This window comes from Paramisgurnus dabryanus, chromosome 3 (assembly GCF_030506205.2).
Source record: "Paramisgurnus dabryanus chromosome 3, PD_genome_1.1, whole genome shotgun sequence".
NCBI classification, from domain to species: domain Eukaryota; kingdom Metazoa; phylum Chordata; class Actinopteri; order Cypriniformes; family Cobitidae; genus Paramisgurnus; species Paramisgurnus dabryanus.
Genome location: NC_133339.1, coordinates 6,831,350 through 6,903,438, shown reverse-complemented (window position 1 = coordinate 6,903,438; position 72,089 = coordinate 6,831,350). Strand labels below are relative to the sequence as shown.

General features: G+C 36.2%; 1 protein-coding gene and 3 long non-coding RNA genes across 4 annotated transcripts; all 4 read right to left on the bottom strand.

The window, feature by feature from the left end:
* Positions 1-1,163: 1,163 nt before the first annotated feature.
* LOC135734266 (uncharacterized) lies at positions 1,164-1,833 on the bottom strand. Its single transcript, XR_010527228.2, has 3 exons — positions 1,687-1,833; positions 1,532-1,597; positions 1,164-1,457 (listed from the first exon to the last, which is right to left on the bottom strand). It is a non-coding gene; the product is annotated as an uncharacterized lncRNA (long non-coding RNA).
* Positions 1,834-26,681: 24,848 nt separating this feature from the next.
* On the bottom strand, positions 26,682-29,157 carry LOC135734267 (uncharacterized). The gene is made up of 3 exons (XR_010527229.2): positions 29,011-29,157; positions 28,087-28,284; positions 26,682-27,730 (listed from the first exon to the last, which is right to left on the bottom strand). It is a non-coding gene; the product is annotated as an uncharacterized lncRNA (long non-coding RNA).
* Positions 29,158-34,756: 5,599 nt separating this feature from the next.
* Positions 34,757-37,280, bottom strand: LOC135768777 (uncharacterized). The gene is made up of 3 exons (XR_012336311.1): positions 37,123-37,280; positions 36,215-36,412; positions 34,757-35,867 (listed from the first exon to the last, which is right to left on the bottom strand). It is a non-coding gene; the product is annotated as an uncharacterized lncRNA (long non-coding RNA).
* Positions 37,281-42,639: 5,359 nt separating this feature from the next.
* LOC135768779 (uncharacterized) lies at positions 42,640-67,750 on the bottom strand. The gene is made up of 7 exons (XM_073814092.1): positions 67,592-67,750; positions 66,389-66,586; positions 65,201-66,010; positions 55,772-57,056; positions 52,078-52,094; positions 49,138-49,791; positions 42,640-44,819 (listed from the first exon to the last, which is right to left on the bottom strand). Exons 2-7 carry the CDS (start codon positions 66,474-66,476, stop codon positions 43,612-43,614), a joined length of 4,062 nt encoding a protein of 1,353 aa, XP_073670193.1. The 5' UTR covers positions 66,477-66,586; positions 67,592-67,750; the 3' UTR covers positions 42,640-43,611.
* Positions 67,751-72,089: the final 4,339 nt, after the last annotated feature.

The following is a 72,089-nucleotide window of genomic DNA, read 5'->3' as shown; positions in this document are numbered from 1 at the left end:
CTGAATATTTCATTAAATAATTTGTTACAACCAAATGCTTTATTTTTGTCAATGTGCTATTACATTTTTTACCACTACAGTTTTAAAAAGACCCTAGTTTACAACCCGCCACCTGCTGTGAACAGCCATCATCTCCCACACACTGTTATAAGACCAGCATCAGAAACGGAAAAATATCTGCTCAGAAAATATAGCTTATAGTTAAATAGATAATAGTACATTTAAGTTTAACCAGTTACAACTAAAATATTTTATTCTTGCGTGACTTTAAAGAAGTCTATTGACAAAACAAACGTATATATCAAGTTGTATTTATAAGATAGACGCAGTCATTTGTCCTAAAATCTAAAATAATAATTTATTTTTGTCAGAGCATACACTATAAGACTCTTTGTATAATATACACATATTAACACATGTTTTAAGAAGCCTTTAATTAAAAATAAAACCCCAAAATGGGGTGAATACGTCTTAAAAACATTTAAAAGTTTATTAACGTCATATATAAGTTTCTCTGTCACCATCTGTGCACGTATACACATGTCTTAGTCAGAGACTTGGTTAAAGACTCCCCTAAATCTAAAATAAAATCCTATTTTGTCATAGTGTACAGAATTACATTTATTAAGGTTATTTTAAAACGGCATATATGAACACTCACCCCCGGCGCTTTGTCAGGCAGCGTCGGATCTTTAATACGTGTGAATCTATAGAGCAGGTCATGAAAAAGATTCACGGAACTCATGAATCGTTTAAAATTTTATTTAGTTTAGACTTTCGTCTAAAGATTATAGTATTGCCGGCTCCGAAGGTTATGGCTCAGATCATTGCTTAAACTATACACGTATACGGAATATTTCATTAAATAACTTGTGATGTTACAAACAAATGTTTTAATCGTAGCATTGTTCATGATTTGTCTAAATCTAAAATAAACATTTTACTTTTTTGACACCGTAATGGGGGATTGTTTTACCAACATTGAGTTTTAGAAATCTTTAATCGCTTTACAACACGCCCCCTGTGAAAGAATGCAGGTCTTGTGCGAAAGGAGGGAGGAAGGGTGATATCTGACATCAAATGCCTAAACACAAGCTGTCACACGAGCCGTCATTAAACATAACAGCATACGCTTGACATAAAACACACACAGTCAATTGATCTAAAATCTAATATAAAAATTTATTTATGTCAGAGCAGACAATATAAGACTCATTGTATAATATACACATTTTCACACATGTTTTAAGAAGCCTTTAATTAAAAATAAACCCTAAAATGCGGTGAAAACGTCTTAAACAAGCTCTGTGGACAAATCAAACTAGGTATCCAGTATCCGAAATGTTTTAAATCCAATTTGCCACAAAATGTTTAAAATGTCCCCAGACAATCCAAAAAGTCTCTGATTTTAATCTTTTTTAAAGATACGTCCAAAGCGTTGTGGTCTGTATCCTAACCTGTAAACAGATAAAAACAAGTTATTAGGACAAATATCTAAATAAAACAATTTTCTTATGCAAGATAAACGTACCGTGGAGATCCGCTATATATTTTGCAATAGTACACACAACGTTCGCTTTGCCTCTGATATCCAAACCTTTAAAACAGATAACACATGTTATTAGAAAATATTAAACCAAACCAGTTTGTTTAAATCTATTGTAACAGGATTAAATAAAAACACACCGGACAACACGAGCCAGTCGGCGTCTCTTTTGTTCCAAGATTTCCGTGTTACGCTGCGGGAGGTTCTAGTCTCGGTCTGACTTTTTTGTTCAGGCCACTCTTCTCCGCGATTTACCAGGAATAGTTAATACCAGTTTAGACAATTTCGCAGCAATACCAGAGATCGAATTTTTAGTTTTTAAATAAATCATACAAAATACTGGAACGAACCCAGCGAAACACATACATACCAATAGACTTGAGTATAACAGCTCTGCTCCATCCAAACTGATTCCGGGAGATCTCTTGTCGCTCCCCAATAAAGGTTCGGTCATAAACTTTCAAAGATTACATCACACGACCCCCACACAAACACACACTGACATAATATCAGCATCAGAAAACTTTGTGTCTGAACAGAAAATAGACTAGTTCGAAAGAAAATATCGGCTTTAAGTTTAACCAGTTACAACTAAAATATTTTATTCTTGCGTGACTTTAAAGAAGTCTCTTTACAAAACAAACGTATTATCAAGTTGTATTTATAAGACACACGCTGTCAATTCCCCTAAACCTAAAAAATACTTTATTTTTGTCAGAGCAGACAATATAAGACTCTTTGTATAATATACACATATTCACACATGTTTTAAGAAGCCTTTAATTAAAAATAAAACCCCAAAATGGGGTGAATACGTCTTAAAAACATTTAAAAGATTATTAACGTCATATATAAGTTTCTCTGTCACCATCTGTGCACGTATACACATGTCTTAATCAGAGACTTGGTTAAAGATTCCACTAAATCTAAAATAAAATCCTATTTTGCCATAGTGGACTGAATTACATTTATTAACATTATTTTAAAATGGCAGATATGAACACTCACCCGGCGCTTTGTCAGGCACCGCCGGATCTTTAATACGCGTGAAACTATAGTGCAGGTTATGAAAAGATTCACGGAATTCCTGAACCGTTTAAAATTTATTTAGTTTAGACTATCGTCTAAAGAATGTAGTATTGACGGCTCCGAAGGTAATGGCTCAGGTCATTGCTTAAACTATACCCATATACAGAATATTTAATTAAATAACTTGTGATGTTACAATCAAAAGTTTTAATCAGAGACATGGTTAAAGATTCCCCTAAATCTAAAATAAATTCCTATTTTGCCATAGTGGACAGAATTACATTTATTAACTTTATTTTAAATGACAGATATGAACAATCACCCGACGCTTTGTCAGACACCGCCGGATCTTTAATACGCGTGAAACTGTAGACCAGGTCATGAAAAGATTCCCGGACTTCGTGAACCGTTTAAAATTTTATTTAGTTCAGACTTTGTGTCTGATCAGAAACTATAGCTCGATAGAAAACATCGGCTTTAAGCGTAGCCTGGTACATCTAATATATATATATATATATGATTAGTGATTGCCTTTAAATAAACTTATGCTGTTGCAAAACTTTAGATTCAACAACACACCCGCGGTGTGAAAGTCAGTATTGAGAAGCGCACGGGGCGAGCAAAGTTGGGAGGATGGTTGAGATCTGACATCAAATGTCAATAAACAGTAAATGTCCAAACACGAGCCGTCATTAAACATGACACCATACGCTTGACATAAAACACACTCAGGAAAAACAATCACTCTAAATGACCGGCAATAAAACCATTAAATACTTTCTGTCTAAAGTTGACAACTTGTACAGCTTTTGATTGATGGTCCCGCCCCCCTGTCAAAGGGTCATAAAAACGACCTGTCAGACAGCAACTGTCACCGGGTGGGGGAGGGGGTCATAAAAGTTTGACGAGTGCCGGTCCTATATAACTACTAACGGTTTCTCTCCGGTGTGAATCCTCACATGTACTTTAAGGTTACCTTTTGTTCCAAAACTCTTTTCACAGTGTTGACATCTGAATGTCTTCTCCTCGCCGTGAGTCCTCTTGTGATCAGCAGGGCGTCCATCTTTTCTGAAACTCTTTTTGTAAAGAGATCCTTTCTGTGAAACATTACGTTTTCTTTTTACATTCTGATGTTTTTCATCCATCTCACTCAGTTCACTTAGATGGTCTGTGTTTATTCCAATCATATCTAAAATGAAGACAGTAAATAGTTAAACTGATAAACCATAGTGCAAAACACTTTTTAGATTGTATGACAAAAGCAGCGTGTCTATGGCAAGCCGTTTTAACTTTTATTCGTTGTGTTCTTGATATCAACAATTCAGTTTTCACTAGTTAAAATTTTCATTATTGACATCAGAAATTACATTTCTACTAGTAACAATGGCAATTCTTGGTATCAACAATTACATTTCCACTAGTAACAATGGTAATTCTTCATATCAACAATTTAATTCTTCATATCAACAATTCAATTCTTGATATCAACAATTAAATTCTTGATATATGTAATTGTATTTTCACAAGTGAAATATCACCATAGGCTGCCATTCAAATTCAATTCTTGATATTAAGAATTACATTTCCACTAGTAACAATGTTAATTGTTGATATCAATAATTAAATTCTTGATATCAAGAATTAAATTATTGATATCAACAATCGAGTTCTTGATATCAAGAATTCAATTGTTACTAGTTAAAATGTTAATTCTTGATATCAATAATTCGATTGTCACTAGTAACAATGTTAATTTCTGTTATCTGAAATTGTATTTCTGATATCAATATTAGTGATGTTACCAGTGACACCGAAGCTCCGAAGCGTGTGTCAAAAAAACGAACCGATTTTCATTGAAGCTTTGTATCGAAGCTTGATTCATTCTGGCAAAATCACATGACCAATGACGTCCGAAGCTTCGTTTCACACACACCCACGTGACTGCTTCGTTATCTGATTCAAAGGTTGAGAATTGTGCGATGCGTGGCGCGCTCTCATGGGTTGTATTGGAGTATTGCATTACACGGAATCGATTACTGTATAGTGAGTTTATGATATATATAGAATATATTAGTAGTAAAAAGCCTTTTCTGCACCACTTAATACCATGATATCTTTTTTTATTGGTTCACACTTTATACTTTTGAGACAAGGTCTATCCTTAATTTGTTATTTTTGTTTGAAGTACCATTCGCATGAAATGGAACATGCTTTGGTCATGTATTTAACCTGTTAGCCAGCACTTCTATTTTTGAGCATTTTCTGAAAAACGACAACTCCAAACTAAAACGTCTGCAGCTCTTAAACCCTATGGTCTATATTCATAATTCTGGTCTTGTTTGAAACTAGACACTTGACATATTGTTGCCTAATAGTCATAACAACTCAGAGTAGTAAAGAAACAGAGTAAAACAAGGTAAAATATACATTAAATGACTTCCGTTTTTCTTTAAATAACATTCACTTAGCAAAAAAGGTATGAAATGGTCATCTGAGACACCTGGGAACACCATATAGGTAAACTGAATGTCTGACCATGCTGTGATTCAAATTTGAGAATGATACTCCAAAAAATGTTGTTTCTGTGAGCTTTTATTTCAAAAAAGTCCAGGCGTTCTTTCAGAAAAAGTGCACTTGGAAACTCCAAATATACACATGATAACAAAATGACATGATTATCAAAAGAAAATGAGTCAGGACTACATATTACATGATGTATATCAATTCAGAACTTTTCTGCCCACCAAAGCACATAGAAAAAACTATTTCAGAAAAAAACATTTGCACATTATAACAAAATACTTGCTATTTTGAATGTGGTCGCTCATGAATGCACTCAAGGTCAAGGTCAAGGTAAACTTTATTATCCACAGGTAGGAAATTCATATGGTCACCTTACACGCTCCAAACAATAAAAACATAAAAATATAAATACAGTAGACATTAAAAACATTTAAACATTGAGAACAAAACACACAAAAACACAATCCAAACAGAAAAATAAATAAGCATTGAAAACTAGCTTAGTGCTAACATACACAGTATGCTCATATTTTAAAATGCCTAAGAATTTTTAATTCTATTGTTGTACAGTCTAATTGCTGTAGGCACGAAAGACTTACTGTACCTTGTGGTCCTAATTTTCTTTTGCAGAAGTCTGCCACTTGACCTATAGCTTTTTAAAAAACTCTGATGAAGAGGGTGGGTTGGATCCTTTAAAATTTGTTCTGTCTTTTTTAAACTAAGGTCATTGTATAGTTGAGCCACAGATGTTTGATCAACTCCAATGATCTTACTAGCTGTTTTGATTATTCGTTGCAGTTTATTCTGGTCCTTAATGTACATATTACCAAATGCACAGATAAGGCCAAATGATAAAACACTCTGCAAGAGAGCTTTATAAAACATCTGTAGAATACAGCTGTCTATTCTAAAATGATTAAGTTTTCTTAGGAAAAACATCCTCTTCTGCAACATTTTAGACTTATTTTGTGCACATTCATTAAAAGTCAGTTTATTGTCTATCTCAACCCCCAAATATGTATATGTTGTGACCCGCTCTACTGCTACCCCATTTATATTTGATAGTGGAACTATAGTTCCCTTTTTAGTAAAATCTATAATCATCTCCTTTGTTTTCTTTGGGTTAACCACAAGGAAATTATCTGTACACCAATCAATAAAACCCTGCACCTCTCTCTCAAAACCTTCTAGGGATGCAGCATTAGGTTTTACAAAACCCACTAATGCTGTATCATCAGCGTATTTCAAAAAGGTGTGATTTGAGGAGGTTGCTTGGCAACTATTAGTATATAAGGTGTACAGAATGGGGGACAAAACGCACCCTTGTGGTGCTCCTGTATTAATAGCTTTAACGATGAGACACATGAATTGAATTTAACCTGTTGACTGCGGTTCGTCAGGAAGTCAAAAATCCACAGAACTAATCTTGGGTTAACCTCCAGGTGTACCAATTTTTTTACCATCAGGTGGGGTTGGATTGTATTAAAGGCACTGCTGAAGTCTATGAACACGATTTTAACAAGACTCTCTGCCTGTTCAAGGTGCTCATATATGTTGTTTGTCAAAGTCAGCAGTGCATCTTCAACCCCTCTCTCTGCACGATATGCAAATTGGTTTGGATCTAGGGATGGAGTAACCTCCCCCAAAATCTGTTTCAGGATTATTTTTTCAAAACATTTCATTACTGTAGATGTTAGGGCAACAGGGCGCAAGTCATTAAATTCCCTAGGTTTATTGTTTTTGATTCCAGTCCTCCTCTGGATGTCAGCTGAAGACCTGTTACATCACATCACATCACAACACAACACAGACACACACAAAGCAAGAGAGGATTTTAGTTTGAGTCAAAAGTTAGAGACATACAACTATTTGTATGAGAAACTATGATGTAATATACATGAACATAATACATACACACATACACACATTACATGAATATATTTATAATTACAAATGTCTTATGTTTGCCAAATAACCTATATTTCTCAGCTGGTAATACTCATATTTTCCACCACATATCTTGTTTTTAGTTTGTATATTCTGTGCATTTGATTCATATAGCTATAAAAATGATTCATTTATATAACATGTCATAGAAAATGAAACCATGTAAAACTCGTATTTTAGTCATCTCCACTGTTACTTTATAATCAAAACAGCTAACAAGAAACTAGAAATGTAACGTAAAATAACTAATGAACAAAAGAATCCACTTACTTTATCCAAGCGAGCGCAGCTGAGCTCATAGTCCGGTCCATCTCTCGTCGACGACGCGGATTGTTTATATCCAATCTTGTATCTTTGCTCCGCGATCATCATGCTCTTTATCAACTTCTCCAAAACACTCTCAACACAAACAAGTCCTCTGCAGTCGACAATCCACAATGGAGATGTTATATCTAACCTTTGAGAGGTTTCTCAGCGGCTCCGGAGAGCCTAGCCGGCTGCTATGCTACCCAAACAAACAAACGCGCAGGGAGGGGGCGTGGGCATTCCTCTCCATGCGCTTCTGTAGATTTGCGCAGAAGTACACTTTACTGACGTAAGTTGAATCCTTGTAATCGTTTCATGATTGGTTACTACCCCTGCCCATCAAAACTTTGCTGACTAAGCATTGGCTGGCTTTGTTTTGGCGTAATCCAGTCAAAAGCCTATGGTTAGCTGAAGGACATCTGTCTGGGCAAATCGGTGTTCCCGATTCATTTTGAGTTGTCAAACCTTATCTGATTGAACAAAACAGAAAAATAGGGCGGGATATTTATCGGAAGAGTCTAACGAAGCAGGAAGAGATGGATTTTCACTGATAAAACTCGATATTTGATAGAAAATAAACATGATCGATCATACTTAGCGGAAGCGCGGATGTAAATAAAGGAGGGTATTGCTGGATTTATCACTATTTTTCGTTGTTTTGGATTAAAACGTGGGATGCTTTTTGAAGAGTGGACCCTTACGTTGCAATGTACGTTGAAGTTTTTGGGAATTGTCAGAGATGATCAGAACCATATGGCAAGACATGTGAGTACCCACAAATTTTTTTATATGCATTCCGTCTGCATTTTATTTAATCTTATCCACACCAGTGTATTGATTGCAAAAATAAGCTCAGAACATGAATTTTGAGTGTTTAAACTTTCAAATAATGCAAAGTTTATGATTGTTGATTGAATATTTGATGTTAAACAAAGAACAAAAACACGTAAAAACGCCCCCTAGGGACCGCCGCCGGGCCGGTGCGTGTTAAGAAGTTTTAATATAGTGTTACATTTATTTATGAATCTATCCTTAATTTGTCAATCCATTAAGTTTTGCTTTTATAATTAAATTAATACGTTGTTTGGTTGTGGAACATGTTGTGAAACAGCACTTTCACCAGCAGAGGTCCTCATTGAGCTCTGATTTGAAAAGCTTCGAGTAATGAACCTTTTTCCGATACAATTGGGTTGAAAGCTTCACTGCTTCAAGAAAGCTTCACTTCGCCATCACTAATCAATATCATTTCAGATATCTAAAATGGCTTTCTTACTAGTAACAATCCCATTCATGATATCAGAAATTAAAATTGTCACTAGTGACAATCAAATTATTGATATCAAGACTCAACATTTTAACTAGTAACAATTGAATTCTTGATATCAAGAACTCGATTGTTGATATCAAGAATTGAATTCTTGATATCAAGAATCGAATTGTTGATATCAAGAATTAACATTGTTACTAGTGGTAATGTAATTCTTGATATCAACAATTGAATTCTTGATATCAACAATTGAATTCTTGATATCAAGAATCGAATTGTTGATATCAAGAATTAACATTGTTACTAGTGAAAATGTAATTCTTGATATCAACAATTGAATTTGAATGGCAACCTATGGTGACATTTCACTAGTGAAAATACAATTACAAATATCAATTAAAACTGCAAGCAGTGATGGAAGGGCCCTCGCACACCTGACACCGCCACGCCGTGGCATGAGAAGAATTAAAGGGAACAGTAGTAAATAGGCATTTAAGCATGTAAACATAGGTGAACCATTTAAAAGTGTAGTATAATGTGCCACATTTCCTGTTGCTAATTACAAATGACAGCGAGGTAGCATCGTGTAAGATAGCATGAGAGAGAGAGAGAGTGAGTGAGTGAGTGTGTGTGTGTATGAGTGACTACATGTAAATATTGGCACGTAGATGTGTTCTGTCCAGGACTCTTATCAATCATGTGAAGTTTGGGACAAATCTGACATTGCATTATCATTGTAAACATGTTACTTCCTGTTACCAGCTGGTGGCGCTATGACCGTAACTGACTATTGGCATCATAAGTGACTATCAGTGATGGGAGTAACGCGTTACTGTAACTCCACTATTTTTTTAAATCAAGTAACGCAATTACAATTACTGAAATTTAAATGAGTTCGTTACGCGCGTTACTCTATTTTGTAAAAAATAGACAAGACATATCTGACGTCGCAGGACTGTAGTTGGCGGCGCAATAATTCATTACACTTCATCATAGCTGACAGTGCATATAGAATGAACATGAAAAATCTAAACGGGACAACATACCTTTGTTTAAAAATTGTGCGCAAGTCATAATCCATCCGGTCTCATGTTTGTAAATTATCTTCACCAAGCAATCGCAGTATGACATCAACTTGCATTTGTAGTCCACAAAGGTAATAAATCTAAGAAATGATCATATATTCTTAGATGTTTACATCGGCTTCATGGAAGAGAACGATCCGCGATTGTTGTTTCCACTAAAATATTCACACTGCGGTGTACACCCGTGTTAAAACTCCATAGTATGTGTGAGCTCGCTTTTAGTTTTAGTTTCAGTCTCTCCGTATCCGAACAAAAAATCCACTCGCTCTGTGTCCATCTGACAAAACAATCCACTTGCTCTGTGTCCGTCCGACAAAACAATCCACGTAGCCTACTCCGTTTTCTGAATAAATATCTTCCTTTAATCCTGTGTATCATTTAAATCCAACAGAAAACAAACAATATATGACCAAAGAGCGCAGTCCCTGTGGCAAGCTTCACAAGCTGTGTTCCAATTCAAGTGCTGCACCCTACTAAGCATGCAATAAAAGGTGAGCACTTGCCCATTCAAGGCGCTCAGAAGTTCGCGAAGAGAACTGAAATGAGACGGTCTAACCTTCGGAGGACCCATAATTTGCCTCATCTGCTGCACACGCATCGTGCCTGTCAGCAGGACACAGCGGAGACGTTTCTAACTTATTAAAATAAATATGAAATCAGAAAAATTATAATTTATTTTAGAAAATTTGACATGTTGACACAATTGTCTCCAAATTTTTAAAGAGACACTACACAATTTTAACACATTTTATATTTTTGTAAACATGCAGAATATTTGTCTAAATGGTCTAAATGATATACATAAATAAACTAAGTTTAAATATTAAGATAATTTCTAACAAAAATATTCAAAGGTTGAATCTAAAGCAAAATAGGCTCCTACAGTATGTGATATATTAGAGTCTTATGTGTAAAATAGCCCATCCATATCATTTTACTGTTTGACTGTTCAGTACTGTTCATATTTACATTTAAAAAGCAGACATAAAAGTAACTTAAAAGTTACTTTTCTAAGTAACTAATTACTTTTGATATACAGTAACCGGTAGAGTAATTCAGTTACTTTTAAAAGAAGTAATTAGTAACTGTAACTAATTACTAATTTTTTAGTAACTTGCCCAACACTGGTGACTATTGACATGTAGATGTGTTCAGTCCAGGGGCCCGTTCTTCGTACGTCGCTAACTCAGTTAGCTGGATTTGATTGTTGATGATTTGGCATGATCTTGGATTATTTGGTTCTTCGAAGCTCATTCTAAACTTGGTGTCATAGCAACAGGTCCCTAAGCTCAAACCTGCTCGGGAGCAGGCTTATTTCTTGTAAACAAGATTAGTTTGTACCTTTTTAAGCGGATGTGATACGGAAAGTCTGACGCAGTCGCGTATTCTTCATTATACGAGCGCAATCTGCGTAAGATGCATGATTAATATAAAGAGCTTTTCAAATTCAACACGTAATAAAAAAGAATATATTAATTAAATCTTTAAGCGATGTTATTTAAAAAATATATAATATAACAAATATATTTTTTCTGTACTTGTGCGACTTGTTTTTGTGTAACAGGTATTTGATTATTATTCTTAAACGAATGACATGCTGATCACATTCATTTTAAATTTGTTTGAATTTTCCTTAATAAAAACAGCAATTAATCATACCCAGCACTAATAGATGTTATGTACAATAAAGACTATTACTCAGTGTGAAATAATTTTCATTTGAATAAACTAATCTCCTATTTTAGTTTTGTCTTTAGATTGTCAAGTAGCTTTCAATGTCATGCATAAAAAGGGTTTTCGTTTAGTAATTTCTATCTGTTCTATTTTTAAAACGTTGTCTACAAATATGTTACCCTGTCCCTGTTCTGTGACAAAAATGACCAAAATAACCAAATAAGTTTTTTGCACATATTTTCACATATCTTTATCTTCTTTACTACACTTTTCTGTGCAGACTCAGCAGATGCAGGACTTTCGGTTAACGTGGAATACTGCTAATATAGTCAGAAATCAGTTAAGAATAATGCAATTGAAGTAAACTTATTTAACCACTTGCATATAGTTTCTCTAAAGGACTACCATCTGAGAGGATTTCTTTACTGTCATGTGCATTGCTATCAGAAACGGTTGTATTTTATAATCTTTTGATGTAGAATAACATTACCATTCCCTTACTGCACATCATACTTTATTTACCACATTATTGGAAACTGCTAAAAGTGTTGGTGTATTATCTACAACTGCACAAAAGAGAGGAAAACACTGTTTAATAATACACTACAATTAAAATTTTATTTATCAGGAATTAAATTGTTGCATTGGCTGTCGGTTTAAGAACGAGCAACTGCTCCAGAGATTATCTATACAATCAGCCAGTTTAGAGACATCACTCCTGCCAGCACATCACATGAAGATGGAGGGCCACCACCTGTGTTTTTTTATTCTGCTTTTTAAGTTGCTGTTACAAACAGACAAAATAGCATTTAACTGTTTTTAAAAGAGACTTAAAGTACTTTAGGAGCATCAAATTTTAATTACAATCATTAATTTCAATCTTTGACAAGCATAGCAAAGATATCAAGATTATATTTTTACAGAAAATATTGAATTATTTATGGTGATTTATGTACTAAAGTAGCTTTAACTGGGTTTTTAAATTCAGTCACATAAAACGTTCACAGCCTTCCATCAATAGCTCTCAGACTGCAGGGGTTAAAAAATGGGCGTGTTCTTGGCCATTGTAACAACTGGCCAATCACAGCGTGGCTGATCAGTGTTTCTACTATCGATATGTATTGACTTTTCTTGCAGTGCACGAACGCGCAGTGATCTCAGATAATTCAATCCTGCCATAATAATCATCAACAGCAGTGGTGTTCAAAGAACCAAATAAGCGAGATTATAATTAGCCAGATCTAAACTTCTCGGATGTCTCATTTGATCTCGGATGTATTAAGCGACGTACGAAGAACGGGCCCCAGGACTCTTATTAATCATGTGAAGTTAGGGAAAGATCGGACATTGCATAATCAGTGTAAACATGTCACTTCCTGTTGTCAGCTGGTGGCGCTATAACCATAAGTGACTATTGACATGTAGATGTGTTCAGTCCAGGGGCCCGTTCTTCGTACGTCGCTTAATACATCCGAGATCAAATGAGACATCCGAGAAGTTTAGATCTGGCTAATTATAATCTCGCTTATTTGGTTCTTTGAACACCACTGCTGTTGATGATTATTATGGCAGGATTGAATTATCTGAGATCACTGCGCGTTCGTGCACTGCAAGAAAAGTCAATACATATCGATAGTAGAAACACTGATCAGCCACGCTGTGATTGGCCAGTTGGGACAGGGTAGCATATTTGTAGACAACGTTTTAAAGATAGAACAGATAGAAATTACTAAACGAAAAACCTTTCATGCATGACACTGTAAGCTACTTGACAATCTAAAGACAAAACTAAAATAGGAGATTAGTTTATTCAAATGAAAATTATTTCACACTGAGTAATAGTCTTTATTTTACATAACATCTATTAGTGCTGGGTATGATTAATTGCTGTTTTTATTAAGGAAATTTTAAATTTTAAACAAATTTAAAATGAATGTGATCAGCGTGTTTGTCTTCTCATTCGTTTAAGAATACACTGTAAAATGTAATTTGTTGACTTTACTTAAAAAAACTTAGGAAACCGATTGCCTCAAATTTTTAAAGTAAAGTTGACAATCAATTTTTAAGTTGTTGTAGCTGAGAAGAAATGTGTAAGGACAACTCATATCATGGTAGTACACTTGAGTACAGTTAACGCAAAATCATTAGTTATGATGACAAAAAAAATTTTAGTCCAGACAACTCATGTCATGGTAGTAAAGTGAACTTAAAAATCATTAGCTCCCGTCACTAAGGAAATGTCAGTTCAGACAACTGAGTTATGTTCAGTTAGCAGTACTCATTAAGGCAAGTTATCCTTACAAGGCTAAGTGTTCACAATACTAAGGAAATCTTAGGAAACCGATTGCCTTAAAATATTCAAGTAAACTTTACTCAAAAGTTTTAAGTTGTTGAAACAAAGAGAGACAACAGTTTGAATGAATCAATGAAACACTTTATTTGATTGAAACAGAACAATACAGTGAACTGCACATCCAATAAGAGAGAATTTGAATTTTGAAAAAAGACATAAAAACCCAACAAATCACACATTCACCATTACACAAAACCAAGACCAAATGACAAAAAAATATATATTTCCATCAATAATGTAGATACACCATAAATGTAAGTGTGTGTGTGTGTGTGTGTGTGTGTGTGTGTGTGTGTGTGTGTGTGTGTGTGTGTGTGTGTGTGTGTGTGTGTGTAAAAAACAAAGAACTTCACTACTCACTGCACAGTAGATTTTTCAGTGATTGAATTTTGGGCCTTAAAGGAACACGCAGACATTTTGGGTTTTTACCTTATTCACCGTATCCCCCAGAGTTAGATAAGTCCATACATACCTTTTTCATCTCTGTGCGTCCTGTAACTCTGTCTGACGTACCCACCGCTAGCTTGGCTTAGCAAAAAGACTGGAAGTAAATGGCTCCAGCTAGCATACTGCTCCAAATAAGTGACAAATTAACGCAAACATTTTCCTATTTATATGTTGCGATTTGTATAGTCACAGTGTGTACAAATAACAAGGTCATATGAGACAGACATCTTTTAACAGTATACATACAGGAAACTATATTCTCAGATGAAGCACTGATACTTGGGCGGAGTGATTAGCACAACTCTCTCCTCACCAGGGGGCTTCTCTGGTGCTGCGAGCAAATCACTCCACCCAAGTAGCAGTGCTTTGTCTTCAGAGAATATAGTTCCCTGTATGTATACTGTTAGAAGATGGCTGTGTCTCATATGACCTTGTTATTTGTACACGCTGTGACTATACAAATCACAACATATAAATAGGAAAATGTTTGCGTTATTTTGTCACTTATAGGGAGCAGTATGCTAGCTGAAGCCATTTACTTACAATCTTTGTGCTAAGCTAAGCTAGCGGTGGGTGCGTCAGACAAAGTTACAGGACACACAGAGATGAAAATGGTATGTATGGACTTATGTAACTCTGGGGGATACAGTGAATAAGCTAAAAACCCAAAATGTTGGTGTGTTCCTTGAGGTGGGGTACCTTCAGAAATTACTGTTAGAATCTCAGTGGAGGTGTTGGCCAGTTCAGGTTCATCACAGTCCTAAAAACACAATTACATGAGATATTATTACACAATTCCACATTGATATACAACCTTGCATTTAGGTAGAAAACACAAAGCAGCCACTAGAAAGAAGATTAGTGCAGTGTTGTCTTTTACACATCATGTTTAACATTTTATAATCTTAAATTATACATTTATTTATTTTTTATTTATATTTGTTATTGTTTTTCTTTCCTTAAAATGTATTGTTGATGACGTTCTTAAAATTGCCTTTGTACAGCACCTTGGACAGCGCCACGCTGTAATTTGTGTGCTCTATAAATAAATAAACTAAACTAAACTAAAGGTTGATAGGTAGTCCTGATCAGGACCAATTGAGGGTATCTCACATCTGCTCATATTTACATCTGAAGAGGCATTAGCTGATGACAACAGTTAGCTATTCTACAATGTGATAACACAAACCTTGCACTCTATTGACAGTTCTGTAAAATGGATAAGCCATATTCAACAGGGAAACAACATATGAGAAGAAAAAATACCTACAATTCTAACAAGGCTTTGCTGTTGTCCCAGAGGACAGTTGACATTTTTGTACATAATCATTTCACTCTTACACTGGTCATTTGTGAGATAAGTAGAACCCTCTCATTAACACCTGAAGATGTGTACCATTAAACAAGCATGCAAACTGGTCAAGGGTTAAAAAAAGGTGAGAAGGGTATGCGAGGATGGTGGGGGAGTGGGTCATATGACGGATTCTTTTATGCTTGCTGCTAACAAAACATCATACCCTAATGGAAGCTTATGAAATGTACCCTCCGGCTAGTTTGACACATTATTGAGACCTTATTGAGTTAGCCCTACCATTTGTTCCAAAAACGTGATAGAACAACACCTCCAATGTTTTTGTTGTAGCGAGATATTTTAAGACAACCTTTTTACTAGTAAGTCACCATTGTTTGTTTGACCCATAATGCATTATGGACCGTGACGTAGACCGGTCCAAGCGCCGCTACAAACAAAAGGCAAATAAACTATAACATTATCAAGTAAAGCGATTACCTCAATTAGCGAGCGAAATGTCTGCCATTCAAGCCTTTCCAATTTGAGCCTCAACATGCCGTAAACACGGAGGAAGGTATATTTCACTCGCTAACTGAGGTAATAGCTTATCTTGATAACGTTATTGTTAATTTGCCTTGTGTTTGTAGCAGCGCTTGGAGCCATCTACATCAGTCCAGAATGCATTATGGGTAAACATTTCTTAAAATATCGCTACAACGAAAACATTGGAGTGTTCATCTATCACGTTTGTGGGGCAAAACGTTAGGGCTAACCCAAAAAGGCTAATTTGTTAAACTAGCCAGAGGTCCTTTTAACTTAAATTTCCAATAAGCATAACCTATGCATTACACATTGTACTGAGCAGTAGGGCTGGGCGAGAAATCGACTGCGATTCTCATGCGCATTTCATCAGTAAAGCTGGCTCCGTGATTAATAGTAAATCACCATCACCTGCTTTCAGGTGGAGCAGCATTTACTACACAGAGCCGTATTTCACAGAGAAGCTCGGCAAAATCTCATGCATTATCAGAGGTGAAATTTCACGATTACGAACACGATTTTGCCTAGCTTCTCAGTAAAATACGCCTCTGTGTAGTAAATGCTGCTGCATTTGAAAGCAGGTGATGGCGACTTATTACTAATCATGAAACCAGCTTTACTGATAAGATACGCATGAGTATTGCAGTCAATTTATGGCCCAGCTCTACTCTACTACTGTGCAGTTTGCATTGCATGTCGAAATTGCATATGGCATATATGAAAATAATAGGCCACTTTTATGACACTGTTGTTTCCAAATCTGGAGGTGCTGTGGCATTTGCAATGCATGAGTTGTGACCCCTCTCGGCCATAGGGTTGCTGCGGTGACAGAATTTTCCCACCGGTTAATCGGTGCGTGACAACCCCGATGATACCGGTTTCACAGGGTGGGAGGGGCTTACTTTTTTAATTTGAATTAGATGCAACTGTTTAAATGCAGCGCTTGCGTAGGCTGTCTTAAAGGAATAGTCTACTCATTTTCAATATTAAACTATGTTATTACCTTAACTAAGAAGAGTTGATACATCCCTCTATCATCTGTGTGCGTGCACGTAAGCGCTGGAGCGCGCTGCGACACTTCGATAGCATTTAGCTTAGCCCCATTCATTCAATGGTACCAATCAGAGATAAAGTTAGAAGTGACCAAACACATCAACGTTTTTCCTATTTAAGACTAGTAGTTATACGAGCAAGTTTGGTGGTACAAAATAAAACGTAGCGCTTTTCTAAGCGGATTTAAAAGAGGAACTATATTTTAATGTGGAATAGCACTTTTGGGAGTACTTCGACTCGGCGCAGTCACACCCTCCCTCTCCCATTATGAGAGGGAGAAGGGGAGCGGACTTTTCAGGCGAGTCGAAGTACTCACAAAAGTGCTATTACGCCATAAAATATAGTTCCTCTTTTAAATCCGCTTAGAAAAGCGCTACGTTTTATTTTGTACCACCAAACTTGCTCATATAACTACTCATCTTAAATAGGAAAAACGTTGATGTGTTTGGTCACTTCTAACTTTATCTCTGATTGGTACCATTGAATGAATGGGGCTAAGCTAAATGCTATCGAAGTGTCGCAGCGCGCTCCACCGCTTACGTGCACGCACACAGATGATAGAGGGATATAGTTAGTTAAGGCAATAACATAGTTTAATATTGAAAATGAGTAGACTACTCCTTTAAATCTCATATGAATTTGCATGCAATGCGAGCGCAACAGCTGGTTTAATTAAGTGCTTGAGTCAATGTGCACAGGTACTTCAGAACCTGCCAGTCCCAAGGAGAGCATCCGGCTACTCCTCTATAATGGGTTGCTTGAATGATGGGTTTATTATTATTTGTAATGAAAAACGCAACAACAAAACGATCTCGCTTACATTAAACATCATATATGTATATTATAACAAAAATGAGTAAGCATACGGCTTCTGCCATCGTCTGGTCAGTCGCTCGCCTCACACACTCTGACAGGAATAAATGAAATCTGACACCGGCTGCTCTGTGATGATGCGCGTTCAGCTCTGCTGAATTCAGGCAGAAGACACATTCATGTTTGCTGTCTCTAACGAAACTAAATGATTTAATTACAAAAAAATATCAAAACGACGGTGAAAGACGGTGTCGCGGTGGGCAAGTGATCTAACCGGTAAGAGGCTGACACACTGGTAATCACTGTTACACCGACTATCGTGACAAGCCTACTCGGCCACTGTTAACTAGCACCTGAAACTACTTACAAAGTATGTCTTGAAGAAGTCTTTGTTCTCATCTCCAAGGAGGATGGGAAGGCCACGGAGGACTGCTGTTCACTTAGCAGTAACATCTGTATTCTGAAAGATAATTTCATACATAGCACCCATAAATGGTCAAGGACCATCAATTAACAGCTCTGAAAATACAATGTGGTTACACTATTTTGCTGACACCATTAAATCATTAATGTGCATGAGAAACTTACCCCCAGTGCGATTTGATGATGCAAATACGCCTTAAGTATCTGGCCGGTACATCCACCCTTGGACTTGAAAATGTCAAGACAGCGAGGAGTTGTTTGTCCAGTTCTTTGAAAAACTCGATTTTGAGGTTTTTGCTGGTTAAGCGAAAGAACTCTGACAGAACCTAAAGAAACAGACAAATGAGCATTTAATGAAGTCATTTTGGATGCGTTTTAATAACAAATCACTAGGTCACACTGGCCAGAAAACTAGTATTACACAAACCTCGAAAATGAATATATTACTGCAACTTGTGCATCCAATCAGCTCTAATGAACGCTTTCTTTGTAAGGCATAAAGGATACATGTATGTATATTGCCCTGCTACTCATTCCATTACAACAGGCTATCTGAATATAACAAATTGTATATGTATGTATTTTATGCTTAGAATTAGTCAAGGGGGTTGTATGGTTATTTGGTTCATATCATAACTTTCTATTCAGAAAGTTTCATTAATTGTGCATAATGACATGTGCAGCAACTGCATAGGTTTAGTAATCTAGTATTTTCAGTAATGCAGTTATTTTGGGAAAATTTTAAATAATTGCAGGCTGAGTTGAGGTGCCCTTAATTTTCTGCTTGGGCCAAAATGTTAAATAAATATAACCTTTATTATTTTAAAATCACAAAAATACCAAATGCCCTTTCAATAGAAAAATATATCCCACCTTTAATATCGGAGTACATTAACAGTAAGTTACAAACCTTGAGCGGGAGCGTGAAGTGCACTTCCTGCTTGGCAGTCTCTGCATTAATGCTAATGTTAAAAACAGAAAAAAATATTCGAATCTCAAAATTAAAAATCGAATGAATATGAATATTCTGATCCAGACCTCCTGCTTAACAGCTGAGCTAGCAGATAAGTTAAAGTTTTACTGTGCCATCGCCAGTTATAGCCGATGCACGCAACAGTTAACAAGCACATTGCATTTGGCGATATGAATTCATATTTACAGTTTAAGAAATTTGAGATTTACAAGGTGGGACAATGACAAGGTGGTTAGCTAGCTTTAGCTTAAACCTTACCTCACAAACAAAACTCAACTCAGAACATTAACAGAACATAGTCCTGACTTTACTAAATTGTAGAAATACATTTAACCTACAAACAGACTGAAGTATTACATACATGGCCTCTCCAAATTAACATTTTGCATGCTCTTACCTTCAAACCAAATCCAGACAAACGTTCTTTTGCCGCGTGATGGTTCAAATCCAACGTCTCAGGAGGAACTGCGCATGTGCAATCTCTTCTTCGTTGATTTGTATTGGCGGTTGGCATCCAGCATGGTGCATTACCGCCACCAAGTGTTGGGAGTGTGTGGAGACACTCATACTTCTCAAGTAAAGGTTACTTAAGTATGATAAGTTTAATTACTCTCCTCACCAAAATGCTGTGTCAACTTATTGTAAGCTAGTAGAGTCAACAAATTATGGAGCAACTAGTTATGATCACTATTTATTTTTAAGTAAAGTTAGCTATTACATTTTACAGTGTAATAATCAAACACCTGTTACACAAAAACAAGTCGCACAAGTACAGAAAAAATATAATTGTTATATTATATATTTTTTAAATAACATCGCTAAAAGATTTAATTAATATATTCTTTTTTTATTACGTGTTGAATTTGACAAGCTCTTTATATTAATCATGCATCTTACGCAGATTGCGCTTGTATAATGAAGAATACGCGACTGCGTCAGACTTTCCGTATCACATCCGCTTAAAAAGGTACAAACTAATCTTGTTTACATGAAATAAGCCTGCTCCCGAGCAGGTTTGAGCTTACGGACCTGTTGCTATGACAGCAAGTTTAGAATGAGCTTCGAAGAACCAAACGATCCAAGATCATGCCAAATCATCAACAATCAAATCCAACTAACTGAGTTAGTGACGTACGAAGAACGGGCCCCAGGACTCTTATTAATCATGTGAAGTTAGGGAAAGATCGGACATTGCATAATCAGTGTAAACATGTCACTTCCTGTTGCCAGCTGGTGGCGCTATAACCATAATTGACTATTGACATGTAGATGTGTTCACTTCAGGACTCTTATTAATCATGTGAAGTTTGGGACAGATCAGACATTGGATAATCATTGTAAACATGTCACTTCCTGTTGCCAGCTGGTGGCGCTATAACCATAAGTGACTATTGACATGTAGATGTGTTCAGTCCAGGACTCTTATTAATCATGTGAAGTTTGGGACAGATCAGACATTGGATAATCATTGTAAACATGTCACTTCCTGTTGCCAGCTGGTGGCGCTATAACCATAAGTGACTATTGACATGTAGATGTGTTCAGGTCATGACTCTTAGCAATCATGTGAAGTTTGGGACAGATCGGACACTGTATGCCTGAGTTCCAGCAACCTGTTTCATAGCGAAACATCAAACTTTGGCTGGCCGAAACAGACACAAATTTTAATATAGAATCAAATCCTTCGCATCCTTAAGATGACACTCGCCAAATATGATGATGATCCGACGAAAACTGTAGGAGGAGTTAGTTAAAGTATGACCGCTGGAAATGAGAAAAACTGAGCCAAAATCTGAGAAATAATTCAAAATAGCTGACTTCCTGTTTGGTTTAGGGCGTTGCTCCAAGATACTTTTTTGTAGGGCTTGTAATAATACATGAGCATACCGAAATTCGTACATGTAAGTTAAACACAGTCCAAGGGCTGCTTCATTCAATATTTGAAAGTGGCGCTAAAACATGTTCCTTCAGGTTGCCAGCTGGTGGCGCTATGGCTATAAATGAAAATTGTTATGTAGATGTGTTCAGGTCAGGACTCTTAGCAATCATGTGAAATTTGGGACAGATCGGACACTGTATGCATGAGTTCCAGCAACTTCCTGTTTCATTGGAAAACATCAAACTTTGTCGGGCCAGAACCGACAAATTTTTACGTAGAGTCAAATCCTTCGCAATTTAGCATCACAAAGGCCTTAAGATGACACTCACCAAATATGAAGATGATCCGACGAAAACTGTAGGAGGAGTTAGTTAAAGTATGACGCCTGGAAATGACAAAAACTGCGCCCAAATCACAAAAATAACTCAGAATAGCTGACTTCCTGTTTGGTTTACGGCTTCGCTCCAAGAGACTTTTTTGTAGGTCTTGTCATGCTACAGACGCGTACCGAATTTCGTAATTGTACGTCAAACACAGTCCGAGGGCTGCTTCGTTGAAAATTTGTAGGTGGCGCTATAGAGCCATTTTCTCACGCCTAATTCTAAAGCATACACCACATGTAAATTTTCATCACTCTTGACATCTGTGCAAAATTTCATGAGTTTTCGAGTATGTTTAGGCCCTCTAAAGTCCCGCTGAAGTCGGAGAAAAAGAAAAAAAATTATAATAATAATAACTCCTTGAAGAACAATAGGGTCCTCACACCCCGGTGTGCTCGGGCCCTAATAACTTAATTGTTGATATCAAGAATTGAATTGTTGATATCAAGAATTGAATTGTTGATATCAAGAATTGAATTGTTGATATCAATAATTAAATTGCTGATATCAAGAATAAACATTGTTACTAGTGGAAATGTAATTGTTGATATCAAGAATAAAATTGCTGATATCAAGAATTAACATTGTTACTAGTGGGAATGTAATTGCTGATATCAAGAATTGCCATTGATACTAGTAGAAATGTAATATCTGATATCAAGAATTACAATTTTAACTAGTGAAAACTGAATTGTTGATATCAAGAACACAATGAATAAAAGTTAAAACGGCTTGCCATAGCGTGTCATGTATCTGTTATGTGTTATCTTTCATGTGAAGTACATTATGTCATTTTTATTGTCAATTTCTGCTCTTGTAGTTTAACTTTAGTAGAGCATTGCATGGATCAATTCCCAGAGAACACATTCATTCAATCATTTAAATATAAAACTCAAATCAACAGGAAACCTCGCGCTCTAAATTGGCACGTGGGCAACATTAAACAAACGCATTAAAACCGCTTCTAAAACTTGATAAATGCGCTTCACTTTTACCAGAAAATCATATATATATATCCATCAATCCATCTTTATAGCACTTCTGACATTGATATTGACTCATATTTGTGCTCTGATTAATATTTTATCTAGTGATGGTCGTTTTCGAAGCAATGCTTCATGAGGCTTCGAAACATTTACGAATCTTTTGTTTCGAATCAGTGGTTCGGAGCTTGTTTCAAACTGGCCCAAGTCACGTGATTTTAGCAAACGAGGCTTCATTACGTCATAACTGTTTCGAAACGTTTCGAAAACCCGATGGTTCACCACTAGGGGGAGTTGATCACATGACCAGTGTCTAACAAGTTTAGGTGAACTCGGGTCAGTTTTATTATGAAAGTTCATAAAACATCCATCCTTCTGACTAATAACACTGCCATGTTGTCTACTTTTTGTTTATAGACAGATTTAATGACAAAAATGTGCATAATTAAAAGGGTAGTTAGTTTTATTCATTTGTTTGCCTTAAATAAAACTAAAAACACATAATACACTTTTAACTATGTCTTAATTAAGTTAAATAATTTTTTTAACATATTTTAATAAAAATCTTGCTATTATTTTGTAAAAAAAAAGTGTAAAATGTTTGGACACATCTGCTTATACACTATTTTGACCAGCAGGGGTCGCCAGCGTGTGTGGGTTTCGAACTGCTTCGAAAAACTGAATCAATTTTCGAAGCAATTGGTTCAATTGATTCGAAGCTTCGAAAAGCTTCGTTTCTCCCATCACTAATTTTATCCATCGTACAGAGATGCAAAAACAAACCTGATCGACTCTCTCCACTCACGTGCAGAACTGAGAGGGTCGGACGCGACAGCGCCACTAAGTGACGTCACTCAAACTTAAACTGCATATTTTTAATGGGGAAAAAAAAACATCAGTTGTCACACATGAAGTGATTTCTCTCTGTGTTTGACTCCAGCATTTATTGGTGTATTGTTGTTGTTGTAGGAGGAGCTTCACTGAAGGTCTCAATCACTTTATGGGTGTGGCTGGAGATTTTAGAGAGACTTTGTCAGTAAAACATTCATAGAGGGATCTGTTTCTGGATTTAATATTTCTAGTTTATCTCAGATCACTGTAAAAAATCTAACTCATCCCTAAAGATCAAGATTAAAAAATTTAATTACTTGTAAATCCAAGTTGGTTATATTTGAGAATTTAAGTGCAAATCTCTGCTTAAATCTTTAACTGTATCTCAAGAAAATCTTAAGCACATGCACATTTGACAATAATGCAGTGATATGTAGCAAAATTGAGATGTAAAGTAAATAAGTAATTTTACTCTTTACACAAGTAACTGCACAATAGCAAAGTGTATGAAATGTAGTGGATTTAAAAGTATGATATTATAATATAGTAAAAGAAAAACAAATGTCCTTTTAAAAGCAGCAGTACTTCACACCTGCATTTTACAAGCTTCATCCTATTCAAATCACAAACATTTGCTTTGTGAGTAATTTAATGAGATTTTAGAAAATCACCTTAATGAATTGGGTGTAAATGGGAACTATCAGTCTGGAATAATGAGGTTTATCAACAGCTCTATTAACACTGTGACTAAAACAAGAAAATTAATAGGCTGATGACTCTAACATTAACATTGATGGATGTATTTTCACTGTGAGGTTACTGTCATGAATGAAACAAACCTTTCAAGAAAAGCAACAAAATTCTCATTTCATTCTGAGTAAATATTTACTTAACATAAATGTTTAAATTTTTGGTCTCTAGTCCAACCACGCTCCTCAAAACAGAGCTATCATCTGAAGATCAACATGACGCTTGTGTTGAGCAATGCATTGAGACGGAGTATGATTAAGAAACTTCTTACAAATTGTTTTTCTAAAAAATAATCTGTGGGTTTTTTGGTGTATGTATAGATAGATTATTTTGGAAAAGTCACAAAATTGTAATCTCTAAGATGAAGAGAACCTTTTTATGAATTGTCACATAGACCCCAAGGAGCAATTGAGGGTTAATATCATTTTTGATTCCATTTAAAAGAACAAGACAGACTTGATAAATTAGTCATGCTTTGAATGTGTAATGTTTTCAATACATTTGAAATAAGGAAATAAACTATAACCACGTGTTTTGCACTATATTCACTTTTATTAGTACACTGCTCTTTTTATAACACAAGCTCACACGCACACTGTACATTGTCACATGAAACAAAACAATACCCAGTCAGAAAGCAAGTTGATAAAAGATGAAACCATAACAACTACAGTTATGACGTAGCACAGGCACAGTCCAAAGTCAGATGGACATCAGAGATGTAAAAAGTAGTCCAGAGTATTAATGCCAGTTCTTTATGACCATTGTCCATTGTGTTTGTTTACTGTGAAGTCACGTTTGACCATAAGAGACATTGTGAGACGTCCGTGTTCTCCGTCAAGACTTGCATTGTTTGTGAACTTGTGTGGAGGGAAATTGAAGATGTGTGGTGTGGTGTGATGACCACATACCGGTAATCCACATACTATAGGAACAAAACTGGTAAATTAAAGTTTTTTCTCATAATGTTTGTGGTCTCAGACCTGATAAGATTTAAAAAATCTTTTGTTGTGGCCTTGGCTTAAAACTTTACATCTAAAAGTCCACTCATGACCATTTGTGTGTATCTTCTGATGCAATACAATAAGAGTTAAATGTCTTATCTTCACAATGTAAGCACTGGTGATTTCTGAAACTTGTTTCTCACATAAAACACTGTCCACACTGAGGACATGCAAACAGGGACACCTAAGTTTACTTCAATATTTTTCATGTAAATGTTAATCTATCATAACAAACTACATATTGTTGGAAAGGTCTATGAATGTAGTTTTCATATTTCAAAACCTTTAAGCAGTGAAAGTAATGCAGTAACTGTAATTTATTCATTTGTGACAAGAGTATGCAGCAAACCAACACAAACCTCAGTTCTTTTTTGATAATTTTATGTATTAAAATAATACTATAATGCATTTTTTATTTATTACAAATAAATGTAAACTGCTATGAAAAAAATATATTATTTGTCCTACAGTTCGGTAAAAAAACGTTAAAGTGTCTTCTTTAAAACAAGACCAAAATTAGGCTTCTAGACCATAGACTGTAAAAAATATGGACGACACCGGTACGCTCTCCTCCATTGGTGAAAAGTGAAGCCGCCAATGTCCAGATACATCGCTGACATAGGGCTGGGCGATAATTCGATAACGATAATTTTACCGATATAAACTGTTTCGATAAAACGATAAGGACCGTTCGATAAGTGATCGATAATGTTTAAGCACTGTGCGTAATGTTGCGCGAGCACTTCCGGATGCGGCACGCACTCTTGGTTTACAGTGACAGTCAGACTTGAAGGAGTGGAAGATGAGGCAAGTTATTTATTTATTAGTAGAGACCTATGATTTTCGCGATGCGGATAACGCGGACGGAATCACGGAATCCAAATGCGCGGAAACATTTTCTTGTGTGTAATGTTGGACGCGCAAACAGGGTTCGTCAAACACAGCAGACACAGGTGCGTGCAGTATACTTTACTTTCATTCAGCGTCCGCCTTGCGCACGCACACGTCCGCCCAGCTTTAAAAGTATATTTACAGGACATTCACAAATTCAGGAAACTGAGGAAAAGCAGCAGATCCACCACTGCAGTGAATATAGTGTTAGGGTATGTGCGCTCCCACAGCAAAGTGACACCCTTGACATCCATTTATCAGCGTGTATAGCTCGTATATGTATAACACACGCGTGATCACTGAACTAAGTTTTCTTTCTTGTTTAAGTGAACACAAACAGCTGTTACTCAGTATATTGAAACTTAAAGCAGTCTGTCTTGGGTCTTAAAGGGACAGTAGTCTGCTGCTTTTGTGTCAGAAATGTGTTGATTTCATAACAAATAGATTTACATTTAATACAGATGCATTAAAACAAGATTTTAGTTTTTGTATTTGTCATGTTCTGAATAAAAAGTAGTTTAAAACCATTATTAACTGTCTGGTTTTTACAATTTTCATTCAGGAGCAAAAATCTGCCTTTAAATTTGACAGGAGTAAAGATTTGTTATTTATCATGATAATTATCGATATCGACTGATATGGAAAACATTTTCTCGATAATTTTTTGAGTCATATCGCCCAGCCCTACGCTGACATCTTGAGTCTGCACAGTAGCGATTTCGGGACCAGTCCTGCACAGTAGTGAGCAGGAAGTAAAGCCGCAAAATCAAGGCCCCGCCCTCGCAGAACGGCATATCACAGCTGTCAATCATGATGTGACACCACCGTTTTATAGCATTAAATAACTAAAACTTATTTTAAAAACAAACACTTGAATTTACATCAGCGTGATAAAAACTACAGTAAATGACAGAAACCAGCTTTGGAAAAAAGATAATTGAAGTGCAACAATCGAGACGTTTTGGCTTCACTTTTCAGGGCTTGTGCGGCACGCTTGTTCTAGACCAAAAATATGCCAGAATTATATTAATTTGAAGGTGCACATCACCTTTTCATCACCCCCCACTCAAAAAGAGCTGCACCAGTTAGAGTGTTAAGGTTCATTTTACTTCTGAAACTTTTTTACACTCATGGTTTGTGAACAGTTTCTCTCTGGTGTGAATCCTTGCATGTATGTTAAGGCTACTTTTAACTCTGAAACTCTTTTCACATAAATCACACCTGTAAGGTTTCTCTCCAGTGTGAATTCTCAAATGTTTCTTAAGGGTACCTGAGGTTCAAAACCGGTTTCCACACTCATGGCACAGGTGTGGTTTCTCTCCAGTGTGAATTCTTGTGTGTCTCGAGGGTACATTCAACTGTGAAACTCTTTCCTCACTGAAGACACTTGTAAGGTTTCTCTCCAGTGTGAATTCTCAAATGTTTCTCAAGGCTACTTGTAGATACAAAACCCTTTTTACACTCATGGCACACGTGTGGTTTCTCTCCAGTGTGAGTTCTAATGTGAGTCTCAAGTTTACTTTTAAATCTAAAACTCTTTATACACAGATGACATGTGAACGGCTTCTCCTCGCTGTGAGTCCTCTTGTGATCCTCAGGGCGTCCATCTTGACTGAAACTCTTTTCACACTTTATGTCTTCTGTTCTCAGAGTTTCTTTCTGTGAAACATTATGGTTTATTTTTACAATCTGATGTTTCTCATCCACTTCATCGTGACTCTCCTTTTTCACTTCTATCATATCTAAAATGAAGACAGTAAAGAGTTAAAATTAATAAACCAGAGTGACAAAACTTTTTTGAGATTGTATGACAAAAGCAGCATGTCATGTATCTGTTATGTGTTATCTTTCATGTGAAGTACATTATGTCATTTTTATTGTCAATATCTGCTCTTGTAGTTTAGCTGTAGTAGAGCATTGAATGGAGAACACAGTCATTCAATCCACTGAAGGTTGCTTTGGATAAAACTCTTTTCAATCTAATTCTACTGAATCTATTATGGATGCAGAACGTTATCATCTCATGGATTTATGTTTCTCAATACCAATTGATTATTCTTAAACCATGAATAATAAAGATTGAAAAACAGACACCAACCTATTTGTTCTTCAGTTTCTTCAGTCTTTATTCTGCATGGTTGTGGATCTTTCATCTTCTCAAGCTCCTCTTTCACCAGCACCAACAATAAGTCATGAAGATTTCAGTTGTCACACATGAAGTGATTTCTCTCTGTGTTATTGGTGGATTGTTGTAGGAGGAGCTTCACTGAAGGTCTCAATCACTTTATGGGTGTGGCTGGAGATTTTAGAGAGACTTTGTCAGTAAAACATTCATAGAGGGATCTGTTTTCAAGAGTTCATTTTAGTTTATGTCAGATACACTGTACAAAACTTAAACTTATGCCTAGTCAAGATAAAAAATACAAAATTGAAATGACTTGTTGATTATAAGTTAATTACACTTAAGAATTTAAGTGCAAAAGGTGTAAAATTTCATCTGCTTATTTCATTAACTGTATCATAAGAGAATCTGAATATGTGAAAAGGTTAGACACCAAAATTAATGTAACAATGTTTCATAAAACAACTTTAAAGAGTAATCAAATTGAAGATGTTTTTACACCTGTGTGAACACGAGAGGAACCGACATACACTCAATGAAAGCCACCAAGTCATAAAAAATTTCAGAAAATATATTCTAGCAGGATCTATTGTAGCATGATTTGTTTCATGTGTTTTAAACTTTAACGTTTCAAAATTGATTAAACATTTTACCAGAGATGTAAAGTATTGAAGTATTTTTACTCACTACTCCTGCACTATATCAAAGTGTATGAAATGTAGTGGATTTAAAAGTTTGATATTATAATATAGTAAAGTAAAAAAAAAACACAAAGTGGATACTTGAAAATGTCCTTTTAAAAGCAACAGTACTTTACATCTGCATTTTACAAGTCTCATCCATAGGTCTCATCCTATTCAAATCACAAACATTTGTGTAGCCCTTATCCTCCAAACTTACATGAAACAGTCCGAAGTGATGACGAACCACCTCCTCGGGGTAGAAATATGGACAGTACTTCTGATTGCAGGCAAGATACTCGTTTTAACACTCCAAGAAACCCCAAGAAACGCTAAAATCGCGTCTTTTCTCCCCATACATTTCTCTCGTCTTCTTTTATGGGTTAACTGGCGGGTTGTAAACCAACTTTAAAGGTGCACACCGCCACCTACTGTACGGGAGTGTGACAATAATAATCTGCATGATACTGGTTAAATTCGATTTATAGACGCGGTGTTTTTAAGAACATTATTATTGCTTTTATTAACATATCCGTTTTTGTCCCTTCATTTAAAATATTACCCATTGTGAATTTTTTTAATCTCTTGTACTCCTCTAATTTATGATATTCTTACCTGCTGATACCTCACACGTCATTAAGCTCCACTGTCTCCGTTTTCTGACACAGATCAGATGATCACAAAGACATGTATTGTGTTAACCTATGATGTTGCACTGAGCTTATTATGTCCAATTCTTAATCTCGTAAATATTGTATATTCCTTCCTACTTGTGATTGCTATTATTTTGCTTTAATGTACTTTGTGTGTTATAAAAATGTCCTTTCATGCATTAGTCCCAAGATATCTGCCACTTATCTTTGCATTCTTGTTTAAAAAGTGATTTTCCTTCCACCCTATTAAAATTACTGTTGATATTACGTTGATATTATTTAGTTGAAGTGCTTCTTTGGCCATTTGATCTACCATCGCATTACCATGAATCCCAACATGGGCTGGTACCCAAAAAAACTAAAACTTACCAATATTCCCACATTCTTTAGTCTATATAAACTTATCAAAATTTCTGTCAATATATAATTTCTGCATGATTGAGTTCATTACTTAACAGAGACGCCATTGAATCTGAATATATTAAAACCTCCTTTACAGATCCTCAATCCATTGAAGAGTCATTTATATAGCTGCTAGCTCTGCAGTGTACACTGACGTTGCATTAGTTAATCTCCGTTTGTTTCCATACTTAAGACAGATGTTAAATATCTAGAAAAGATGCATTGTTGTAGTTGCCATTTTTAAATGTTACAATTTTATTGGTGTGTGTAAGAGCTCAAGTATACAGTATGTCACTGAGACTGTGCCTGTGAAAACTAAAGTTTCAAATCTCATTGTGAGATAAAGAGCATCACAGATTTCAAGCATTCATTTCTCTTTATGATTTCAACCGCTGACATGATCTTGCTCAGTCAATATTAAAGTTATCAAGTTTCTATTTTCACAGAATGTATTAAATACAAATAAATACTTGTGATGGGGTTTCACAGGCAGGGTCACAATGATTTGTTGTATGAAGCTAAAGGTTTTTTGGGTTAAGGTTCATACACATAATATAATGTTTGTTTAATCTTTGTTGTATTTTCTCTGAATATTTGATTACTGTACTATTTTTTGTAATTAAATTTACATTTGCACTTTATATATATATATATATATATATATTTATATAATTATATACATCAAATAAAAAACAAACAACAAAAAATATTTTTGAAATCTACGAACAATGTGTTGTTCAAGAGTGTCATCTTATAGCTACAGACATTGTAGGTCTCTGACTAAATACTGATCAAACAAATCCCAAGCTTACTAAAATGTTTTGAACAGCACAAAGTGCTGATTTAATCCAGATCAAAACCCAGATTGGATTTTGTGATCTAAATTCAGAATACATTTTTTGTTTTGTTTTGAACAATCCATTTTGAAATTTTGATCTAATCCGATAGCCGAAATTCAAATGGATTACTTTTAAAAACTTCCCTCAACTCCTAGACATTTAAAGGCTAATAGGGATAACATAATATTTTTTTATTAAAAACCCAAAACCCATAAGCAACTACTGTTAAAACAGCTTGATGAATATTCAGGATGGCAAAGATGCAGCCTTTCATCGCCTCTAGAAAGATCAAAGATGATCTAAAATGATCTGTGAGTGCTGTGATATCTGATTGAAGTTAACCTGTTTGCAAGTCCCTATAAAAAGCAGCATTGTTGAACACAAGTGTTTCAACAAGACAACGACTCCAAACACCCAAGCAATGAGTCAAAATCTTGGTTCCAGACAAAAGCATTGAGGTAATGGAGTGACCAGCTGAATCCCCTGATCTCAACTCCATTGAAAACTTCTGGGGTTACAATAAAAATGCAGTTTCTGATGCAAAACCTAAAAATTGACCGGAACTATGGATCCTGGGCTGAAATATCTGTTTCTAGGTGACAGAAGTTGGTTGATTTGATGCAGATGTGCAGCAGTTATCAACAACAATGGTTATGCAACTAAAATTAGTAATTTAATAGCTTAAAGTGATGTTAAATGTGTGTCTAAAGAGAAAAATGTTGACACAGCGTGATATTAATTTCTTTGATTCCATTTAAAAGAACAAGACAGACTTGATAAAATAGTAATGCTTTGAATGTGTAATGTTTTCAATACATTTGAAATAAGGAAATAAACTATAACAACATGTTTTGCACTTTATTGACTTTTATTAGTACACTGCTCTTTTCTGAACACAAGTGTAAATGCAGATATAATAGTTTTCTGTGTGAGAAAAACAGATTCAAAGCAAGTCACAGTAATTTAGTACTGGGGTCAGCATCACATAGTCAATAATCAAAAACACATTTCTAAAAAGATCTCATGAAATCATGAAATAAAACACTGCGAGGTGGTTTCCCGAACAGGGATTAGGTTAAGCCCAGACTAGACTTTAGTTTAATTAGGAAATATAACTAAAAACATTACTTGTGTGTGCATTTTGAGGCAAAACAAATGGCACTGATGTATTCTGATCCCTGTCTGGAAAACACCTCTGCATATGTTTTAACTATTTGTCATATAGACCCCCAAAACGACCATGAAACAGAAGCGCAGTAACAAAGTAATGCTTGACACATCAAAACGGTTTTAACAATCGAAACACATAAAATCTCTTTTGAGTGTGACGCCCACATTTTGGGAATTTAGCTTATTCACTGTATCCCCCAGAGTTAGATAAGTCCATACATACCTTTCTCATCTCTGTGCGTGCTGTAACTCTGTCTGATGCAGCCCCCGCTAGCTTAGCTTAGCACAAAGTCTAGAAGTAAATGGCTCCAGCTAGCATACTGCTCTCAAAAAGTGACAAAATAACGCGAAAATTTTCCTATTTATGTGTTGTGATTTGTATAGTCACACCGTGTACAAATAACAAGGTGATATGAGACACAGCCATCTTTTAACAGTATACACACTGGGAACTATATTCTCAGAAGGCGGGGCACTGTTACGTGGGCGGAGTGATTTGCACAACTCTGACCGAACTCTCGGCTCCTCACCAGGGGCTTCTCGGGTGCTGCAAGCAAATCACTCCGCCCAAGTAGCAGTGCTTCGCCTTCTGAGAATATAGTTCCCAGTGTGTATACTGTTAAAAGATGGCTGTGTCTCATACAGGCATGTGATTGGCTAAGGACAAAAAAAGCAGGAAAATATATCGAGAACCCCCCCACACACACACACGCCAATCAAACTGGTGGCGGATCTATACGGATAGTAAAGTAGGACCCATAACAACTTATTTGAACAAAAAAAAACACATTTTAATTTATTTTACAGCTAGATGTGCAACATGCAGCTTTTTTGTAAAGTATGACACATAACAACTTATTTGGTGGATGTGTAAAAGTGGGAATCAAAAGCAAGTGTCTTGTCAACTGCTCCATCACCACCTCTCTCTATATCAACAACCATGATAAAAAATATGTTTTAACTTATTTTTGTTTTGCATTTTTACACAACTTTAACAGCTAAATGTGCAACATGCAAATGTTCATGTCAAAAGGCCTATTTTGCAGACATCCAAATAAAATGTAGGCAATGGCTTATAAAGAACTAAAGGCATGGCTACTTTTAATTTTATACTTTAAGTAAATTTCCAAGCCTGTACTTTGATACTTTTACTTGAGTAAAGAAGTTAGATCAGTACTTCTATTTTTACCAGAGTATTTTTTTAATACAAATATCTGTAAAATGTGCTACACAGGACCTTTAGTTATAATAAAGGGTCTTAAAAGGTCTCTTTTTCTAATTTTAGACCCCTGTAGATGAGTAACTTTGTTAAACATAAACAATAGAAGGTTGACACTAATAAATAAAAGCAATTTTACAAAAAAATACAGGAGCTATTTATTTTAATCAAACTGGTCAACCTTAAAACTTTAAAAACACGAAACCTTTGAAACAAACGATGATACAGAGGCCGTTTCTCAATCCTAAGGCTGCAGCCTTCCGGAGGTCGCATTTCTAAGCTGCATACGTCATCAAGACTCAAAAAGAGTCACAATATTAACAATTATGAAGTTTACTATTATTCTTAGTTAATCGTAAATTGTTGTAATATGTTTATGACTTCCGAATGTAATGCTCAGTTAGGTTAAACCAGGCTCGATGACGTATGCAACCTGCATGAGACCTCCGGAGGCTGCAGCCTTCCGATTTACGCCCTGTCCCAAATGGCACACTCCGGACTTGTGGTCCTCCTCAGAGTCCACACTTTGATGACATCACGTAGTCCAGACTTTAGGGACCCTTGATGCGAGTCCACGTGGGTGCACCGGAGTCGTATTTTGGGACAGACTCGAGCATCACACCGGAAATAGGTAGAGAAGTTGCCCGTCAGTGTGAACTCCTCCCTTCCGTCGTCTGATTGGTCTGATTGCCCTTTCGCAAGGACTTCTGGGTTGGCAAAGTGCGCGAAGCCTGCTGCAGTGCGGGCTTCGCTGAAGACCGCATCAAGGGGGCAAAGGAGGCGCTGATGAGCACACTTCAAAGCGTAAAAATGACAGATGGGACACCCTACGGTTCGTAGACTAAGCGAGAACGCGCAATTTAAGGCTACGAGACCGAAAGTCCACATGAAGTGCGCCATTTGGGACAGGGCCTAAGAAACGTTCAGAGGTAACTTATTTCCTTGCCTTTTTTTCTGAACCAATATTGTTGCATCATCCCTCTCTCAGGCGCCACCAGGATTTTCTGCAATGGCGCTCGTTTTTCCTCTCATTTCTGTGAAAATTGCCGCTCCAAATCCACCAAGTAAACCGACGTGTATATGTTTGCCTCTTTGTTTCGCGTCACGCGAGTGACAGCCAAACGTCGCAAATGAGGAGAAGAGAGGAGAGAAACGATCGGGTCTGATTGGTGAATGGTGAATACAATCATACTTCGCCATTCGCCATTTGCGAACGGTCGGAAACACGTCCTTGTTGATACTTGGAAAGGAAGGAAAATGCATATCTTTGTCATCTGACGTGCTGCCCGGTGTGGCCCTGTTGCGCGGGGACGGCGATTGTGGTTCCGTCCCGGGTTACCATGGCGACGGCTGTGAGATACCCCCCTCCCCCCTATTTTAAATTTTTTTACATATCTGCATGGTTCACGTAGGTCACATTTTCAGGTCGGAAAATCCGGAATTCCGGATTAATCCGGAAAAATCACATCCCTGGTCTCATATCACCTTGTTATTTGTACACGGTGTGACTATACAAATTCACAACACATAAATAGGAAAATGTTCGCGTTATTTTGTCACTTATTGGGAGCAGTATGCTAGCTGGAGCCATTCAATTCCAGACTTTGTGCTAAGCTAAGCTAGCGGGGGCTGCGTCAGACAGAGTTACAGCACGCACAGAGATGAGAAAGGTACGGTGAATAATCTAAATTCCCAAAATGTGGGCGTGTTCCTTTAAAACCTTTTATCAGTGATAGTAATGCAGTAACTGTAATTTATTCATTTGTGACAAGAGTATGCAGCAAACCTAACAGCAAACCAACACAAACCCCAGTTTTTTGATAATATTATGTATTAAAAATAATACTATATTGCATTTTTTACTTATTACAAATAAATGTAAACTGCTATAAAAAAATTATATTTCCAGCTACAGATACTTCCGTTAAAAAAAAAACGTCTTCATTAAAACAAGACCAAAATTAGGCTTCTAGACCAAAAAAATGCCAGAGTGAGATTAATTTGAAGGTGTAAATTATCTTTTCACGACCCCACACTCAAAAAGAGCTGGACCAGTTAAAGGGTTAAGGTTAATTTTACTTCTGAAACTTTTTTTACACTCATGGTTTGTCAACAGTTTCTGTGTGAATCCTTGCATGTATGTTAAGGCTACTTTTAACTCTGAAACTCTTTTTACACAAATCACATGTGTAAGGTTTCTCTCCAGTGTGAATTCTGATGTGTGCCTTAAGGGTACTCACGGTTGTAAACCCGTTTCCACACTCATGGCACGCGTGTGGTTTCTCTCCGGTGTGAATCCTCATGTGTGTCTTAAGGGTAGATTCAACTGTGAAACTCTTTCCACACAGATGACATGTGCAAGGTTTCTCTCCGGTGTGAATTCTTGTGTGTCTCGTAAGGGTAGATTCAACTGTGAAACTCTTTCCACACTGAAGACACTTGTAAGGTTTCTCTCCAGTGTGAATTCTCAAATGTTTCTCAAGGTTACTTGTAGATATAAAACTATTTTTACACTTATGGCACACGTGTGGTTTCTCTCCAGTGTGAGTTCTCATGTGAGTCTCAAGTTTACTTTTATAATTGAAACTCTTTTTACACAGATGACATGTAAACGGCTTCTCCTCGCTGTGAGTCCTATTGTAATCCTTAGGGCGTCCATCCTGACTGAAACTCTTTTCACACTTTATGTCTTCTGTTCTCAGAGCTCCTTTCTGTGAAACATTATGGTTTATTTTTACAATCTGATGTTTCTCATCCACTTCATCGTGACTCTCCTTTTTCACTTCTATCATATCTAAAATGAAGACAGTAAAGAGTTAAAATTAATAAACCAGAGTGACGCGTTTGAGATTGTATGACAAAAGCAGCATGTCATGTATCTGTTGTGTGTTATCCTTCATGTGAAGTACATTATGTCATTTATTATTTATTGTCAATTTCTGCTAATTGAAGCACTGCATGGAGAACACAGTCATTCAATCCCCTGAAGGTTGCTTTGGATAAAACTCTTTTCAATCTAATTCTACTGAAACTATTATGGATGCAGAACGTTATCATCTCATGGATTTATGTTTCTCAATACCAATTTTTTATGATTATTCTTAAACCATGAATAATAAAGATTGAAAAACAGACACCAACCTATTTGTTCTTCAGTTTCTTCAGTCTTTATTCTGCATGGTTGTGGATCTCTCATCTTCTCAAGCTCCTCTTTCACCAGCACCAACAATAAGTCATGAAGATTTAGGTTGTCACACATGAAGTGATTTCTCTCTGTGTTATTGGTGGATTGTTGTAGGAGGAGCTTCACTGAAGGTCTCAATCACTTTATGGGTGTGGCTGGAGATTTTAGAGAGACTTTGTCAGTAAAACATTCATAGAGGGATCTGTTTTCAAGAGTTCATTTTTGTTTATGTCAGATACACTGTGCAAAACTTAAACTTATGCCTAGTCAAGATAAAAAATATCAAAAATTTAAATGACTTGTTGATTATAAGTTAATTACACTTAAGAATTTAAGTGCAAAAGGTGTAAATATTCATCTACTTATTTATTTAACTGTATCATAAGAGAATCTGAATATGTGAAAAGGTTAGACACCAAAATTAATGTAACAATGTTTCATAAAACAACTTTAAAGTGTAATCAAATTGAAGTTGTTTTTACACCTGTGTGAACACGAGAGGAACCGACATACATTCAATGAAAGCCACAAAGTCATAAAAAAGTTCAGAAAATGTATTCTAGCAGGATCTATTGTAGCATGATTTGTTTCATGGGTTTTAAACTTTAACGTATCAAAATTGATTAAACATTTTACCAGAGATGTAAAGTATTGAAGTATTTTACTCACTACTCCTGCACTATATCAAAGTGTATAAAATGTAGTAGATTTAAAATTATGATATAATATAGCAAAGTTAAAGAAAAACACAAAGTAGATACTTGAAAATGTCCTTTTAAAAGCAACAGTACTTTACATCTGCATTTTACAAGCCTCATCCTATTCAAACACAAACATTTGTGTAGCCCTTATCCTCCAAACTTACATGAAACAGTCCGAAGTGATGACGAACCACCTCCTCGGGGTAGAAATACGGGCTGTACTTCTGATTGCAGGCAAGATTCTGGTTTTTAAACACTTCAAGAAACCCCAAGAAACGCTAGAATCGCGTCTTTTCTCCCCATACATTTCTCTCGTCTTGTCTCGTCTTCTTTTGTGGGTTTACTGGCGGGTTGTAAACCAACTTTAAAGGTGCACACCGCCACCTACTGTACTGGAGTGAGACAATGATAATCTGCATGATACTGGTTAAATTCGATTTATAGACGCGGTGTTTTTAAGAACATCATTATTGCTTTTATTAACATATCAGTTTTTGTCCCTTCATTTAAAATATAATCCATTGTGAATTTTTTAAATCTCTTGTACTCCTCTAATCTATGATATTCTTACCTGCTGATACCTCACACGTCATTAAGCTCCACTGTCTCCGTTTTCTGACACAGATCAGATGATCACAAAGACCTGTATTGTGTTTACCTATGATGTTGCACTGAGCCTAAATGTCCAATTCTTAATCTCGTAAATATTGTTCCTTCCTACTTATGAGTGCTATTATTTTGCTTTAATTTACTTTGTGTGTTATAAAAATATCTTCCCTTCATGCATTAGTCCCAAGATATGACTGCCACTTATCTTTGCATTCTTGTTTAAAAAGTGATTTTCCTTTCACCCTATCAAACTATCAAACTTACTGTTGATATTATTTAGTTGAAGTGCTTCTTTGGCCATTTGATCTACCAGATCATTACCATGAATCCCAACATGGGCTGGTACCCCCCCCCCCCAAAAAAAACAACTTACCAATATTCCCACATTCTTTAGTCTATATAAACTTATCAAAATTTCTGTCAATATATAATTTCTGCATGATTGAGTTCATGACTTAACAGAGATGCCATTGAATCTGAAGATTGTTACAAACCCCTCAAATTTTTATTGTAAGGGGGGTATAGGGTTCACGCAACATAAAAAGGACACGCGAGTCAAAGCACCATTTAAATATTTATTAATGCCCCTGCACTCACGTGCCGCAGGCAACTACTTGTAAGGTTGAGGACGAAAGATTTTCACAAACAACTAACAAAACAAAAAACATAGAACAGCCAGAAAAATTACATAAACACACAGCTTTTCAGCATTGGCGGAACATCAGGACGCACACGGAGCTCTTTTCCAAACAGCGGGACAAATAGAGCTTCCCCTCAAGTGTGCGCCACGCTCACGTAGAGCAAAAAACAGTGGCAGTGTCGACCGGGCGACTGGAGTTCAGATGGAAACAGCATATGAGGTGTAGAGGTGTGATTTGTTCATCTGCTGTGCAAACTAAGCAATCAGTCGTGCCGATTGGTCGCGTACTTTTCCATGAGCAGACGTCGTAATCAATGAACGTGTGATACTACGTACGTGTGAAGCTACGTCCGGGCCATTTTTTTATTATAATTACATGTTAAACCTGTTACACTTTTAATGACAAAAAAGTTAAAATAATCAGTTGAGAAATATCTTACCCAAAGGCACATCTATTCAATATTATAGCAACACATGGCATAAACAGTACAATCTTACAGATTCTCTTCACGTATTAAGTCACATGATGTAAATAAAAAAATGCCTTGCATAAAATCAGTGTATGGCCTCTCTTATGTGTTGTCCATAAAGTATTTATTGTCCAATTTTTTTTACATAATCCATTGTTTGGCACTGACAAAACAAGGTGGATCACAGCGCCACCTTGTGGATATTCAAAGTCAATTTATTTCTGTAGCACCATTAAACACAACAATGTTCACCAATGTGCTGTTCAGCTTACACAATAAAATTAATATAAAAATAAAAACAGTAAAAAGAATAGTTGAAACCATACATCATCATCATTTAAAAACAATACGATATCTAGATTTAAAGTGTATTTACCAAATAGAGGAAAAACTTCATACCTGAAAGACATCAAAGATGTAATGTCTCTTTGAAGAACAATAGGGTCCTTGCACCTCGGTGCTTGGCCCCTATTAACTTGATTCAGGGGAAATATCATTTTGTTTATAATCTTTGAGGTTTAAGGGTCATTAACAGACATACAAATACTTTAAAGTAGGCCTACCAAATCTTACCCAAACATTTTACAGTAGACCTACACAACAGAAATTTAAATACTGTACTATACGTTAAACTCACTTTGCACTCCTTTTAAATACTTATTTGTACACATTTTTACTGTATTTTACAAAACAAAAAGGCACAGTCAATGTTCCCAAAATATTTTCCTGAAGGCACACCAAACACTACATATTTTCCAGCACTTCTAACCTCATCCCAATCAACTCATCACATCTTCAGAAAAATATTAAATAACAACCTTTTTTCTTTTTAGGTTTCTTCTGTTTTAGACCTACCTATTTCACTACCACCTTAACCATCTTCCACTTTATATGGAAATATTGTATATATCCAGCTCTGGGTAGATTACATAAGAATTGTAATCAGTTACTGATTACAAACTACATGCCAAAATTTGTAGTCAGTAACCTAATCTGTTAGGGGCCAGTCACACCAAAAGCGTTTATGGCAGTTGCAGGCGCCTTTTTTGAATGATATTCTATGGGCAGGGCGCGTTTGCGCGCTGTTTATGCGCGCGAGCGCCTTGCGGTTTTTTGCCGCCTGCCGCGCACGCGTTTTTGAAAGAACACTGAGAGCGGAGAAGCGCCCGACGTCATTCGCGTCTTTGCATTGTCCAATCGAATGAGTGGAGAGGCGGGCCTTACGTTGTGGTGAGGAAAGTTTACAGCTGCTTTAAAGAACCGGACTCCACTCGCTCACTCTCTCCTGCGTGTTTGTGCACCTCTCACCCTCAAACAAGGTCAGAGCAAGCGCCATCTTTTTAAAGTTTCTGCTTATATGACAGTTAACAGCAAAAGAGCGCTCACGCTTCAATATTTTGAAGCTGACTCGGTGGTTGCTTAGCAATATGAAAAGCCACGTGGCACTGCTCTTTTTAAAAAAAAAAAAAAGCAGTGCGTCGCGCCTTGCGTTTGCAAGCGTTTAAAGCGCTTTTGGTGTGACTGGCCCCTTAGATTACACATTTTGTGTAATGTTATATGAGTACTTTTTGATTACATCTACATTTGACCTATGTTTATTTGATATCACATATTTAAGTAGGATAGTATTGTACTATTTTGACACAGTACAAAGAGCAAGAAAATATATGGCAATTTTAAACAAGACATGTTTTTAAGTGCATTTGACATGTATGCAAAAATAAACAAACATCATATCAGCCATAAAATATGTATTTAGATCAGATTTCACCACAGTTAACACCGCGTTGCAAGCACATTTTGTTAGAAAACATCAATGATGGGAATGACTCAATGACACCTTACAATGCTTTATATACAGTATGTGAAGATTAATAGAATACACATATATTTTAAAATGTAATGTAATTTAAATACAAGTTCTTGATTTATGGGATCTGATTACATGTACTACCCTCTATATATATATATATATATATATATATATATATATATAAATATATTACTGCTCAAAAAATTAAGAAAATCATCACAGCTTTACACCAAGTCAGATAACCTTCAGGAATATCAATCACCCGAGCACAAGTGATTGTAAAACTGAGTGAGTGTAACTTTATACATATTTTGGTGCAAATACAATTGAAAACAGATACATTGGACAGGCAACAGCAAGAGTGGTTTAGGGAGGAACATTCTCAGAGGGTCTCACAGACCTCTACGTGCTATGAAATATCGAGATTAAATCTTCAGATCTATTGTCAGATCTTATGCTGGTGCAGTGCAGAGACCTCCTGATACATGATGCACAACCTCATTTGGCCAGAGTCTGTAGGCAGTTTCTGGACGATTTTGTAAAGATGATAGTATTTAATATCCGGACGTTCAACCGCACGTACGTTATCCGGACGTTCACGTGACCGCGACGTCTGACGCCTGAATACTATGGGATTTTGGCCAGACGGCAGGCGAGCGTACACGTTTGTTCAACTGACGTTATTTCAACCAAATTTCAACGTTGATTTTTAAGCATTTTATTAACCTTTTTCAACCGTTTACCATTCACCGTTGTTTCAACGTTGAACAAACAACTGACTTAATTTCAACCAAATTTCAACGTTGAAGGTCGGTCATATGCCCGCTGGGAAAGCACGCGTTTTGCTGCCAAATCGCACGCTTTTGACGTGTCAGTATGCAATCAGACGCCCGACCAGGCGTTTGTGACTACTTTGGCTTTCCATACAAGTGTTTCATTCTACTTTCATTCCGCCACAACTGCAGCTCGTTGGGGCAGACAGACTATTTAAATAAATTAATTCCTTGCTTGATTCACAATGTGACTCTTTTATAAACATTATCTAAAATATCTTAAAAACAACAGAACATGATGATGGTCAGTCACATCACGCACCTGCAGCTATTCTGTGTTTAGAGGAAATTTAATAGGCATACACGAAATAAGTAACAAAACGAATTTAAAATGATATGACGATTTTCAGTTCTTTTTTTGTAACACGCTCCACAAACGCAAAGAAACCGATGGGGCATCATGTTTTAAATATTACTTTACAGAACCACAACGTTTTTATCTGTATGACCATGTAACCATAAAAGTAATGTAAGGTCATCATGCATGCATTGCTGTTCAGTGTTCACCGGCATGTAGGCTATGTACTAACACGTTATTACGCCATTAGTTATTCGAAATATAAATGATCCGCTTGAACCTCATCCAAGTGCAGCGCTGATTGCTGAAACACCGCTCACATGAGAATTTGATGTGCCTCATATCGACACTTACAACGTTTCACATTAAATTACATATTTGTCCAAAACCATTGGTAATGGTAATGGTATATATATATTTTTCAGCTTTTTTGACATGACAATGTTTAACAGTGATTCTAGAACAGATGAAAACAAATTATAACATCAAATAAAAAACAAACACCTTTTTTTAAATCTACGAACAATGTGTTGTGCAAGTGTCATCTTATAGCTACAGACATTGTAGGTCTCTGACTAAATACTGATCAAACAAATCCCAAGCTTACTTAAATGTTTTGAACAGCACAAAGTCCCGATTTGATCGAGATCAAAACCCAGACTGGATTTTGTGATCCAATCAAAATAAATTCAGAATCAATTTTTTTATTATGAACAACCCATTTAGAATTTTTGATCTAATCCGATAGCTGAAATCCAAATGCATTACTTTTGAACAACTTCCCTCAACTCCTAGACATTTATAGGCTAATAGGGACCATAACATAATATTTTTATTAAAAACCCAACACACACACAAAAAACCTTTCATGTGTACTGTTTTCAATGCATTTGAAATAAGGAAATAAACTACAACAACACGTTTTGCACTATATTCACTTTTATAAGTACACTGCTCTTTTTTGAAGTCTAAATGCGGATATAATAGTTTTCTGTGTGCCAAACAGATTCGAAGCATGTGAAAGTAATAACATTTATTACTGGGGTCATCATCACATCTAGTCAATAATCAAGTAAAAACACATTTTCTACAAAGATCTCATGTAATTAGAAATAGGCAAGAAATAAAACACTGCAGGGTGGTTTCCCAAACAGGGAATAGCTTAAGCCAGGACTAGACTTTAGTTTAATTAGAAAATATAATTAGTTTTAACAAATATGCATTTTGAGGCAAAAAAATGGCCATGTCTGAGAAACCGCCCCTGCATATGTTATTAACTATTTGAAGAGGGTCTGGAAAAGAAACAAGACCAGAGTGTTTTTGAGAGAATATTTTGTGCACTAAAAGCACAGTTTGGGCTTCCCACTGATGCCTCAATCACAAAGTTTCTACTCGACAGGTAAAGTCTGGCATGCTATTTGGAGAAATCCATTTAAAATCACTGCTAGTAAAAGTTGATGTAAGCTATGATTAGGGATGGTGGCCCTGGCACAAGTCACACAAAGTAAACATCTGAATTTGTCTAAAGTAGCCTTATGGCCAAATGGTAAAAGGAATCACGCTGATATATTCTAAAACCTCATGTGTTCATTTTGATAATTCCAATGTGTTCACCACAGTATTTATTACACAAATGCAACAAGCTACTTCTCCACTGCAGATCATTCGACTCAATCGATCAATATAATAATGACAGCAACTTGTAAACAGAGCGTGCATGAGAATAACTAGGCTCGTGCATGCTCTCTCGTGCACACGTTTAATTAGCGTTCCCTCTCAGGAGCAGGTAGATTGTTGCACATGTGCATTTTTTTTAAAAGTGGAGGGAGGTTCTTTTCTAAAATTCTGGAAAATGTTCCGCCATACCTTTAAAACTTTACATCTGAAAGTCCACTCATGACCATTCGTGTGTATCTTCTGATGCAATGCCAGAAGAGTTAAATGTCTTATCTTCAGTATGTAAGCGCTGGTGATTTCTAAAACTTGTTTCTCACATAAAACACTGACCACACTGAGGACATGCAAACGGTTTCGTGTGTTTTCTACGGGTAGGTTTTCTTCTGAAACTCTTTCCACAGTGATTACATGTGAACAGTTTCTCTCTGGTGTGAATTATCATGTGTTTCTTTACAGCGCCTTGACTTTTGAAACGGTTTCCACACTGAAGACATGAGTAAGGTTTCTCTTTACTGTGCTTTGTCATGTGTGTTTTAAGGCAACATTTACTTCTGAAACTTTTTTTACACTTATGGCATGTGAACGGTTTCTCTCCAGTGTGAATCATTGCGTGTCTCTTAAAGTTACTTTCAGCTGAGAAACTTTTTCCACACTGGAAACAAGTGTAAGGTTTCTCTCCAGTGTGAATTCTCATGTGAGTCTCAAGAGTAATTTTTTCTCTGAAACTCTTTTCACACAGATGACATGTGAATGGTTTCTCTCCGATGTGAATATTCATGTGTGTCTTAAGGTTACCTGCAGTTGTAAAACTCTTTTCACACTCATGGCACGCGTGTGGCTTCTCTCCGGTGTGAAATCTTGTGTGTCTCTTAAGGCTAGAATCATCTTTGAAACTCTTTCCACACAGATAACATGTGAACGGTTTCTCTCCGGTGTGAATTCTTATGTGTAACTTAAGGCTAGATTTAACTGTGAAGCTATTTCCACACAGATGACACGTGTAAGGTTTCTGTCCAGGGTGAATTATCAAATGTTTCTTAAGGTTACCTGCAGATGCAAAAGTCTTTTTACACTCATGGCACGTATTTGATTTCTCTCCACTGTGAATTTTCGTGTGTATATTAAGGTCAGATTTTAATGTGAAAATCTCTCCACACAGATGATACTTGTAAGGATTCTCTTTGTTGTGACATTTGATGTGTGTCTTAAGGCTACTTGGACACATATAACTCCTTTGACACTGAAGACATATGTAAGGTTTCTCTCCAGCATGAGACCTCATGTGTACCATAAGTTGAGTTGTATCTGGGAAACTCTTGTCACAATGATGGCATGCGTATGGCTTCTCCTCGCTGTGAGTCATATTGTGTTCCTCAGGGCGTCCATCTTGACTGAAACTCTTTTCACACTTTATGTCTTCTGTTTTGAGAGTTCCTTTCTGTGAAACATTATGGTTTATTTTTACAATCTGATGTTTCTCATCCACTTCATCGTGACTCTCCTTTTTCACTTCTATCATATCTAAAATGAAGACAGTAAAGAGTTAAAATTAATAAACCAGAGTGACAAAACTTTTTTGAGATTGTATGACAAAAGCAGCGTGTCATGTATCTGTTATGTGTTATCTTTCATGTAAAGTACATTATGTCATTTTTATTGTCAATATCTGCTCTTGTAGTTTAACTGTAGTAGAGCATTACATGGATCTATTATGGATGCAGAAAATTATCATCTCACAGATTTGAGTTTTTTCCCTTATGTTTCTCGAATCTAAATGCCAATTTTCTGTTTTCCTGATGTAACTACAGACACTTAATCCATTAAAGCTTTATTATTCCTCAACCCTCAAAGAAAAATATAAAAAAAATAGACACCAACCTATTTGTTCTTCAGTTTCTTCAATCTTTATTCTGCATGGTTGTGGATCTCTCATCTTCTCAAGCTCCTCTTTCATCAGCACCAACAATAAGTCATGAAGATTTCAGTTGTCACACATGAAGTGATTTCTCTCTGTGTTATTGGTGGATTGTTGTAGGAGGAGCTTCACTGAAGGTCTCAATCACTTTATGGGTGTGGCTGGAGATTTTAGAGAGGATTGGTCAGTAAAACATTCATAGAGGGATCTGTTTCAAGAGTTAATATTTGTTTATGTCAAATACACTGTACAAAACTTAAACTTATCCCTAGTCAAGATAAAAAATGTTAAATGACTTGTTGATTATAAGTTAATTATACTTAATAACTGCAAAAGGTGTACATTTTCATCTGCTTATTTCTTTAACTGGATCACAAGAGAATCTGAAGATTCTGAACATGAGGAAATTCTCAATTAGACAACAAAAAATAATGACAATGTAGTAATGTTTCATAAAACTCAAAAGTGTAATTGAAACATTCTGGATGTCAAAACTTGTTTTTACACCTGTGTGAACACGAGAGGAACTGACATACATTCAATGAAAGCCACAAAGTCATAAAAAAGTTAAGAAAATGTATTCTAGCAGGATCTATTGTAGCATGATTTGTTTCATGGGTTTTAAACTTTAACGTATCAAAATGGTTTTAACATTTTACCAGAGATGTAAAGTAATGAAGTATTTTTACTCACTACTCCTGCACTATATCAAAGTGTATAAAATGTAGTAGATTTAAAATTATGATATTATAATATAGCAAAGTTAAAGAAAAACACAAAGTAGATACTTGAAAATGTCCTTTTAAAAGCAACAGTACTTCACATCTGCATTTTACAAGCCTCATCCTATTCAAATCACAAACATTTGTGTAGCTCTTATCCTCCAAACTTACATGAAACAGTCCGAAGTGATGACGAACCACCTCCTCTGGGTAGAAATACGGGCTGTACTTCTGATTGCAGGCAAGATTCTCGATTTTAAACACACAAAAAAAAAAAACCATAGAAACGCTAAAATCGCGTCTTTTCTCCCCATAAATTTCCATAGACAGTAAAAGAAATGGACACAGCGACCCCATTGGATTCAACGGAGACAAGTGAAGTCAATTAGAAGCACGCACTTCCTGGGTGTCGAGCGTACTGCGCAGACTCAAACTGAGCTCAATGACGTGGATGTCACGTGAGCAACCTGTCTGGCAATTGTAAGTCTTCTAATTGCCGTGCCACGGGAAATCTGAATCACCTACTGAATCTTGCAGAGACGGCGAGCGTGAACAGGAGCACATTTTGGTTAGTATTCTGATTAGTAATCTCCCTTGACTTTATGCCTTCACGTCCACCCGATTGCCTCATAGTCAGTAAAAGATTGCCTGTGAGCTTCTCTCCCAGTCCATACGGTAATTTCTCTACTGTGCGACAGAAAGTTGCAGGTTATGACGCAATCGTTAGCCTATTTTTACAAAAACTGCTTCTACTGGGACATAACGTAAGATACATGGTAATGGAGCCTTTTATACATTTTCGTGTTTCTTTAGAAATAATTAATGGACAAATGGAGTCTTTAAACGCCTCAGATGTAAAGTTATTCGCTGTCAAAGTGACGCCAAAATGAATGGGAGTCAATGGGATGCTAACAGCAGATGGGTGTTCGCTAAGCAATGGCGGCGTCCAGGGAAGCTTCAATAAAATATGAAACCCTGCCCCCCTGTAAATTTCTCTCGTCTTGTCTTCTTTTGTGGGTTTACTGGCGGGTTGTAAACCGACTTTAAAGGTGCACACCGCCACCTACTGTACTGGAGTGTGACAATGATAATCTGCATGATACTGGTTAAATTCGATTTATAGACGCGGTGTTTTTAAGAACACCATTATTGCTTTTATAAACATATCAGTTTTTGTCCCTTCATTTAAAATATTACCCATTGTGAATTTATAAAATCTATGATTTGTTGAACATTTTTTGGTCCTACGCCTTTCACAGATGACATAAATTTCTACAAATACATTTAAACAACTTAACACAGTGATTGCTATCAGGATGTGAGGAGACTTTTAACCAGCATAACTAAAAATGTTTCAGGATCAAATCTGTTACCCTACCTTTAATACTTAACTCAACACTTAACAGTTTTTTTCAACGGAGTTTCAAAAGACTATAAACGATCCCAAACAAGGCATAAGGGTCTTATCTAGCGAAACGATTGTCATTTTTGACAAGAACAATAAAAAACATGCTCTTTTAAACCACAACTTTTCGTCTAGGTCCGGTCCAGCGTGACCTAACGTAAATGCGTAGTGACGTAGGGAGGTCACGTGTTACATATATAAAACGCACATTTGCGGACCATTGTAAACAATAAACTGACACAAAGACATTAATTAGTATCAGTTGACATACAACAACATAGGAACGGTCCTATTTCAACACACTTGTAAACACTGGGGCGGAGTTTCGCGTTCGTCCTCTGTGACCTCTTGACGTCATGACGTATTGCGTGGGGTCACGCTGGCGCATCACGACCGGATCTAGACGAGAAGTTGTGGTTTAAAAGTGGATATTTTTTATTTTTCTTGTCAAAAATGACAATCGTTTTGCTAGATAAGACCCTTATGCCTCGTTTGGGATCGTTTAGAGTCCTTCGAAACTCCGTTGAAAAAAACGGTTAAGTGTTGAGTTAAGTATTAAATGTTGGGCTCTATTAAAGTCCATTAAAATGAGAAAAATCCTGCAATGTTTTCCTCAAAAAACATAATTTCTTCTCGACTGAACAAAGAAAGACATCAACATTTTGGATGACATGGTGAGTAAATTATCTGGATTTTTCTTTTAAGAAAATTGACTATTCCTTTAAACCGGGACTACACTTTAGTTTAATTAGGAAATATAACTAAAAACGTTACTTGTGTGTGCATTTTGAGGCAAAACAACTGGCACTTATGTATTCTAATCCCTGTCTGGGAAAACCGCCCCTGTATATGTTTTAACTATTTGAAGAGGGTCTGGGGTCTTATAGACCACCAAAAAATAACATAAAAACAGAAGTGCAGTAACAAAGCAATGCTTGACACATCAAAACTGTTTTAACAATCGAAACACATTAAATCTCTTTTGAGTGTGAATTTTTAGGTGTAATTTCCACAGCCCCTGCGGCCAATGTTTATTCTTGTGAAAAACTCTTTCCATAAGCAGTTCACAAATAAGCCCGGTACACCCCAAAAGATAATTGGGCTGAATTTGGTTAGCTTAGCTTAGCACAAAGTCTGGAAGTGAATGGCTCCAGCTAGCATACTGCTCCCAATGAGTGACAAAATAATACAACATTTTTCTATTTATGTGTTGTGATTTGTATAGTCACACCGTGTACAAATAACAAGGTTATATGAGACACAGCCATCTTTTAACAGTTTACATACTGGGAACTATATTCTCAGAAGGTGGGGCACTGCTACGTGGGCGGAGTATAGTTCCCAGTATGTACACTGTTAAAAGATGGCTGTGTCTCATATCAGCTTATTATTTGTACACGATGTGACTATACAAATCACAACACATAAATAGAAAAATGTTTGTGTTATTTTGTCACCTTTTAGCAGTGAAAGTAATGCAGTAACTGTAATTTATTCATTTGTGACAAGAGTATGCAGCAAACCTAACAGCAAACCAACACAAACCTCAGTTTTTTGATAATTTTATGTATTAAAAAGAATACAATATTGCATTTTTTATTTATTACAAATAAATGTAAACTGCTATAAAAAATATATTTTCTCCTACAGATACTTCAGTTAAAAAACATTAAAGTGTCTTCTTTAAAATAAAACCAAAATTAGGCTTCTAGACAAAAAAAATGCCAGAGTTATATTAATTTGAAGGTGTACATTATCTTTTCATCCCCCCCCCCCAAAAGGGCTGCGCCGGTTAAAGGGTTAGGGTTATTTTTACTTCTGAAACTTTTTTACACTCATGGTTTGTGAACAGTTTCTCTCTGGTGTGAATTCTTGTGTGTCTCGTAAGGTCACCTGCAGATTTAAAACTCTTTCCACACAGACTACATGTGTAAGGTTTCTCTCCAGTGTGAATTCTCAAATGTTTCTTAAGGGTACCTGAGGTTGTAAACCGGTATCCACACTCATGACACGCGTGTGGTTTCTCTCCGGTGTGAATTCTTGTGTGTCTCGTAAGGTCACCTGAAGATATAAAACTCTTTCCACACTGAAGACATGTGAATGGTCTCTCTCCAGTGTGAATTCTCATGTGTGTCTTAAGGCTAAATTCAACTGTAAAACTCTTTCCACACAGATGACACTTGTAAGGTTTCTCTCCGGTGTGAATTTTCATGTGAGTCTCAAGTTTACTTTTAAATCTAAAACTATTTTCACACAGATGACATGTGAACGGCTTCTTCTCGCTGTGAGTCCTATTGTGATCCTCAGGGCGTCCATCTTGACTGAAACTCATTTCACACTTTATGTCTTCTGTTCTCAGAGCTCCTTTCTGTGAAACATTATGGTTTATTTTTACAATCTGATGTTTCTCATCCACTTCATCGTGACTCTCCTTTTTCACTTCTATCATATCTAAAATGAAGACAGTAAAGAGTTAAAATTAATAAACCAGAGTGACAAAACACTTTTGAGATTGTATGACAAAAGCAGCGTGTCATGTATCTGTTATGTGTTATCTTTCATGTGAAGTACATTATGTCATTTTTATGGTCAATATCTGCTCTTGTAGTTTAACTGTAGAAGAGCATTGTATGGAGAACACAGTCATTCAATCCACTGAAGGTTGCTTTGGATAAAACTCTTTTCAATCTAATTCTACTGAAACTATTATGGATGCAGAACGTTATCATCTCATGGATTTATGTTTCTCAATACCAATTGATTATTCTTAAACCATGAATAATAAAGATTGAAAAACAGACACCAACCTATTTGCTCTTCAATTTCTTCAGTCTTAATTCTGCATGGTTGTGGATCTTTCATCTTCTCAAGCTCCTCTTTCACCAACACCAACAATAAGTCATGAAGATTTCAGTTGTCACACATGAAGTGATTTCTCTCTGTGTTATTGGTGGATTGTTGTAGGAGGAGCTTCACTGAAGGTCTCAATCACTTTATAGGTGTGGCTGAAAATTTTAGAGAGACTTTGTCAGTAAAACATTCATAGAGAGATCTGTTTCAGGATTTAATATTTATTTATGTCAGATACACTGTACAAAACTTAAACTTATGCCTAGTCAAGATAAAAAATACAAAATTGAAATGACTTGTTGATTATAAGTTAATTACACTTAAGAATTTAAGTGCAAAAGGTGTAAATATTCATCTACTTATTTATTTAACTGTATCATAAGAGAATCTGAATATATGAAAAGGTTAGACACCAAAATTAATGTAACAATGTTTCATAAAACAACTTTAAAGAGTAATCAAATTGAAGTTGTTTTTACACCTGTGTGAACACGAGAGGAACCGACATACATTCAATGAAAGCCACCAAGTCATAAAAAATTTCAGAAAATATATTCTAGCAGGATCTATTGTAGCATGATTTGTTTCATGTGTTTTAAACTTTAACGTTTCAAAATTGATTAAACATTTTACCAGAGATGTAAAGTATTGAAGTATTTTTACTGACTACTCCTGCACTATATCAAAGTGTATGAAATGTAGTGGATTTAAAAGTTTGATATTATAATATAGTAAAGTAAAAAAAAAAAAACACAAAGTGGATACTTGAAAATGTCCTTTTAAAAGCAACAGTACTTTACATCTGCATTTTTCAAGTCTCATCCATAGGTCTCATCCTATTCAAATCACAAACATTTGTGTAGCCATTATCCTCCAAACTTACATGAAACAGTCCGAAGTGATGACGAACCACCTCCTCGGGGTAGAAATACGGGCTGTACTTCTGATTGCAGGCAAGATTCTCGTTTTTAAACACTTCAAGAAACCCCAAGAAACGCGTCTTTTCTCCCCATACATTTCTCTCGTCTTGTCTCGTCTTCTTTTGTGGGTTTACTGGCGGGTTGTAAACCAACTTTAAAGGTGCACACCGCCACCTACTGTACTGGAGTGTGACAATGATAATCTGCATGATACTGGTTAAATTCGATTTATAGACGCGGTGTTTTTAAGAACATCATTATTGCTTTTATTAACATATCCGTTTTTGTCCCTTCATTTAAAATATTACCCATTGTGAATTTTTTAAATCTCTTGTACTCCTCTAATATATGATATTCTTACCTGCTGATACCTCACACGTCATTAAGCTCCACTGTCTCCGTTTTCAGACACAGATCAGATGATCACAAAGACATGTATTGTGTTTACCTATGATGTTGCACTGAGCCTATTATGTCCAATTCTTAATCTTGTAAATATTGTATATTCCTTCCTACTTATGAGTGCTATTATTTTGCTTTAATTTACTTTGTGTGTTATAAAAATATCTTCCCTTCATAGTCCCAAGATATCTGCCACTTATCTTTGCATTCTTGTTTAAAAAGTAATTTTCCTTCCACCCTATCAAACTATCAAACTCAGTCAATATTTAAGTTATCAAGTTTCTATTTTCACAGAATGTAATAAATAAATACTTGTGATGGGGTTTCACAGGCAGGGTCACAATGATTTGGTGTATGAAGCTAAAGGTTTTTGGGTTAAGGTTCATACACACAATATAATGTTTGTTTAATCTTTGTTTAAGAAATTTGTATTTTCTCTGAATATTTGATTGCTGTACTATATTTATCAATTAAATTTACATTTGCGCAAATATATATATATATATATATATATATATATATATATATATATATATATATATATATATAGCTTTTTTGACATTACAATGTTTAACAGTGATTCTAGAACAGATGAAAACAAATTATATACATCAAATAAAAAACAAAGACCATTTTTTTTTTTAATCTACGAACAATGTGTTGTGCAAGAGTGTCATCTAGCGACATTATAGATCTCCGACTAAATACTGATCAAACAAATCCCAAGCTTACTAAAATGTTTTGAACAGCACAAAGTGCCAAATTGATCCAGATCAAAACCCAGAATGGATTTTGTGATCCAATCCAAATTCAGATTCAATTTATTTTGAACAACCCATTTTGAAATTTTGATCTAATCCGATAGCTGAAATTTAAATGGATTACTTTTGAACAACTTCCCTCAACTCCTAGACATTTATAGGCTAATAGTGACCAATAACATAATATTTTTATTAAAAACCCAAAACACATCAGCAACTACTGTTAAAACAGCTTGATGAATATTCAGGATGGCAAAGATGCAGCCTTTCATCGCCTCTAGAAAGATCAAAGATTATCTAAAATGATCTGTGAGTGCTGTGATATCTGATTGAAGTTAACCTGTTTGCAAGTCCCTATAAAAAGCAGCATTGTTGAACACAAGTGTTTCAACAAAACGACTCCAAACACCCAAGCAATGAGGCAAAATCTTGGTTCCAGACAAAAGGATTGAGGTAATGGAGTGTCCAGCTCAATCCCCTGATCTCAACTCCATTGAAAACTTCTGGGGTTACAATAAAAATGCAGTTTTTGATGCAAAACCTTAAAATTGACCGGAACTATGGATCCTGGGCTGAAATATCTGTTTCTAGGTGACAGAAGTTGGTTGATTTGATGCAGATGTGCAGCAGTTATCAACAACAATGGTAATGAAACTGAAATTAGTAATTTAATAGCTTAAAGTGATGTTAAATCTGTGTCTAAAGAGAAAAATGTTGACACAGCCTAATATTAATTTCTTTGATTCCATTTTAGAGAACAAGACAGACTTGATAAAATAGTAATGCGTTGAATGTGTAATGTTTTCAATACATTTGAAATAAGGAAATAAACTATAACAACATGTTTTGCACTTTATTTACTTTTATTAGTACACTGCTCTTTTCTGAACACAAGTGTAAATGCAGATATAATAGTTTTCTGTGTGAGAAAAACAGATTCAAAGCAAGTCACAGTAATTTAGTACTGGGGTCAGCATCACATAGTCAATAATCAAAAACACATTTCTAAAAAGATCTCATGTAATTAGAAAAAAATCATGAAATAAAGCACTGCGAGGTGGTTTCCCGAACAGAGATTATCTTAAACCTGGACTACACTTTAGTTTAATTAGGAAATATAACTAAAAACGTTACTTGTGTGTGCATTTTGAGGCAAAACAACTGGCACTTATGTATTCTAATCCCTGTCTGGAAACCGTCCCTGCATATGTTTTAACTATTTGAAGGGGGTCTGGGGTCTTATAAACCACCAAAAAATAACATAAAATCAGAAGCGCAGTAACAAAGCAATTCTTGACACATCAAAACTGTTTTAACAATCGAAACACATTAAATCTCTTTTGAGTGTGAATTTTATGTGTAAATTCCACAGCCCCTACAGCCAATGTTAATTCTTGTGAAAAAAACTCTTTCCACAAGCAGTTCACAAATAAGCCCGGTACACCCCAAAAGCTAATTGGGCTGAATTTGGGCAGATTTTCTCCCTTGCGACAATCCTAGGTAAAGTCTTTGTGGTTGAACCGATTATCTTATCAGATTGTCCTGTGGTGCGTGGTGTGTTAAGAGCGTCTGAATCTGCTTGGAACCGTTGGAGGTGCTCCGATTGCAAAACAGAAATATTCAACATGTTGACTATATATGATCAGAAATCTTTTTATGTGGGGGAACCTCAAGGACAAGCGCACACGCATGCTGTAGATTGTCATGTGAAACAAAACGATACCCAATCAGAAAACGAGCTGATAGAAAATTTGCCATTCTTTAATAACATTTGTGTTGGTATTCCTGTAAGTACAGATGTCTTAAAGGAACACACCCACATTTTGGGAATTTAGCTTATTCACCGTATCCCCCAGAGTTGGATAAGTCCATACATACCTCTCTTATCTATGTATGTCCCGTAATTCTGTCTGACACAGCCTCCGCTAGCTTAGCTTAGCACAAAGTCTGGAAGTGAATAGGTGTGTTTGAGATCATCCGGCGCTGCGCAGACCGATCGGCGAGGTTTGCCGCTTGCAGTCGAGGGAGGAGCTGAAGACGGAGCCGTCAAGCCAGACACCTGCTGCTTGCCGTAGTGACGTGTGCGCCATGTTTCCTTGTTTTTAATCGCAAAGGAAGTGAATTAGATGCTGAATTTGATAAAAACAAACCTTTTAATAAAAAGTTGCAACCAGAAACATTTTATATCGAATATTTTAATTGCTGCTTATACTGTATACCCGAAAATAACGGGAAACAAGCCTATATTATTAAAATACCAATAGAGTTTGTTATTTTCATTTTTATTTTATTACACGACACAATATAACATATTTAAGCATATTAAAGTGTTTTTCCTGTTTTAAAACATGAATTTATAATGTTTATTAGTGGAACTAAAGGTTGGATTAAACTTGAAACGCACGTGATCGTTGTCATCAGTGAGGCGACCAATCACGTAAAGCTGTTACGTCATCACAACTCCGGGCAGCCGCTCTGGAGAAGCTGCACCGGCTGAGCTAGCCGGCTACTCTCGAAACGCTCTCGCGGTACTTAAAAACCATATGACACAGTCACGTGCCTGCAGCGCCGGCTGAAGTCGGACAAAAATACTAACCGGAATGCACTGCTTCAAGTCAGCCGCCGATCGGTCTGCGCAGCGCCGCATGAAGTCGAACACACCTAATGGCTCCAGCTAGCATACTGCTCCCAATAAGTGACAAAATAACGTGAACATTTTCCTATTTATGTGTTGTGATTTGTATAGTGACACCGTGTACAAATAACAAGGTGATATGAGACACAGCCATCTTTTAACAGTATACATACTGGGAACTATATTCTCAGAAGGTGAAGCACTGCTACTGCGGAGTGATTTGCACAACTCTGACCGAACTCTCTGCTCCTCACCAGGGGCTTCTCGGGTGCTGCGAGCAAATCACTCCGCCCAAGTAGCAGTGTCTCATATCACCTTGTTATTTGTACACGGTGTGACTTTACAAATCACAACACATAATTAGAAAAATGTTCGCGTTATTTTGTCACTTATTGAGAGCAGTATGCTAGCTGAAGCCATTCACTTTCAGTCTTTGTGCTAAGCTAAGCTAGCAGGGTCTGCGTCAGACAGAGTTACAGCACGCAGGGAGATGTGAAAGGTATGTATGGACTTATCTAATTCTGGGGGATACGGTGAATAAGCTAAATTCCCAAAATGTGGGCGTGTTCCTTTAAAACCTTTTAGCAGTGATAGTAATGCAGTAACTGTAATTTATTCATTTGTGACAAGAGTATGCAGCAAACCTAACAGCAAACCAACACAAACCTCAGTTTTTTGATAATATTATGTATTAAAAAAAGAATACAATATTGCATTTTTTTATTTATTACAAATAAATGTAAACTGCTATAAAAAAATTATATTTCCAGCTACAGATACTTCCGTTAAAAAAAACAAGACCAAAATTAGGCTTCTAGACCAAAAAAATGCCAGAGTGATATTAAATTGAAGGTGCACATCACCTTTTCACCACCCCCCACTCAAAAAGGGCTGTGCCGGTTAAAGGGTTAAGGTTAATTTTACTTCCGAAACTTTTTTTACACTCATGGTTTGTGAACAGTTTCTGTCTGGTGTGAATCCTTGCATGTATGTCAAGGCTACTTTTAACTCTGAAACTCTTTCCACACAAATCACATGTGTAAGGTTTCTCTCCAGTGTGAATTCTCAAATGTTTCTTAAGGGTACCTGAGGTTGTAAACCGGTTTCCACACTCATGGCACGCGTGTGGTTTCTCTCCAGTGTGAATTCTTGTGTGTCTCGTAAGGTCACTTGTAGATATAAAACTCTTTCCACACTGAAGACATGTGTAAGGTTTCTCTCCGGTGTGAATTCTTATGTGTGTCTTAAGGTTAAATTCAACTGTAAAACTCTTTCCACACAACCCACATGTGTAAGGTTTCTCTCCAGTGTGAATTCTCAAATGTTTCTTAAGGGTACCTGAGGTTCTAAACCGGTTTCCACACTCATGGCACGCGTGTGGTTTCTCTCTGGTGTGAATTCTTGTGTGTCTCGCAAGGTCACTTGAAGATATAAAACTCTTTCCACACTGAAGACATGTGTAAGGTTTCTCTCCAGTGTGAATTCTTGTGTGTGTCTTAAGGTTAAATTCAACTGTAAAACTCTTTCCACACAAACCACATGTGTAAGGTTTCTCTCCGGTGTGAATTCTCAAATGTTTCTCAAGGTTACCTGTTGATACAAAACCCTTTCCACACTCATGGCACGCGTGTGGTTTCTCTCCGGTGTGAATTCTTGTGTGTCTCGTAAGTTCACTTGAAGATTTAAAACTCTTTCCACACTGAAGACATGTGTAAGGTTTCTCTCCAGTGTGAATTCTCATGTGAGTCTTAAGGCTAAATTCAACTGTGAAACGGTTTCCACACAGATGACACTTGTAAGGTTTCTCTCCAGTGTGAATTCTCAAATGATTCTCAAGGCTACTTGTAGATACAAAACCCTTTTTACACTTATGGCACACGTGCGGTTTCTCTCCATTGTGAATTGTCATGTGAGTCTCAAGTTTACTTTTATAATTGAAACTCTTTTCACACAGATGACATGTGAATGGCTTCTTCTCGCTGTGAGTCCTATTGTGATCCTCAGGGCGTCCATCTTGACTGAAACCTTTTTCACACTTTATGTCTTCTGTTTTCAGAGTTCCTTTCTGTGAAACATTATGGTTTATTTTTACAATCCGATGTTTCTCATCCACTTCATCGTGACTCTCCTTTTTCACTTCTATCATATCTAAAATGAAGACAGTAAAGAGTTAAAATTAATAAACCATAGTGACAAAACACTTTTGAGATTGTATAACAAAAGCAGCGTGTCATGTATCTGTTGTGTGTTATCTTTCATGTAAAATACATTGTCATTTTTATTGTCAATTTCTGCTCTTGTAGTTTAACTGTAGTAGAGCATTGCATGGAGTCATTCAATCCACTGAAGGTTGCTATGGATAAAACGTTTTACCTGATGTTTCAATCTAATTCAACTGACAGCAAAATCAGCAGTGTTAAATCAACACTGCTGGTGTTTATATGAGTAACACCAGAGCTGGTGGTCACCATATACACCAGCAGTGTTGATTTTGCTGAGCTGAATCTATTATGGATGCAGAAAGTTATCATCTCATGGATTTATGTTTATTTTCCACTCATGTTTCTCAATACCAATTTTTTAGGATTATTCTTAAAACCATGAATAATAAAGATTGAAAAATAAAAACCAACCTATTTGTTCTTCAGTTTCTTCAGTCTTTATTCTGCATGGTTGTGGATCTCTCATCTTCTCAAGCTCCTCTTTCACCAGCACCAACAATAAGTCATGAAGATTTCAGTTGTCACACATGAAGTGATTTCTCTCGGTGTTATTGGTGGATTGTTGTAGGAGGAGCTTCACTGAAGTTCTCAATCACTTTATAGGTGTGGCTGGAGATTGTAGAGAGACTTTGTCAGTAAAACATTCATAGGAGGTAGGGGTGCACAGAAATTTCGGCGGACAAAAATTTTCGTCCGAAAATGGCATTATCGGTTCCGGGCCTAAAAAAACAGCTGAAAACTCAAGCAGAAAATGAATATAACCCCCCTTCACCAATCCTTGAGAAAGCGCTTCGGTTTCCCATTTCATACTCCCTCAGAAGCACGCACTTGCACTATACTTTTACTTTTATACTTTTAAAACCGGGCATGTTTTCGTCATTAGGATGCAATTGTTTTAAACAAAGCATGAAAGCCCTCGCTTGACACTAGACCCATCGTAAAGTCTGTTTTTTTTATTCTGAGTGATTTTTTGTGTGCGATGAGACAGCCCAGCAAACACAGAAATGTTCCCTTAACATTCCTATTTGGTTAGTTTTTTGGAAACTAAATTAGAACGTTCTCTATAGTTAAATTTATAATAACCTTAAGAGAACGTTTCCTGCAGGTTATTTTCAGGTTTAATTTATAACCTACGTACACGGAACGTTCCCTGTATGTTATTTTTAGGTTTCAATTTATAACCAAAGAGAACCTTCCCAGAACGTTCCCTGAAGGTTATTTCTAGAACCTTCACAGAATGTTCCCTGTAAGTTTTTTAAGATATAACAAATAAAACTTTTATAATGGATGGCCTTTACCAGGGCAACTTGGTAAAGCTCCCAGGGCAGCGAAGTGAATGCCTACTTTCCTGGCTAACCAACAGGGAACGTTCTGGGGAAAAAAAAAACTTGTGCTGGGAACCAGAAATTGTTAGCTGGGAGAGCCCTCTCACATGCCAATCATATTGCTTCTATTGAAGCATGATTTGTTTCATGTGTTTGAACTGTTTAAAAACACTGTTTTACTCACTACCCCTGCACTATATCAAGGTGTATGAAATGTAGTGGATTAAAAAGTATGATACTATAATATAGCAAAGTAAAAGTAAAAGAAAAACACAGCAGATACTTGAAAATGTCCTTTTGATAGCAACAGTACTGTATACCGTCATTTTACAAGCCTCATCCTTTAATGACAAACAATTGTGTAGCCCTTATCCTCCAAACTTACATGAAACAGTCCGAAGAAATAACGAACCACCTCCTCGGGGTAGAAATACGGGCTGTACTTCTGAATGCAGGCAAGATTTTCGTTTTTAAACACTCCAAGAAACGCTAAAATCGCGTCTTTTCTCCCTGTCATAAATTTCTCTCGTCTTGTCTCGTCTTCTTTTGTGGGTTTAATGGCGGGTTGCAAAACAACTTTAAAGGTTCACACCGCCACCTGCTGTACTGGAGTGTAGCGAAGCACGCTTCATGAGGCTTCGAAACATTTACGAATCTTTTGTTTCGAATCAGTGGTTCGGAGCTTGTTTCAAACTGGCCAAAGTCACGTGATTTAAGCAAACGATGCTGCATTACGTCATAACTGTTTCGAAATCCGACGATTCACCACTTGGGGGAGTTGATCACAAATGACCAGTGACCATATGACCAGATGACCATAACACTACCAATTTGTCTACTTATTGTTTATAGATAGATTTAATGACAAAAATGTGCAGAATTAAAAAGAGAGTTCGTTTTAATTATGTTTTTGCCATAATAAAACTAAAAACACAGAATACACGTTTAATTATGTCTGAATTAAATTAAATAATTTAATTTCCTTAAAAACATTTTTTAGAACAATCTTGCTATTATTTTGTAAAAAGTGTAAAATTTTTGGACAGATCTTGCTGCTTTTACACTATTTTGACAAGCAGATGTCGCCAGCGTGAATGGTGTTTCGAACGCTTCGAAAAACTGAATCAATTTGTGAAGCAATTGGTTCAATTGATTCGAAGCTTCGAAAAGCTTCGTTTCTCCCATCACTACTGGAGTGTGACAATGATAATCTGCATGATACTGGTTACATTTTATTAATTAACGCGGTGTTTTTCAAGAAACTCATTATTGCTATTATAACATAACCGTTTTTGTCCCTTCATTTAAAATATTACACATTGTGAATTCTGTAATACCTATGTCTTGTACTTCTCTTATGATATTTTTTACTGATGATACCTCATACGTCATTAAGCTCCACTGTCTCCGTTTTCTGACACACATCACAAAGACATATTGTGTTTAGCTATGATGTTGCACTGAGCCTAGTATGTCCAATTCTTAATCTCGTAAATATTGTATATTCCTTCCTACTTATGATTGCTATTATTTTGCTTTAATTTACTTTGTGTGTTATAAAAATGTCTTCCTTTCATGCATTAGTCCAAGATATCTGCCTCTTATCATTGCATTCTTGTTTAATAAGCGATTTTCCCTCCACCCTATCAAACTATCAAACTTACTGTTATGTTGATATTATTTAGTTTAATTGCTTCTTTGGCCATTTGATCATTGCCCTGAATCCCAATATGGGCTGGTACCTAAAAAATAAAAATAAAAAAGCGAACCAATATTCCCACATTAAAAACTCGAAGACTTAATAGAGATGCCATTGAATCTGAAGATATTAAAACCTCCTTTACAGATCCTCAATCCATTTAAGAGCCATAGCCGCTAATTCTGCAGTGTACACTGACGTTGCATTAGTTAATCTTCCTTTGTTTCCATACTTAAGACTGATGTAAAATTTCTAGAAAAGATGCATTGTTGTAGTTGCAATTTTTAAATGTTACAATTTTATTGGTGTGTGTAAGAGCTCAAGTATACAGTATGTCACTGAGATGGTGCCTATGAAAACTAACATCACAGATTTCAAGCATTCATTTCACTATATGATTTCCACCGCTGACATTATTTATATTTAAGTTATCAACTTTCTATTTTCACAGAATGTAATAAATACAAATTAATACTTGTGATGGGGCTTCACAGGCAGGGTCACAATGATTTGGTGTATGAAGCTAAAAGTTTTAAAAGGTTAAGGTTCATAATTTGTGTTTAATCATTGTTTAAGAAAGTTGTATTTTCTCTGAATATTTGATTACTGTACTATATTTTTCAATTACATTTGCACAATATTCTATATTTATAGCTTTTTTGACATGACAATGTTTAACAGTGATTCTAGAACAGATGAAAACAAATTATATACCTCAAATAAAAAACAAACACCAAAAATATTTTTGAAATCTACAATGTGTTATGCAAGAGTGTCATCTTATAGCTACAGACATTGTCGGTCTACTGATCAAACAAATCCCAAGCTTACTAAAATGTTTTGAACAGCACAAAGGGCTGATTTGATCCAGATCAAAACCCAGATTGGATTTTGTGATTCAATCCAAATTCAGAATCCATTTTTTTTAAACAACCCATTTTGAATTTTTGATCTAATCCGATAGCTGAAATCAAAATGGATTACTTTTGAACAACTTCCCTCAACTCCTAGACATTTAAAGGCTATAGGGACCATAACATAATATGTTTTATTAAAAACCCAAAACACACACAAAAAACCAACTACTGTAAGTGTTTCAACAAGACAACGACTCCAAACACCCAAGCAATGAGGCAAAATCTTGGCTCCAGACAAAAGGATTGAGGTAATGGAGTGTCCAGCTCAATCCCCTGATCTCATCCCCATTGAAAACTTGTGGGGTTACAATAAAAATGCAGATTCTGATGCAAAACTAAAAAATTTCCAGGAAATGTGGATCCTTGGGCTGAAATATCTGTTTCTAGGTGTCAGAAGTTGGCTGACTCGATTTAACACAGATGTGCAGCAGTTGTCAACAACAATGGTTATGCAACTAAATTTTAGCAATTTAATAGCTTAAAGTGATGTTAAATCTGTGTCTAAAGAGAAAAACGTTGACTGCTATTTTTTTAACAGCTTGATTTTAATTTATTTGATTCCATTAAAAAGAACAAGAAAGACTTGATAAATTAGTAATGCTTTGAATGTGTAATGTTTTCAAAACATTTGAAATAAGGAAATAAACATGTTTAGCACTTTATTCACTTTTATTAGTACACTGCTCTTTTTTGAACACAAACATGTGACAGTAATTTCCTACTGGGGTCATCATCACAGCTATTCAATCAAGTAAAAACACATTTCTAAAAAGATCTCATTTAATTAGAAAAAGTCATAAAATAAAACACTGCGGGGTGCTTTCCCGGACTAGACCTTAGTTTAATTAGGAAATATAACTTGTTTTTTCATTTCTTATGAAAACATTACTTGAGTGCATTTTTAGACAAAACAAATGGCACTGATGTATTTTAATCCCTGTCTGGAAACCGCCCCTGCATATGTTTTAACTATTTGTCATATAGACCCCCAAAACGACCATGAAACGGAAGCGCAGTAACAAAGTAAGTTTTCAAAATCGAAACACATTAAATCTCTTTTGAGTGTGAATTTTTGGGTGTAATTTCAAGCTTTGCAGCCCCTGCAGCCAATGTTTATTCTTGTGAAAAACTCTTTCCATAAGCAGTTCACAACTAAAGCCCAGTACATCCCAAAAGATAATCGGGCTGAATTTGGGCCTCTTTTACCCCTTGCGACAATCCTAGTTAAAGTCTTAATGGTTGAACCGATTATCTAATCAGATTGTCCTGTGGCGCGTGGTATGTTAAGAGCGTCTGAATCTATTCGGAAATGGCGGAGGCGCTCCGATGTCTGAGGGTCGCAAGAGAAAAAGTGTCTACAAATTGTATGACAATAAGAGAAAGGCCTCTGAAGAAAGAAACAAGACCAGATTTTTTTGGGGAGAATATTTCACATGCTGGCGTGTGCTAAAAGCACAGTTTGGGTTTCCCACTGATGCCTCAGTCACAAAGTTTCTACTCAACAGGTAAAGTTTGCCATGCTATTTGGAGAAATCCATTTAAAATCACTGCTAGTAAAAGTTGATCTTAGCTATGATTAGGGATGCTAGCGCTAGCACAAGTCACACATGGAAAACATCTCAATTTGTCTAAAGTAGCCTTATGACCAAATGGTAAAAGGTATCACGCTGATATCTTCTAAAACCTTGTGTTCATTTTGATAATCCCATTGTGTTCACCACAGTATTTATTACACTAATGCAACAAGCTGCTTCTCCACTGCAGATCATTCGACTCAATCGATCAATATAATAATGACAGCAACTTGTAAACAGAGCCTGCATGAGAATAACTAGGCTCGTGCATGCTCTCTTGTGCACACGTTTAATAGGCGTTCCATCTTGGGAGCAGGTTAAGTGTTGCGCATATACATTTTTAAAAAGTGGAGGGCAGTTCTTTTCTAAAATTCTGGAAAATGTTCTGCTATACCTTTAACACTTTACATTTGAAGGTCCACTCATGACCATTTGTGTGTATCTTCTGATGCAATTCCATAGTAAACAAATTACTGCACAGAAGAGACGAATGTCTTATCTTCAGAATGTACATTTAGTCATTTAGCAGACGCTTTTGTCCAAAGCGACTTACAAATGAGGTAAACAATAGAAGAAATTATAGCAACACAAGAACAGCAATACATAAGTGCACTGGAAATAGTATCAAGTCCAACACAGTATACAGTCAGGTGAAAAATTAGGACACCCCATTACATTTTCTGTTCTTTATTAAGAAATACTTACACATCACTGGTTTTCATTTTCAAGTGATTTAATTGCAAGTAAACCAGAAAAACTGACCTAGTGTTACTCATTAAACAAAAGATTTAAAAAAAATTCTCAGGAGGAAAAAGTCAGGACACCCTGCCCACTAATAGCAAGTGTTACCCCCTTTGGCTGAAATTACTTTAGTGGAACGCTTCTTGTAGCCATATACCAGGCTCTGACATTGGTTTGAGGAAAGTTTGCCCCACTCCTCAAGGCAAAATTATTTTAGCTGTGAGATATTTGATGGGTTTCTTGCATGTACAGCCCGTTTCAAGTCAGCCCACAGAATCTCAATGGGATTCAGATCTGGGCTTTGACTCTGCCATTCCAGTACTTCTATTTCGTTTTCAGCCAGTTCTTGGTGAATTTACTGGTATGTTTTGGGCCATTGTCCTGTTGCAGGATCCAGTTCCGCTTCAGCTTTAATTTTTTACAGATGGTCTCACATGTACCTCAAGCACCCCCTGATACACAGTGGGATTCATGGTGGATTCTATGCTGGTGAGCTGGCCAGGTCCTGCTGCAGCAAAACACCCCCAAACCAGGACACATCCACCACCATGTTTTACAGTTGGTATGAGGTTCCTTTCTAGAATGCTGTATTTGGTTTACGTCAAACATGTCCTCTGTTGCTGTGTCCTAATAATTCAATTTTAGACTCATCTGTCCAAAGAAAATTATTCCAGAAGTCCTGGGGCCTCATTTATAAAACTTTGCGTAGGATTTGCGTCAGAAGTGGCGTACGGATAAAACATAGGACGAGCGTACGCACAGAAATAATTGGATTTATAAAACCGTGCGCACGCACATCCTACGCATTTTTCCCTTAATAAATCACAATCAATTCTAAATGTAGCGCAGCTTTTGCGGCTTCATGACACGCCCATAGTTGTCCATAAATAGTCCGTGAAACGCCCACAATTTAATATGCATTGATTGCGAAATCATGGCAAACACAGAGAGGAAATCAAAAAAACGTAACTTCACTCAATGTGAAGTAGAAGTTATCGTTGGCGAGGTGGAAAAGAGGAGAAAAATGTTGTTTGGAGGGCACAGTGTGGGCATTACTAATGCCAAAAAAGGCACTTGAGTGGCAAACGGTGGCAGACTCCGTAAATGCTGTAGCCTCACAACCTCGGACTGTGGCCGAAATAAAGAAATGGTCGGACATCAAAGTCGAGGCACAAAAACGTCTAGCACTCCATCGCCAGAGTGTGTCTGCCACGGGTTGGGGAAAGGGGACATTGTTTAGCGCAAATGTAATTTCTTGTTGCTTTCTGAATGGTTTAGACATACGCCATGCATTGTTTTATCAAAAATAAAACACAGTAAAGGCATATGCATGAATACCATAATTCCGTAGATTATGAAGATATGGTTTACTATGAAAACAACTTTCCCCAGTGGACAATTAATACATCTATCTATTTATTTATCTATCTATCTATATATCTCCTTAATTATCTATCTATCTGTCTATGTAATTGCATCTATATCTGCTCCGCCAGAATATCAGTTTTGTACATTATTTCGTTCTGTGAACTATATTCTTTATGAGGATGAATTGCACAACATGCCAATATTATTGCAGAACATATTTCACTTTTCTTTTAGCAAATATATATGTGTTCATTTGAATTTCTGTTGTAATTTTCGATATCTTTATTTTTTTGTTTCACTGCTGATCGATCAAACGGGTGTTCGTGTAAGGCTGTTAATTGTAAGACTTTTGCTTTGTGAAGTCTTCATGTTATTTATGAGAGGCACTGTTGTCACTTTCACGTGTTTCTTCCATCTGCCGACTGTGTCGCCATTTCTCATTTCACCCGTTTTTGTGCGTACGCCTGGGTCAGAGCTGCAAGTGTAAGGTTTCTCTCCAGTGTGAATTCTCATGTGAGTCTCAAGGGTTATTTTTTCTCTGAAACTCTTTTCACACAGATGACATGTGAATGGTTTCTCTCCGGTGTGAATATTCATGTGTGTCCTAAGGTTACCTGCAGTTGTAAAACTCTTTTCACACTCATGGCACGCGTGTGGTTTCTCTCCGGTGTGAATTCTCATGTGTAACTTAAGGCTAGATTTAACTGTGAAATTCTTTCCACACTGAAGACATGTGTAAGGTTTTTCTCCGGTGTGAATTCTCATGTGTAACTGAAGGCTAGCTTTAACTGTGAAACTCTTTCCACACAGATGACACGTGTAAGGTTTTTCTCTGGTGTGAACTCTCAAATGTTTCTTAAGGTTACCTGCAGATGTAAAACTCTTTTGACACTCATAGCACTTATGTGATTTCTCTCCACTGTGAATTTTTGTGTGTATATTAAGGTCAGATTTAAATGTGAAACTCTTTCCACACAGATGACACATGTAAGGTTTCTCTCCAGTGTGAGTTCTCATGTGAGTCTCAAGTTTACTTTTAAATCTGTAACTCTTTTCACACAGATGACATGTGAATGGCTTCTCCTCGCTATTAGTCCTATTGTAATTCTTAGGGCGTACATCTTGACTGAAACTCTTTTCACACTTTATGTCTTCTGTTCTCAGTGTTCCTTTCTGTGAAACATTATGGTTTATTTTTACAATCTGATGTTTCTCATCCACTTCATCGTGACTCTCCTTTTTCACTTCTATCATATCTAAAATGAAGACAGTAAAGAGTTTAAATGAATAAACCAGAGTGACAAAACTTGTTTGAGATTGTATGACAAAAGCAGCGTGTCATGTATCTGTTGTGTGTTATCTTTCATGTGAAGTACATTATGTCATTTATATTGTCAATTTCTGCTCTTGTAGTTTAACTGTAGTAGAGCAATGCATGGAGAACACAGTCATTCAATCCACTGAAGGTTTCTTTGGATAAAACACTTTCAATATAATTCTACTGAATCTATTATGGATGCAGAAAGTTATCATCTCATGGATTTATGTTTATTTTCCTTTCATATTTCTCAATACCAATTTTTTAGTATTATTCTTAAACCATGAATAATAAAGATTGAAAAATAGACACCAACCTATTCGTTCTTCAGTATCTTCAATCTTTATTCTGATTGGTTGTGGATCTCTCATCTTCTCAAGCTCCTCTTTCACCAGCACCAACATTATGTCATGAAGATTTCAGTTGTCACACATGAAGTGATTTCTCTGTGTGTTATTGGTGGATTGTTGTAGGAGGAGCTTCACTGAAGGTCTCAATCACTTTATAGGTGTGGCTGGAGATTTTAGAGAGACTTTGTCAGTAAAACATTCATAGGAGGTAGGGGTGCACCAAAATTTTGGCTGTCCAAATTTTTTAGCCGAAAACGGTATTATCGGTTCCAGCCTTAAAAAAATACAGAAAACGCAAGCAGAAAAGAATATCACCCCCTGATCCTTGAGCAAGCGCTTAGGTTTCCCCCTCCATACTCCCCCAGAAGCACGCACTCACATACTTTTAATGACTTTTATACCATAGTCTGTATAAATACTCGATTCTGATTGGCTAGAAGGTGTGCATTAAAACAGTTTAATGCACAGGTAGTTCCAGTCAGTTTGATTACAGCTATCTGACACCATATTTACAATGTAAAAAATCTGACTCATCCCTAGATGAAAAGATCAAGATAAAAAAATTAATTACTTGTAAAGTCAAGTTGATTTAAGAATTTAAGTGCAAAAGGTGTAAATATTCATCTGCTTATTTCTTTAACTGGATCGCAAGAAAATCTGAACATGTGAAAAAATAATGACAATATAAAGATGTTTCATAAAACTTTAAAGTGTAATCAAATTGAAGTGGTTTTTAGTGATAAAATGTAATGACACATTCTGGATTTCAAAACTTGTTTTTACACCTGTGTGAACACGAGAGGAACCGACATACATTCAATGAAAGCCACCAAGTCATAAAAAAGTTCAGAAAATGTATTCTAGCAGGATCTATTGAAGCATGATTTGTTTCATGGGTTTTAAACTTTAACGTATCAAAATTGTTTTAAAATTTTACCAGAGATGTAAAGTAATGAAGTATTTTTACTGACTACTCCTGCACTATATCAAAGTGTATGAAATGTAGTGGTTTTAAAAGTATGATATTATAATATAGTTATGTAAAAGAAAAACAAAGTAGATACTTGAAAATGTCCATTTAAAAGCAACAGTACTTTACACCTGCATTTTACAAGCCCCATCATACTCAAATGACAAACATATGTGTAGCTCTTATCCTCCAAACTTACATGAAACAGTCCGAAGTGGTAAACCACCTCCTCGGGGTAGAAATACGGGCTGTACTTCTGATTGCAGGCAAGATTCTCGTTTTAAACACTCCAAGAAACCCCAAGAAACGCTAAAATCGCGTCTCTTCTCCTCATAAATTTCTCTCGTCTTGTCTTGTCTTCTTTTGTGGGTTTACTGGCGGGTTGCAAACCAACTTTAAAGGTGCACACCGCCACCTACTGTACTGGAGTGTGACAATGATAATCTGCTTGATACTGGTTACATTCTATAACGCGGTGTTTTATAAAAAAAAAAAAAACGAATTATTGCTATTATTAACAATAACATACCCGTTTTTGTCCCTTCATTTAAAATATTACCCATTTTGAATTCTGTAATACATATGTCTTGTAGACTACTTCTCTAATGTATGATATTCTTTCCTGCTAATTCTTTCCTGTACACTGAAGTTGCATTAGTTAATCTCCGTTTGTTTCCATACTTAAGGCAGATGTTAAACTACTAGAAAAGATGCATTGTTGTAGTTGCCATTTTTAAATGTTACAATTTTATAATGTGTGTAAAAGCTCAAGTATACAGTATGTCACTGAGACTGTGCCTATGAAAACTAAAGTCTCAAATCTCATTGTGAGAAAAAGCACATTACAGATTTCAAGCATTCATTTCAATATATGATTTCAACCGCTGACATGATTATTTATATTTAATTTGTCAAGTTTATGTAATAAATACAAATAAATACTTGTGATGGGGTTTCACAGGCAGGGTCAAAATGATTTGTTGATCTTTTTAGACATGACAATGTTTAACAGTGATTCTAAAACAGATGAAAACAAATTATATACATCAAATAAAAAACAAACAAAGATTTATATAAAAAATATTTTTGAAATCTACAAACAATGTGTTGTGCAAGAGTGTCATCTTATAGCTACAGACATTGTAGGTCTCTGACTTAAAGGGGAATTCCGCCTTGAAATGATCCTAGGGTTAATAACAAACGTGTACCGAGTTCGACCGTTCACTGGAGTTTGTTTTCATGTTAGTCTAACGTGACCAGTGTTATTGCTAAACGCAAATTAGCATGTTATGGTAGCCTTCGGGGCATCAGTGCATTAAAAACGAAATCGCTATGTCTATACTACTAATAATGCTCAAAATAACCCCACACTTACACTGTAGCACAATAAGGGTCTCTATATGTAAACCGAAGCATTGAGAACTTTGCAAGTGTACAGGCAGTTTATTAAAAACAAACACTTACCGTTCACGTCTGGATCACATATCCATGCGGGCGCCATCTTGGGAAAACTGAACTCTCGCGTGAAAGCACAACACCTGTTCCACAACAACGGGCAACAACGTTTCACGCGAGAGTTTAGTTTTCCCAAGATGGCGCCCGCATGGATATGTGATCCAGACGTGAACGGTAAGTGTTTATTTTTAATAAACTGCCTGTACACTTGCAAAGTTCTCAATGCTTCGGTTTACATATAGAGACCCTCATTGTGCTACAGTGTAAGTGTGGGGTTATTTTGAGCATTATTAGTAGTATAGACATAGCGATTTCGTTTTTAATGCACTGATGCCCCGAAGGCTACCATAACATGCTAATTTGCGTTTAGCAATAACACTGGTCACGTTAGACTAACATGAAAACAAACTCCAGTGAACGGTCGAACTCGGTACACGTTTGTTATTAACCCTAGGATCATTTCAAGGCGGAATTCCCCTTTAATACTGATCAAACAAATCCCAAGCTTACTAAAATGTTTTGAACAGCTCAAAGTGGCGATTTAATCCAGATCAAAACCCAGATTGGATTTTGTGATTCAATCCAAATTCAGAATAAATTTTTTTAACAACCCTTTTTGAATTTTTGATCTAAACCGATAGCCGAAATCCAAATGGATTACTTTTGAACAACTTCCCTCAACTCCTAGACATTTATAGGCTAATAGGGACCATAAAATAATATTTTTATTAAAAACCCAAAACACACACAAAAAAGCAACTACTGTTAAAACAGCTTGAAGAATATTCATAATAGCAAAGATGCAGCATTTCATCACCTCTAGAAAGATCAAAGATTATCTAAAATGTTGAAAACAAGTGTTTGAACAAGACAACGAACCCAAACACCCAAGCAATGAGGCAAAATCTTGGTTCCAGACAAAAGGATTGAGGTAATGGAGTGTTCAGCTCAATCCCCTGATCTCAACCCCATTGAAAACGTGTGGGGTTACAATAAAAATGCAGTTTCTGATGCAAAACCTAAAAATTCACTGGAACTGCGAATCCTGGGCTGAAATATCTGTTTCTAGAAGTTGATTGACTCGATTTGACACATATGTGCAGCAGTCGTCAACAACAATGGTTATGCAATTACCAGATGTTAAATCTGTGTCTAAAGAGAAAAATGTTGACAAACTTGACACCCTATTTTTTTAACAGCTTAATAATAATTTATGTGAATGTGTAATGTTTTAAATACATTTTAAATAAGGAAATAAACAATAACAACATTTTACAAAGCAATGCTTGACACATCAGAACTGTTTTCACAATCGAAACACATTAAATCTCTTTTGAGTGTGAATTTTTGGGCGTAATTTCCACAGCCCCTGCGGCCAATGCAATGTTTATTCTTGTGAAAAACTCTTTCCATAAGCAGTTCACAACTAAAGCCTGGTAAACCATAAAAGAGAATCGGGCTGGATTTGGGCTGATTTTCCCCCTTGCGACAATCCTAGACAAAACCGATTATCTTATCAGATTGTCCTATGGTGCATGGTGTGTTAAGAGCGTCTGATTCTGCTCGGAAACGGCAGAGGTGCTCCGATTGCAAAACTGAAATATTCTACATGTTGAATAAATATGATCAGAAATCTTGTTATGTGGGGGAACCTCAAGGACAAGCGCACACGCATGCTGTAGATTGTCATGTGAAACAAAATGATACACAATTAGAAAGCGAGCTGATGAAAGATGAAACCATAACAACTGCAGTCGTGGCACAGCAGGCACAGTCCAAAGTGAGATGGACATCAGAGATGTAAAATGCTGTCCAGAGTATTAATGCATTAATTTCGTTAATGCATTAATGTATCATTGTACATCTTGTTTGTTTGTAAAGTCACGTTTGACCATGAGAGATTGCGAGACTTCTGTGTTCTCCGTCTAGACTTAAGTTGTTTGTGAACTTGTGTGAAGGGAATTTGAAGATGCGTGGTGTGCTGTGATGACCACATACCGATAATCCATATACTATAGAATCAAAACTGGTAAATCATAGTTTTTTCTCATAATGTTTGTGGTCTCTGATCTGATAAGAAAAAATATTTTGGTGTGGCCCTGGCTTAAGACTTTATATCTGATAGTCCACTCATAACCATTCGTGTGTATCTTCTGATGCAATGCCATAAGAGTTGAATGTCTAATCTTAAGAATGTAAGCGCTGGTGATTTCTCATAAAACACTGTCCACATTTATAGTCACCGTAAAGTCAATCTCCAAAATTGTTTCTAAACACATTACAAAAGTTAAAAATGCATTGCAGAATATGCCAGAAAGACTTTAAACTATGTAGTTCTGAATTGCAAAGTTATATTTTAGATGGTCCTAAAATGGTGGCTCGATAGCGCACTTGAGCCACCCAGTGTGGCCCCATCCTAACACAATTGTGAGCAGTATTTGAAAGTTGAGAAACAGTAAGTAGGTTGTAAGTTGTTTCTGACAGTGGACAAGCCACACTGTTTAAGAGCACGTAATACTTCAAAATTTTCCAAGATTCTAATAACTTAGTTTAATTACTTAGTATTTTTTTTCCATCATTAAAATTTGGTTGGTTGGTTTATAACACGTTTTTCAAAAATGGCACTAAGATACTTTAAGATATCTCAGTGCAAATTGTTTTCAGTTAAGTCAGCTCAAACATTCATTTTTTAGTATGGGATTTGCCTTAAACCTTATCTGTGAAACCGGGCATTGATGTTCTACATGCGAATGTTTGATTGTTTTTTTTTATCTTATCTCACACCCTACTTGATGTTCTAACTGAGAATTTGTGTATTCTTGTGCGTGCTGCAGTGAACCATTTTATAAAGCATGCAAACTAACTAAACTAAGTACAGATGACAGATGGCTTTTTTCCTGTTTTTGTTATTCATGTCATAGAGTTTATATTTGTGTCTGCGCTTGGGTTCATTCTCAACCAATCCTCACACCCACCAGATAAAAACTTCATTATCAAGTACCAGTGAAGCACTTAATTTCCACTTTAGACATATTTATTTTATGCATTGAATGTAAATGCATTTGTAGTCTCATCAGTGAAAGCAAAAGCATAAAAACTTGCTCGTCAAAAGGTGGACTTAAACCCAGTTCTACCACACCAAATGCATCACATTAGGCACCATTCACCATGCGCCACTGAGGCTCTAGTGTTGTTTTAATTAATATACATAACCACTGTCCTTATCCTATTCAGAATGGCTC

Bases quoted from the DNA above. Each gene is read 5' to 3' on its own strand.
- LOC135768779 (XM_073814092.1), bottom strand. From the start codon at position 66,476: ATGTTGGTGCTGGTGAAAGAGGAGCTTGAGAAGATGAGAGATCCACAA. The intron at 57,057-65,200 runs GTGAAATGAGAA...TCTTCATTTTAG, and splicing joins AGGCGTACGCACAAAAACGG to ATATGATAGAAGTGAAAAAG. The intron at 44,820-49,137 runs TTTAACCGGCGC...TCTTCATTTTAG, and splicing joins AGTAAAAATAACCCTAACCC to ATATGATAGAAGTGAAAAAG.